The 66,259-nt window shown below is 41.5% G+C and overlaps 1 protein-coding gene across 1 annotated transcript; it reads left to right on the plus strand.

Moving 5' to 3' along the window:
- The first annotated feature begins 16,092 nt into the window (after positions 1 to 16,092).
- ANKRD50 (ankyrin repeat domain containing 50) lies at positions 16,093 to 55,812 on the plus strand. Its single transcript, XM_064711587.1, has 5 exons — positions 16,093 to 16,297; positions 17,058 to 18,338; positions 37,887 to 38,116; positions 46,193 to 49,740; positions 51,957 to 55,812. Exons 2-4 carry the CDS (start codon positions 17,860 to 17,862, stop codon positions 49,735 to 49,737), a joined length of 4,254 nt encoding a protein of 1,417 aa, XP_064567657.1. The 5' UTR covers positions 16,093 to 16,297; positions 17,058 to 17,859; the 3' UTR covers positions 49,738 to 49,740; positions 51,957 to 55,812.
- Positions 55,813 to 66,259: the final 10,447 nt, after the last annotated feature.

Genomic DNA, 66,259 nt, shown 5'->3' on the forward strand with positions numbered 1-66,259 from the left:
TAGTCATGTCCAAGACTTGCTTTTGTAGATAGACAAAAAAATCCATTCTCTAGGAGGCTTTTTGAATCCCAAAATGCTTTCCCTGAATTACTTTTCCAGTGGGCCTTCTAGTATGCCACAGGAAGTTATAAAATACTGAAAATACATAATTCTTAAAGCATATATCAGTGTGCAATATTAATTAATTTCTTAGGTGTTCATACATATTCTGAGATACTTGAAAAATGAAACTTTATCTTGTTGCAGGGACAGACAGGACAAATGCAAAGAAGGAAGGGAATTTTCCATTATTCTCTGGGGAGTTCTTTCATCCTGGAAAAGGGATTTGTACCATATAATAGCATTAAATCACCTGTCCCTGCAAGTTAACTTATAAAACCCTGGCTGTTAGAAATGAAGGTTGTAGACATTAAAATAAATTGAAAGAAAAGGTTTTTAAAATTATTCAGTTAAATGTAAAAAAAAAAAAAAATTGCTGTAAAATACTCTTTTGTCCCATGTGTCTTGAGGGCAAGAAAAAGTGAAGAAAGGCAGAAAAGTGTAATTGTTTCTATGAATTCCTACTCACTTAGGGTTTTTTTCCTTAGGGAGAAAGGAGCTTTTCCTTGGCAGAAATTAGTCCATCCTTTGCACCTTAAAAACTGCTGGGTATGGCCCCACATTAGTAAAGCCTTGCTTATGGCAGCTGACAGATTTAAAATGATTTAACAAGCTCATTTCACCATTGCATTTCACATAATGTCATTAGATGACACACTTATTAGCATTCAAGTTTGACAACTATTTGGGAAAAACCCCATCTTCCATGTCTAATGAAATCTAATAGTTATAAGAGAGGCTTAATTCACATGCTGCACCATAGCAAGGGGATTCAGTTCCTCTGGAGGAGAAAATTAATCAAAAGATTTAAGGATGGTCTTCAAATCTTGGAAAGGTCAAGATCTCAGGATATTTATCTTAGGACCTCCTGATAAGGCAGTAAGTCACATTAACACATTATTTCATAGTAGATCGGTTATCTTGCATTTTTATTTCCAAATGGAGAAAACGAAGCAATTCCTGAACTAATGCCCTTTTAAATATTTCTGTTGGTCTTCTATGGATGATGGTTTGATATTACAGAATTGTGTGCCTTCAGTTTTAGCTTCAATCACTTTATTTACAGTGAAACTGGGAAGCACATTTTGCTTTTTATCTATGTTGGGACTGGTGACTGTTTGCCACTCGTCTTGAAAAGAAATGTGTTTATTAAAGTGTTTAAATTCCACATTTGCTAAAGACAAGTATGTTTGTGCTTCTTCAGAGCAACCAAGCACATCCCAGCCACAGCTCAAAGCCAGAGGTGATGGCTTTGCATTCCAGCTCTGCTCCCTGCAGTGGAAAGAGGTTTGAAGGAGAATACTTCAACCAAGAGAATGGAAAATAAATAAATGTTCATGGCAGGGAGCAGGTGCAGGAATACCTGTGCCATCAGGTGAGCAGATATGCAGGTCTAGGATTATAACTGAGATGTGATGCTCTCTGTGGCTGTCTCCAGTCGCGGGGGGTTCCTCAGCCTGCCTTCCTCCCACTGCTGGTGCAGCCCAAAGCAACTGGGACAGATTAAATGTGCGAGGTTTTGATGACTGCAAGAGGGAAACTCATGCTGAGGTTTCGTTTTTCTCCCCTGCCTTCCATCCTGACCACGCATTTTGCTTCAAAGCTGCAGGATTCTGGTGAGTGATTTGTTTCCAGATGGTTGATTCAATGTCTTTTCCCTCAGTAAAAAGACTTTAGCATGTCCTAGAAGTAGCTGACAAGTTTCCCAAATGTTTTTTTCCACCATTAAATGGCTTGTAGAATGCTTTGTTGGAAAATGAGGAGTCTTCCAAACTTAGATCTGTGTCCAGTCCAATAATTCTTTCTTTCCAATAACTAAATATGCCCATCAACACTGAGCAGCCAACCAGAGACATGAGCCAACAGAGAAATTGTGAGCAAATACTGCCATACCACTATGCCATGTCAGATGGTACATGGAGAACCTTAAATATAAAAGATGCCTTCTTACCTACAGATAAAAAGGTAATTTTTTTTTCTTGGACACAGCTACTTGCATGGGATGGGACTCATGTCAGTTGGAAACAGAATGTTCATTTTACTACAAACAGATTAATTTAAGAATATGTCTAAGCACTTTGCATGCTCAGAGTACTTCATGTTCACAAATGACCATAAATTCGTGCAGAGCTGGCAAGATTCTAAATGTACACATTTTTGTAGCCCTTCCTGACTGAAATATGGGTGTGGAAAGATAAATTTTATCCCTCTGATTCCCTCTGATGTGTTCAGAAAGCAACTTTCATGCTGGAGGGACACAGAGAACTGTCTGAGAGAGCTCAATGCTGAAAGTGTTCACAGGTGCAGCTGCTCTTTCACAAGGCCCAGGAGGAGGTACAGAGATTGTGTTCCTGTCACAGTGGATTTGAAATCTTGCACATTTTTGGCCTAGTTCTGTAGGATTCACTGAAGTTCAGTGTCACACAGCCCCTCACAAATCCTAAATCTAAGAGCTGGATGGTTATCTCACAGGGTCCATCCAGGCTCCTGCTGTCATTGCCAGAACTGTTTTGTCATGCCTCAGTTTCATGTGGTTCCCCATCCAAATCCTGTTCCTGTCATGTTTGGTGTCCCCAAGTCACAGCCTGCTGGCTTCTCCTGATTGTGGTGCTGTCACATTGTGCCAGGACAAGGTTCCTGGGAAGCACTGACTGGAAATATAACTCCAAGCAACAGGAAGGTGCAAAGCCTTGACTGGCAAGTAAAAACCCTTCCCGGTGTTCCCTTTCTAAATGAGAGGCATTTCCAGATGTCATGGCCAAGAACCTGCTGTCTCAGAGCTTAAAAATAAATGCTTTTTGTCAGCTTGCTTGCAAAGCCCCGGTGCTGGCTGATCACCAGGTTCTGTGCTCAGATGTGATTCTTGCATAAGGGCAGTGAGCAGCATCCTCTGGCAGATTGGTGTTTCAGACCACTTCCCATTAAAGGATTAATATCCTTGACTGAAGTCCAGGAAGCATGTTCCTGCTCATGTTTATGGATATTGGCATGTTTACACCACATAAAGGGCTGGGCCAATGTTTTAGTTGTGGTTAAGTGTGCAAGATGACCCAGAGAATCAGTCCTTGCATGGGAAGGAAGCTGTTCTGAATTGCTCAAAGTCATGTCTTCAATTTTACCTGAATCAGATTATCAGTCTGTTTGCTTTCCAATACCTCACTCCAAGCCTGGGGCAGAAATAGACTCCAAGCCTTACACATCAAGATTTCTTTTACACTTTCCTTGGATGCCATGAAGTAATTTTACTTTTTTTTGTTGTTGCCTTTGGGTTCAGCATAAGGAGAAGTAGTCCCACTCGGCATCTGTCAAAGCATTTTCCTCTGAGAAATCTGCAGGGCTGTTGCCCGAAATTCTCTTCACACATTTGCAGGGCTCTGCACTTGTCCTTGCCTCCAAGAAATAATGATTGATTTAGAGAGCCAGCTCTGTGCTCTGTGTTTAATTAAAGCCTGCACTGCCCTCCTTTTTGCTATACTGTCTTCCACGTCCCAGAACCCTGTACAGAGTGTGTAGTTGGGGTTGTAATTGAATCCTTCCATTCTGAGACCCTGGTTTTTACTACTAACCACTGGGTTTTCGCCTTTAGAGCAAAGGTTTGCTATTCCTGGAGTCCCATAACTTACGTCCTAGAGTACAGACTTCACCCTTCCCTGTCAAGGCTTCCTAACTTTCCTCCCCTGCCAATTTTCTGACTCTGAGTGCCTTGGTACCCTGCTCTTGCCCAGACATGTGTGGCATGCTCGTGGTTTTATGGCCATGAGCCCTATCTTTCCAGATATTCCAGTGCCTGTGACTCCTCAGAATGCTTCTCTAGACCCTCAGCAGCAGCCACAGCAATTCTAGTCTCACATTTCTTGCAGAGGTGCTTGTTTTCAAAGCTGCACTGTGTGTCCTGCCTTGCTGCAGGGCATGCCCATAGCATTTTCCCCAGGTAAAGGAATTTATCAGCATCTATTTAACCAAGGTGTGTTGGTGTTCACTCAGTCCTGCTTCAGGAGCATTCCTCAATTTCACAGTGCTGATGTGGCTGTGTGAAGGGGTGCTCATTCTTATCCAAAGATTTGCTGGTGAGTAATCTTTTTTCCTTTACCAAGCAGTTTATAAAGTTTGCCTATTTGTGTTACAAATAGACTGTGACAAAATAAATTTGATATTAAGTGATGCTTTAAAGAGGTCTACAAATCAATGAAGACTTCCAGTGGGTTTTCCATATGAATATATTTATTATGTATAAATCTGAATAGTTGCACACACTGAATACCTAAAGGAAAGCAATTCAGCTTTAAGGATCAAATTTTTAATAGGTGTCCAAGTAACCCATTATATTCTTCCATGCATAACTTGGGTTCTCAGGTGCAGACAGGTATCTGTGGGGTAGATAAGCATGTGCTAAATGTCTGTATTTACACACCTTCTGTGGCACAAAGGTACATCTGAAATGCATCAGTGGAAGTTTGAGACTTAGGTGAAGGTTACCTCAGGCTAACGCTGCCGTTCTTCAAAGCCACCTCCATAAAGAGGTCTGAGGAAACCAATTTGAATATGAAACCTGTATTAAAAATAGCATTTATGGCATTTATATACTATCAGGCTCCCTCACTGAGCACAATATGTGTAGCTTAATCCATTTTTCATCCACTTTTATCTTTGTCCTCTGTAATCTGGCTCATTTCTTCAGTGTGGGGAAAAATACAGGGAGTCAATCTGCTTCACCTTCTCCTCTAAATATAGGATCTGTTTAATGCAGCAAAAGGAGTAAAGCCAACAATGGGTAAATATTGACACATTTAAAATGCATCAGAAATCCTTCCTCTCAAAGTATCCCATAATTTTGAAAAACTAACTCTAAAAAATTATACTATGTGGAAGACAATTTGGATTTTTCTCCCTTGACTTGCTAAATGAGACCTTTCCTAATTACAATGAGCACAGTTCAAATAATCTGAAAAACCAATTTGATTTAAAAAAAAATTGGTTTCATTTCACTAATTTAAATGAAATATTTGAAGTACCAAAAGCTTAAATAGGAGAATGCAGATTTAAATTAGCATAGATGCTATTAGTAATAGAATATAAATTTGCAAATCACTGACAATGAGGATCATGCTTCATTATTAACTCAGCAGGATTTAGTCCAAAGTTGAACAACATTATTTGATGTGTGTGCTCAACACATTGACAACTTCAAGGTGTGATTTGAACAAACTGAATTGGATGTCATAAAAATGTCATAACATTTTTTAAGGGGAATGTTGTTTATAATTCTATTTTTGAGGGTGGCAGAAGAATCTTTGGTGACTCTTTCAGTTTTTCTATATTAAGGATGACTGTTTCTAAACAGTAATGACTAAATCTTTTTTTTTTTCTTCCTGGGTGAAGTAATCCAAAAATACCTGGCAACTGTGAAAAATGATATGACTGAGATTCCACCTTTCCTGGGAGTTTGCTTCTGCAGTGACAGTAATTAATAATTATGAAGTCATTAGGATTAAATGGGAATGTCACATTGATGTTATTGTTAATGAATCAGGTTCTCCTGGAGGTGACAATGTGCCTCGCTTACAAACCAGCGTGACGACAGCCACTACATATTTCTGTGGCAACTGGTGTGGTCCAAATTTTTCTATGCTCCCAGGAACAGCAGCAACATGTGTTGGAGTCATCTGGCTCTATAATCAGAACATGAATGTAATTACAGACACGCACACACACTGCTCTGACTCCGTGCCCATGAGTCCTGCTCCTGCTGCTCTCTCCCTGCAGCACCTGGGGCCAGCTCCCACTTCCTGCTGTTCCCTGGGCAGGGAATGGGTTTATCCTGGGGTTTTGTCCCGTTCTGGAGCTGGAAACACTTCCTGTTCAGCCATAAGCTAAGGAAAAGCCTGGGTTTCTGAAACACTTGTGTTGCGTTTTCCTAACTCTGCTTGTGCTCGTCATCCCTGCTCCCTCCCAAAAGCTGTGCATAAAAGCAGGTATTGGATTCAGAGTATTTAGGAATCTGATTTCCTGAGCTGATTGTAATTCTAATAGAGTTAATAATGTTTCTCAGAAAGCCAAATTACCCAACTAATTATTATACATTTATAGTGAGATAACACTGTAGCTGTCAGCAGCCAGCGATGCTTTATTTATTAAAAACGAACACAGTTTCTGCACTCCTCTGCTTGCCTTTAAGTGGGGGCTGGTTTAGCATTGTTTTGTTTTAACTGCACAGCTTCTACTAATCTACTTCTCATTAACAGCACCAAGGCAAATCCTTTCTTTCTGCTTTGGCTGGCAGTTTCAGAGCTGCCTGTACATAGAGTGCAAACAAATTTTGCCTCATTAATACCACCCACCTCTTGTGCATCTGATGAATCCATGGCATTCAAGAAACACCTATTGCCATGGTGTAGCTACATTTCCAGGGAATTACTTTTCATGGCATGGGTGGGTCTCATGGAAGGTTTGGAAGAAGCTCCTTAATGAGCTGCTGGGGGATTTAGTGGTGGTAACACTCTGGTGGGAAGGCAAAACACTGGAGAAGGTAACCAGCCCACGTTTATGGGATGACAAGGAGAAAGTGCAAGAGTGGAATTAGTGAAAAAATATATTGGTGGGAGGATGGAGCCTTGCTGGGACCACTGCTGCTGTCCCCAGCACCCTTGTGTACTGCTCACATCTGACTTTGGTTTATGTCAATAGGATTATGAAGCTGTTGGTACACATGAATGCTATTACCTCCAGTAATAAGATGCTGAATTAGTAGTAAAATACTTAATCTTATTCCACTGAATTTAATGCTGTGAATACAGTGCAAGAGAAAACATAGGCAAGTCTAAACTTCCTCGAAACAGACGTTTGGATATTGACTTCCCTTAAAGGCACCTACTTGACTCCCAGGGATTTCTGAGATCCGGAACACTTGTCAAAGGAGGGAAATTGTTTTCCTATGTTGGCAATGGCATTAATGAAGGTCTTAATGTGCACAGTTAATACAGTGGCTTTGTATAGGGCCATAATTGATCATTGCTAATTAGAAAATCTTTGAGTGTATTTTCTATTTTTCTGACAAAACCTGACAGAACCTCTGATAAACGTGGCTTGAATCAGCTTGGTTTGATTTACTGTAAGAGTAATAGTGATTAGTGGTGAAAGGGCAAGAGAATAAATAGCTGCTAAAAACTGCAGAAAAACACAGTAGATATGATACTGGAGCCCCAGGCACCGAATGGATTCTTTCCCCTTGAGAAATACAGATTAATCTGAAAACAGTTGCAAAAATATTTTAAAATGAGGCTCTCGGCAACGAGATGGAAAAGCTGTTGATGTCATGGATACACTCTGATATCTAGTGCATGTCTATCTGCTGTACAGGCAGCTTCCTCAGTTATTTTCAGACTACTTTCAATCCTCTCCTTTACAGTAAGGTTGTCTTTGCCATGGTGACTAATGACTTTTTCCTACGTTTGTCAAGGTTGATTTCTGTGCTGCCCTTCTGCCTCACTTCACTGAGTCTCTAGTGAGACACTGAAGGTTCCTTCTCACACTGAGAATTATTCCCCAGCCCTTGGATAATGTGTGAGACACAGCTTCAAGCATTTCCACCACCGACTGTGTCACCTGAAGGGAAACTTAACCTGCACCAGCAAATACAAAAATCCCTTTAGTCCCAGCACTTCTCCAGCAATTCACACCTGACTCCCACCCTGATAATTTAATCTGTGGAGGCTTCAGAACTCTATTTATCATCTCTCCCTCTTCTCATTTACATGACAGCTAAAGTTATCTCCACCTCCTTCTGCCTGGGTCCCATTACCCCCTTAATCCATTTAAATCCTTCCATTATTTTTTTCTTCCCTCTGCCAAATCCTCAGCTTCAAGGTCCTATGTGCCACCCCTGAATGTTTCCAACTATATTCAGCACTAAAGCACTGGAGTGGTTTTTGCCAAGACTGAGTAGAGCCTTGCTGACAGTTAATCTTTGGCTTTTTTCCTGCTGCTTATGACTATGCAGCAAAATGGACTTTGTGCTTTTTTTCCAGTCTTCTTGCAGGTTCAGGATCTCACCTATGGGGAAGTGAATAATGATTTGACTCAATGATCTTAAAGGCCTTTGCCAACCTAAATAAATCTGTGAATGGGTCTAACTGGTAAATTTGTTTAGTTGAATACAGCATGTCAACAATAGACCAGTTTTGTTTGGTGTTTTCCCCAGAGGAACTGTATCATCAAATTCATGCTTTTTACTCTTTTAACCTCAACTTCGTTTGTATTTTTTAGACCTTTTGTTATGAGACTTGTTTCCAAGAGAAAGCTAAAATAAGAATATGTGCGTTGCTCTACATCTAAATATCCTTTTGGGCAGTGTACTCCATAAAACAATCCCACAAACTCTCTGCTGCCTCAGCCAGGCCTTCGCCTCCTCTCCCAGGTTCCATTTCAATTCTCTGTGTTGTAAGAACGTTAAAAGGATTTTATGAAGATGACACACACATGGAAACAGCCAGAACCCAAACCCTTTGATCTTGTGTCCTAAATTTTGACTTCAGCTTGGATTTCTACAGCGTGCTAATGCCACAGAGAAGAGGCAGAGAAGGCAATGCAAGCTGTGGTAGGAGATCAGCTAATGGAAGATGCTCAGGAAGGCACCACCACACTCAGGGCTGATGAAGAGCTCTCCCATCGTGTTGTTTTCCAGGTTCCCTGGCACTGACCGGGCCAAACCAAATGCTCCCGAAATCCAGACTCCTTCGGAAAAGTCTGCACCTGTCAGTTCAGGGCAGTTTTTTTGTCCATTACCAAAAAAAATAGGGAATTTGTGGAAGCTGTTCCTGTTACTGATGTTACTGCTACTATTCTGGCTTATGACATTTCATAGGAACTGCCAACAAATATCCAAACTTAGTGTCTGCCCTGAATGAATTTAATGTGCTTTCTGAATCTCTCCTGAGTTACCTTTACCTTCTGAAGTGTCAGTAAATCACATGGCTTATGTGTTTGGTAAGTGCAGAAATAACTGGTTTTCCCATTATGACACAGCAAATTCAATTTTACTTCAAAAATCCCTGATTTTTCTTTTTCATGTGGGAAAATAGCAAGTGGAAAAGTTGGTTGCTTTGATGCAAGTATGTGTCAAAAGTTTTGAGTTATTTTGTTGTGTTGCATGAGGAAACATAATTTGATTCTTTTCATTCCCTTTAAAAGGGATTTTTTTGGATTCCTAAAATCCATTAGAATAAACAGTCTGGATGATGAAAAACAGAGCGAGTTCCTTATTTAGGGGAAGGGAATGAAATTCTGCTTATCAAATGACACTAATGACCAAACTAAATTCACTTCCACACAAAATGCACATGCTGTTTTTCAATCAACATTAATTTGTCTTTCTCATTCTATTTTCAAAGTCTAATGGGACATTTCTAAGGATATATTTTAGCTGCCTCTTCTAGATTTGGAAGATCTGCAATTAATCTAAGCAAACTTATACAAAATATGCTCTAAAAATTCTTCATCTCACTGTGTCTCATCTGTGTTTAGAAATGTGTTAGAAGGGAACTAATCAAGTGGTTTCATAGATGCAGTGAAACAGATTAAAAATCTTTCATATTTACCCCTGTTGATTACAATTTGTCATGAATAATTTTATTTTGAGTGTCTACAAGAGTTTAGTAGCCTCAGCCTGAGAAAAAATATAGTTTACATTGCAATTTTTTTTTTTAGGATTATGCTGATAACTCGTATTTACTAACTTTGTGAGTACAGAAATGATTTTGAATAGTATGACTGTTCAACCAGACCTTGGTGGAGCAGTGGAAGATGCTGAAACAGTTCAGGGCAAAGGCCACAGGTGGATTTTGAGGAATTTTGCCAGCAAGGGCCACCAGGACAGCTCTGAGCTTGCTCCTTCTGCTCCTGGCTCCTCCAGTGCTCTCCCACTGGTTATTTATTACTCCTGGTTTAGCCTGAAGAGTGTATGCTGATTCAATAACATCAGTCAAACTTAGCTGGTTGGAGCAGGTTTATGCCTATCTTGTGGTACTGAAGTGGTACAAAATATTTTGGCAAATCTTACTTTAGCTTGCTGTTTAACCAGGCAGAAGAAAGGAGATAGGAAAGATTTACTGTTTTTATTGTACTGATGGAGAAACAGAAGCAGGTAAGGTGACATGAGTTGCTCAAGATCACAGAGCAGGTCAGGGCAAGTGTTCAGACACTGCCTGTAACACAAACTGATAAAAACACTGAGATTAAGTGAGGAATATACATATATATATATTTACTTATGTTATTTGTACACAAAATTTCCCAAAGTTCAGAGCTTATTCATGTGTCACATAAAGCAAATATCTTGTTAGATTTCACTGGGTTTATACAGACTCTTGTGCCAGCACAATGTCTTTTCTAGTTGTAGTTATTCTGCATATTCATATGTGAATCAGTTGCCTAAGAATGTAACAATTTCTTTCATGCCTGGTCTGAGAATGGTACTGAATATACTTCTGGACCAACTCACATCAAAAGTAATTTTCATGATTTAGTTTTCTCTTTTGACTTACTGCTATGTTTTTTTTTTTCCTTTCTACTCCACAGACGTTTTCTTGCCATCAATTAATAGCATCTAAATTCTTCCTTTCCCAAGGAACAGACAATTATATTTTCATCCAACAGGACAACTTATCAACAGCAGCACCTGTTTTCAAGAATATCAATTGCTCTGGTGCTAATTTTGGCTGGCCTTGTGCATTGTCAAGTGTTATGAAATGGAATGGTGATGTTATACCACAATTCATATTGCACAAATATTGGGTAACACGTTACTTCAAGGCAGGAGGAAGCTGAAGCAGATTCATGTTCCTGTACACACAGAAGTATTTAAAATTAGATTGACACAGGCTGGACAGACTGCAGCACTCCAGAGCACTACACCAACATGCATTTCTTGGATACTAAAAGCAGTTGTTTGGGATTTTTTTGTTTTTTTGTGTAGCTGGCTAAAAACTGGGATGCATTTTGCAGACACCCAGCTAAACCCTTGCCCAGTAAGTATCAGAGGTTGAGCATCAATTATTAATCTGAAGATTCCTATCTTCCTCTGTGAAGATGCATGTTTGTGTGTGTATAAATATTACACATACATATAAAAAAAGATGCTGCAGCAAATCTTTAAAGCCAATGCCTGAGTTTTGCTCAAGAGGCACAAGAAGTGCCTCCAAGCCTACTGACTAAATTTAGTGTGCAACTGGGAGGATGGTGCTCTCATGTCAGCACAGAGCAAGAAAAAAAGCTGCTCATGAAGGAATTCAGAGCATTTAAACTGATCCCCTATTTTGAACAGTCACCTGGCAGAGTGTTTCCCTTGACAGAGTAGCAGTGAGGAGCAGTGGTACCAACAGGATGATAGGAACACTCAGTAGTAGATATAGGCACAGTTATAACTACCTGTGATCCAAATTATGGACAGCAGGTCTTCTGAGTGTATCTTAATTCTGTTTTTAAGCTGCAAAATGAACATCCACCACTGCTGGGTATTCAATGCACACATGTATTTGTACAGAGGATGAGGATATGTGAATGCAAACCTCCTGCTTTCCCTTTTCTGTGGCAACAGGACAGACCGCAGCCCCTGTGTGTCAAGGGACAGAGAATTGCCTTTTCTAACCCAAAGCACAATAGCCATTCCTCAAACAAAATGCAACTAGATTATGTTGTGGTGGCAGTTCTGTAATGACCTAGAAATGAATGCTGTCAGCCTGGAAACTGGAACTATTTCCCTTTCAGGGAAAAATGTGAATTCAGCTCCCTCCTCTCCTGGCCAACTGCTCCAGCCACCACATGATCCTATCCCAGATCTTTTGTTTAATTTTGCTTCAACTTAGTCATTCTTGCATCCTTTGTTCACAGAGCTCCAGTTTCAATAGATGGGATAGATAGTACTCCTACCCAAATTACCTGGTAATGAGGAATGGTGAGGAAAGAGCTGAAAGGAACTATTATGCTTCCTGGCTATATTCTTATGTAAAAGAATACTATTACTTTCATCTATTGAAAATCGAAATTGTGAGTGCAAGTCCCTGATAAGTAGAGGAAAAAAAAAAAAGCCAAACAAACCCAACCTGCATTATGTTCCTCTTTAAAAAAGAGAGAAGGAGCAAGATGGTCAGCCTCACTCAGTTCCTGAGGAGCTGAGGAAGCACATCCTCTTGGAGTCCATTCCCAAGTACTGACTAAGTGACCAGCTGACTCTGGAGGATTGAATAATTGTGAATAAGAGCTAAGCAGCCCTTTCTGAGGCCTTTGACATCCATCCCATTTAGGAGCTGAGGGATTCTGGCCTGGGGCATTGGATGACCAGGGATGGATGAATGGATGGACAGATCAGAGACTGGCTGTGGCTGCCAGACTGGACACAGGCCACTCAGGAACATGACTTCCAGGTGATTTTGTGGAGGCATCTTATAGGATACTGACAGTCCCAAGTGCATCTCAGCCTAGACAGAATTTAGGACTAAGACCTGAAACATCAGTATCACAGGAATGCTTTTGCCTGAATACTTCATGTGATAAGATTTTCACTATTTGCTTGGGAAATTATAATTTTTTATATTTATGTTCCTACGTTAGCCTAAGTCTGCACTATCTTTATTTACCATCAACCTCCCTAATTTTACCTGTCAGAGAATGAAAGCACCTGAATTAAAAGATAATGATGCATGAAAATCAGTAACTCCAAAGTTACAAAAGCAGTTAAAAGGACTGCTCCGTGCTTAAGCAGATAATCACGCCTCAGGCCCACCCTTGCAAAACATTTCTGGATGTGAATCACTGCCTGCCCAAAGCTCTCCCACAGAGCAAACCAAGGATTGCGCTCACACGGATGGATGGATCAGATCTGGATGGCTCCAGATGTGATCCGTCATGTTCTCCTGTCCATCAGGACTGCCTGCCTCCACACCCAAGGAACATCTCGCTGAAACTGGTGAAAGAATTGAACAGCACGTAGCAGCCTTTCCTAATACTCTGCAAAAGATGTGGCAAATCATAAACGATTTTTGCTGAACCCAGCCCCTCAGGTTTTTCCATTGTTACTGCAGACTTCTTAATGTTACAACTTTTTGTTCAATCTTTTCACTCAAAGTTTCTTCTTTTGTTATCCTCAACCCGTTAAATACAAAACCATACCTAAAATCATGCACAACACAAACATCCCATCATTTAAAATCAGGTGCCTCCATGAGGCTCAGATCAACCAGGAAGGTTCCCATTGCTTCAGACCACTGAAACAAAAAGTATAGAGCGTTTTTGAGTTGTTTTTTGTGGGGTTTTTTTTTTCAGATAGGAAATTTTGCTCTGTTTCATCTCCTTTTAGGCCTTATCTGTCAGCCCTGTAGCCTGCAAGGTTGCAGCCAATTAGATCACGGCTTGTTTGCTATCTGTGTCAAACTAAGTTATACAAAACCACAAAAATAAGGTTTGGTTCTTATCCTGATACTGTCTCATTAACTACAACGTTGCACAATTGTATCAGAAATAATCTGACCCTCAGCTATAATAATTCACCAGAGTGATGTCATCTGAGCTGTCACCTTAGGTATAGGAGGTACTACACAAATAATCTTGATAACAAAATGCCTCCCTTGCTTTTGAAGGTTGACTTCAGGGTCTTAGTTTCTTGTGTACAGATGAAAGATTGTGGCTGCTCCTCTTCATGACAACCTTGGGGTTTTTAACCCTTTGAACTTATGTTAAAGATTTTTTTTTCTTTTTTCTAAAAACAAGGATTTACCACTGAAAGTGTATATGCTGTTGCTTCCTAGCAGTAATTTGAGGGGAGGGTCAGTGCAAGGCCATTCACCTTTAGCTTGTACATAGAAAGTTTTTGAAAGGTCACGCTTTGGACTTTGCAAGATTTTGTCTAATTATACTTTGAACCTGCCACTTTTTTATTTTCTAACTTCTGTTCCTCCCTCCCTTCCCCTCTCCTTCTTCCATTTGTTATTCCAGCAAGTATTTCATACTCCTGATATCAACTGTAGGAGTGATATCCTGAAGGGAAACTTAGCTAAGATACAGTGGCCACCAGTCAGTTTTAGGGGGTCAATTATTTCATGTCCTCTGTGCCACGCTAAAATCAAATTATTGTCATCTGGTTTGGGATTTATGCATTAGCACAGAAAGGTTAACTATTTTCACAGTTATTATCTATAACTCCATCAAGCTAAATATCTGATTTTAGCAAACCACGCTGTTATTCCACCTGCTTCACAATATTCACGTCGGATGCTGTGAAATCTGACAGCATGTTTTTATCTAAATTGGGTTCTCACTTGTGTCTTGGTCATCAGAAAGGCAGAAGTTGCACTTTCCCCTGCATCTCTACATTGTCCAATTTCTTTTTTTCCCTCCTTGGGTCACCAATCTAAAACTTGTGCCAAGATCTCCTCCTTAACATGTTGAATCTGCAATTATTTCTTGTGGGTTTTTACCTTTTTTTTCTCTCTGTCAACTTCTGTTTTTTCTCTATCCTGCTCAGCAGACTAGAGCTGCAATCCCATCACTCCAACCATTATCTGTCTCTATCCCTTTATTGTTAAAAGAAAAAAAATGAAAAAAGAAAATATTTTACAGTTCAAAGTCTCTTGAACTTGTATTAGCATTAGTTTTGGAAGTCTTGAGTTTCCACAACATTTCGAAATGGAAGGGTGGTGCAGCTAAGAAGAAAAAAAATAACAAGCCTAGAGAAGATTATTTGCCTAAAGTGTAGGGTTAAAAAAAACCAACCAAGTCAGAAAACTTTAAAAACCCCAAAACAAAACAACCACACAGCATTTCTTACTACTAATCTTATTTCTGTTTCTCCCCCACTCCCCATTGCTCTGCGAATTTTTAATTCACTGCTTCCAAAGGTTCTTCAAACTTGTTCTACTGGTTTTCAGAAGCAGACAGACTTGTTTTTCTAAGCTCTTCAGTACACCAACTGAATTTATTTGATTTTTCATTTTGCTCCTGCAAAGAACCCCGGGATGCTCCTTGAAGGGCCCTAAATCAATCACTCCGTTGTATCCTATGGATATATTCAGTGTATACTCCACAATGCCATAATTACCTGGTGTAAAAAACCACACAGAGCAGTGTTCAAATGAAGGCACTATTTAACAACCGTATAGACCTTGATCCTTGATGGAAAAGTGCCTTATCATAACTAATGCAGCCAGCTGCAAGGGGAGCAAATTTTAATGAAAATCCTTCCCTTGCTCTATCACAGACAAAATAAAGGAGGAGAGCTATTGCTTTGCTGTCATGGGTGGAAGGGGCTTAACAAGGGCCTCGTAAAGGCGTCCTGGAGCGAGATCCACCCTGTTTTCTTCCATATCAAAGTTGTCCTGGAGGAAGTCCTACCCTGGTTTCTTCCATATTTAGGTCCCAAGGGTTGGTTGGGATTCCCCAGCTGTACAGCTCAAGGGTCAGTTTAACGGGGCAGGATGCGGGATGCCCCTTTGGAGCTGTCAGAGCCTTGGAAACAAGATTTTTGCATGTGTGTAAACCCCGAAGCACAGTTGGGAAGGTAGAAAAGGTTCAGAACTGCTGCTACGATCTGGGGAGGCTGTCAGGGTAATTAATGGGAGTTGCGCCTGAAACGGGGCACTAACAGGAGAGGCAGTGAGAAGATCAAGCTCTGAGGTCCGTGCTTGGTTCGGAGATTAGACTGAGCCAAGGGCCCGTGCCAGCCCCGCGGTGAGGGCGGCTCGCCCCCAGCCAGGACCTTATCCGCCCGAGTCCCGCGGGCTGAGGCAGCGGGGCCGGGCCGGGCCGGATCCCCGGGCCCGCGGCGGGAGGGGAGGCGCGGCCGCCCCCTGCAGGGCCGCGCCGGGAGGCGCCGCGGGAGCGGGCGGGACGGGGGCGGCCCCGGGGCCGGGACAAAGCCCGGGGCGGCGGCAGGGGCACCGCCCGTCTCCCTCCGCCCCAGATGTCCCCCCCGCCGGAGGGGAAGGGGGGCGGGCCGAGGCGGGGCCGGGGCGGGCGGAGCGGGGAGCGAGGGAGGCGCCGAGCGGGGAGAGCACCGGGCGGGCTGAGGCAGCGGCGGAGCGGGGTGGCCGCGGCCCTGGCACGGCGGCGCCCGGGGGCGGGAGCCCAGGGGCCGGGCGGAGGAAGAGGAGGGGCGCGGGCAGCGGCGAGAGGAGCCGTCTGGAGTAGCCGCCGCGCCGAGGCGGCCACGGAGGTGAGCGAGCGGCGGGAGGAGGCCCCTGCCCGGGCGGGGCTGACACCGGCCCCGGGGCTGGGGGTCCCCGCCGGGTGCTCGTGCGGAGCCGGGTGTGTGCGCGGCGGAGGGCGGCGGGCACGGGGCGCGGAGCCGGGGCAGGGCTGGGCGCTCCCAGCTGCTCTGGGTTACCCGGAGGGAGGGGGTCGCGCTGCCGGGCGGCTCCGCGCCGTGCCTGGCCGGGCAGGGCAGGGCAGCGCCGAGCCCGGGCCGGCTCGGACGGTGGCTCGGTGCGCGGTGCCGGCGGGGGTGCCACGGCGTGACCCGGGGTTGCCGGGCGCCGCTGCTGCCGCCGCGAACAAAGAAGCGTGCGGGGAGCAGCGCTGCCCTGCTGCTGCTGCACAAAGTCCCGAAAACGCCCGCAGCCGGCAGCAGGAACGCGGGGTGAGGAGAGGATTCGCTGGTGGAGCCTCGCTAGGAGGAATGTTTCTAGCATGGGAGGATATATTCGGTTCTCCTCGGGAGAAAATGCAAGACTTGCTGTGGTTTTGAGGCCACTGTCATATCTGCTCATTGTTTGTTGTTGGGGATTTTTTTTGCATATGGCTGATCACGCCTCTTAACGACAAATTTTCTTTAAAACGGCTCTCTTGATTAATTCAACAGTATTAGGAAGAATAAGGAATTCGAGCCCTTGACTTTGGTCTTTGTTGTCTGCGTTTGCAGCTGACTGAATTATGACTTGCATGTAGGGTTAAAAGTGCTGTCTCCTTTATTTCAGAGCTTTAGGGGAAGATGTTGTCTCTTCTGACATCTTGCGATTGAGATACCTGAGAACAGGTTCAGTAAGAATCAAGTTCCTGAAGAAGACACTACGAATGTATTGAAATAAGAAGCTGTAAACATTTTCCCCCCCCCCCCCCGTCGCCTGTGCTGCATAAGAAACCGTAATGTGAAGCACTTCTCGGACACTCTCCCAGATGTATGAAGTCTGCAAAGCTCGCCGGCCAGACTGGCTGCTTTAGTCAGTGGTACTTGCCACGTTTGTGGTGTGTATATAGTATTCTGAAGAGAAATCGCTTTTTTTTATGAAATTCCCAGAAGGAACATTTTATTATGGACAGCTTTTTCTGTGTGTATATCCAGAGAGATTAATGCCTAGAGCTGAAAGGCGTTCAGTATACACTGCAAAGTTGGCTTTCCCTCAGCTTTTCCAGATGCATTGTCTCCCCTGTACGCTGGGAACACGCACAGCTGCCTGAGCCACAGATGCAGCCATGGGGCTGCGTGAACTTGTGAGCCACGCCAGGAGTCTCGCCCAGGGCTGGTCCCAGCCGCCGCTGCACGATGTCAGCTGAGCTGTGATGGTGCCGTGCTGGTCCCAGCACAGGGCACAGATGGAGTGACACCCGTCCTGCAGAGGAGAGGCTGCTGAGTTTTACCCTGAGCAAGGGTGCCCGGTTGCTGTCACCTCTGCCAAGTTCTGCGCACAAGAGCGTCCCATGCCGGGATGTCTCCCCGCTCCTGAGATGCTGAAGATGTGCTGCAGCTTATGACACGTCCAGGAGAAGAAGCTTTATAAAATGGCTCAAACCAGCTTGCTGCAGGGAAAGCAGTTTTACTGTAGGGAGTGGGTTTTCCACAAGCTTCAGCACTGCCTCCAGGAGAAAGCGAGCTGCGGCAGCAGCGCTGCCAACAAGCCATCTCTTGTAGCCAATCCTGGGAATAACAGCGGTGTTGTCTCCGGGAAAGGAGCTGCCTGGGGTGTGCTGCTGGTAGGAGGGCCCGGCAGTGGCAAGACAGCCCTGTGCACTGAGTTGCTGTGGCCAAGCTCACCTGCCAACCTGCAGCGGGGCTTGCATCGCCAGGCGCTGGCCTTCCATTTCTGCAGGGCCCAGGACTCGGACACGCTCTGTGTTGGAGGCTTCATCCGAGGGTTGGTCACACAGATATGCCGCAGCGGACTGATCCAGGGCTTCGAGGACAAACTGAGAGATCCTGCTATTCAGAGTCTCTTGCAGCCCGGGGAATGCGAGAGGAACCCTGCTGAAGCGTTTAAAAGGTAAAAACAAATTTAAAAACAAAAACCCCCGACAAAGCAGCCCTGTTGAAAACAAACCCAAAATAAAACAAACAAGAAAAGTCTGCTGTTTAGGTCTTCCTTCCAGTGAGCCTAAGATGCAGAGAGTTTAAAACATGTTTGTTTCATGGCTTGTTATCTCTGTCAGATCATGCAGACTTACCATGGAAAAATCTAACTTTGTCGTTATAGCTGACATAAATAAATATTTACTTTTAAAACAAAGTTTATTATTAATAGTGAATTTATTTACATTTGTGTGTTAGTACCCTCAGATGTAACTGAATGTTTTGGACAGACTTGAAAGTAAGTGACTTCAGAGTGGAAAATACCTATTCCATGGTCTCTGTGTGCCATAAAGGTAGGGCAGTTGTCCTTCACAGACCTGGAACAGACCTTACAGGACCCTTAGAAAAGCTTCCAATAACATGCTCTGTCTGAGAGGAAACTGGGCTAATGGATCGCTGGGTCTGATCCAGCACATCGGTTTTATGTTTGTCTAAAAATATGTGGTAGGAAAATGTCAATTAACTCCTTATGTTTCTTCTCACAATATGCACAGATTGTGTCAAATCTTTATTGCTGCTTCTTCTGTAAGTACTTCAAAGTGTTGATGGGATGAGGAATTGATCAAGAAATTGATCAGCCTGCCCCTTAAGAGGTTTGTCAGCTGTCTAAGCTGAATGGGAAAGAAACAGACTTGTTTTACTACTGTTCCCTAACAAACCGTAGTCTCCTGAGTATGTCACTGATAATTCTGTTTCTGTGGGTATAAGGGTATATGAAAGGATTAATTACATGTATATAAGTGTACATCCATAGATACACTTGGAACAATATACAGTCTTGAGCACAGCCTGTGTCTATTGGTCTTTATTCCTTTGGGTCACAGTGAAGGAAAATTCATGAAGGGTAAGGCTTGTCTTCATCAACAGAGCTTCAGTTGAATGTGTTGCCAGCATAAAACTTGTCTGCAACATTGGTTAAACTGAATTTTTTTTTGGTACTGTGTAGTGGTGTAACTTTTTGTGGTACTAGAGGGTTTATTGCCTGTTTCCAGTATGAAATTCCTCTCCTCTCTTTTTTTCTTTCCTGCCTGCTAGGATTGTGGAGGCAAGCACTGGGGTTGAACTGTGGTGCTTGCTTTCATTGTCATGGTGGTGTAAAAGTGCCTTCTAGTTCTGGGGGCTGGTATGTCCTTGCCTGCTGAATAAACAGGATGCATGTCCACATTGTTCTCAGCGTAGTGTCTTAAAGCAGACACTCTAAACCGAGACTAGTTCTGGATTTTTTGTTTGCTGCTTAGCGAATATGTAACTTCTAACAGCTATTAGGGTCCTAATTTCAGAGGTATTAAGCCCTCTTAAATTCTAATGAATAAAAACTGGGTGCAATTAAGTGTCTATAAATGGAATAGCAGACTGCCTGAAGCTAGATGGCCAGTCTTTTAAAATCATGAAAGTGGATTAATCTGGTGTGTAAGAGCCTGTTTATGTTTAAAAGTCCATTACAGGGAAATCTGACTAATTTAGTACAGCCAAGTTCTCAGTAAGAGCTGGAATCCTTCCTCTTCTGAAAGTGATTGCTTACTGCACTGAACGGGAGCTAGGTGAATGTCTTTAGACAAAAATGCAACCTAGAAATATAAAATACAAGAGATATTTGTTTAGACTGATTTTTATAAACATAGGGTTTATAAATGATGGGCTGGTTTGAGGAGGTCAATATACATGGTTCTTGGATTTGTACTAGAAAAATAAAATAAGCACAAGATCCAGCAATGGTCATTTCCTTCTCACATTGTGCAGCACTGATTGTGCACTCCTGTTATTACACTAGAGATACTTATGGGGTAGCACATCAGCTTCAGTCAAGGAGGTTTTTCTTTTCACCCTTCATGTATTCCCTTGCTCCCACTTATCCTGATCTCCTGCTCTCAGAAGCAGCTGTGGTGGCTGCTCTTGGTGCTGCTGTGTGAGATCTAAGGGAGACGAGGTGTTGGAGACAAGGGAATATACGTTTTCAGCACTGTGGCAGGGGACCAGGAGGTGGCTGCTGACAGCGGCACCCCGGGCCTGTTCTGCTGGGTGAAACGATCTCTGCCCACAAACAAGGGGCGCTTGGCCACCCCCTTCCCACCATCACACTCCTCTGTCATTTGTTTGAGTGACCTTTTGCTGCTTTATGAACCGTGCAGGGAATGTTGTAACAGAACTATAATTTAGGATGTTCCGTGGTTTCTAAGCCTTGCCACTGAGCACGTCGATGCTGGGCTCTGTTCAGAGTTTGTTAAGTGGAGGTGGTTGTGGTGTGAAATGAGTTCTAGGAAGACTTTCCTGTCAGATGATTGCATCTCTCATTGTGTAAAGGCACTGAAGAAACACAAAGTGCTTCATCGATTCTTGCCTTATTTCAGTTTATTCAGTAGAAGAGGAGAAAGATTTTTTCTTTAAAGGCACTGTCAAATTTTTGCTCTGCTTTTCACAGCTGCTCCAGACCCAGCCATGTATTCATGGCCTAAAATGGAAAGACTTCTCTTCATAAGTGCTAAACAAGATGATACCACTCTATTTTTGTGTTGATTGTTCTGGAAATACTGAGAAAGAAAAGCTTCTTAATGTCTGGTAACATGCTAGTTTATAAACAGTGTAAAGTTTGTTAGCTAAAATGGTGACATGTTTTCCTGAAGGATGTTTCTTAAATAGATTTTCAGCAGTCCTGATGGTCTTAGTGATACATGTGCAAGCGATGACCCTCAGAGTTAAGATGTTTCTCACACTGTTTAAATGTCTCCTCTTAAAAACTTCTTATGCATTTATAAGCTTTAAATGCCCTAAAAATTCTTTCAGGGGCAGATCTTTCAAAGAACCAGAAGGGCTGAATTATACAAATGTATTTAGCATTTTGAGTTTGTTGCTGCACTGACAGCTGAGAGAAAGAACAGCTACTTACAGCCCTTCTCTTATCAGGCACTCAGTGCTGGAGCAGAAAGCAGCTTAAAATGTGAGGGAGAGTGCTGAACCCTCACACTCAGATTTTCAGTGAAAGTAAAGCAGAAGGGAAGGAAAAGATGTTACAGACACCAGAAGTTAAGAAATTATGTGATAAACAAAGAATTTAATTCAAAAGGACCATTAAGCTCTTCTTCCCTGTTGATACAGAAAAGTTACATTCTGAATAATTTTGTAATGCTGTCTCTAGGGTTGTTTTGGTTTTGCTGCAGCAGGTTTGTGCTCCCAGTGATTTGGTAGGAATACAGGCAGTTACCACTTATCCAAGGCCATGAGGGCATAGAGCAACTCTGATATAAACTGTGGCAATGCTGAGATTTGTGCAAACCAGGCTGTAGAAAGGCATTTCCCTAATGTTCCCGGCTGATGTTTTCCAGGCAGAGGAGAGGACATTAAACACCCTCAGACGGTAGGGAAAGGCACATCATTCCCATGGGCTGTGCTGCAGTTGGGATTATTGGTGGGAGGCAGAGCTTGCTTCCCTCACAGCACAGACAGTGTCTGTCACTAGGAGTGTGGGCATGGTTTACCCTGCAGAGCTGATTCTTGTTTGCAGCCATTGCTCTTGAGTTTGAAAGATACCCATGACCAGAGAATTTAGAGGTGTAAGGTATTAAATAACATCATGTTTTTAAATTCCTGCCAAACTCACCTTCAGGGTGTGTTGGTCTGGTACAAACTTAAACCAAACTTTGATTTTTGTTTGAGTGTGTTGCTACAATTAATAAATCACCAAATAATGGTAAATTTCCACATCTTCCCCCTGCAGGATGATGCAGGTGGAGCTGCTTTGCTCTCATTCCCAGGTGAAGTTTCTTTCCATCTTCTAGGTGTCTTTTCAGGGAATTTCAAATCTTGTCAGACTTTTCACATCCTTATTCCTCACATACTGAATTTGCGTCAGTGGTGTCCAAGTGATTTTTTGCTTGTGAGGTATTGTAACATTTAATTACTAAAGTATTTCTCATGCAACTATTTTAATGTAAGAGGCTCTAAGTGATTTTTACCAGGAAAAAGAATGAATCTGTGAATTCAGATTTCCACTGTACTGCATTGCTAAAGTTGCACTGCCATGCAAGTAGATGTCCCTGATCAGTAGAGACCCAAAAAACCCAGACATTTAAAAGAAGCAAAGCCACAAAACCAAATCAGAAAGAACTGCTGAACAAGTCTATTACTCTTTAAGAGCTTCACAGAAGTTCTCTGAAGCTGATGTTACATCCTCTTTACCAAAAGTGAATATAGGGAAGCTGTATCTCAGAGCTTAAGTATATATATATATTTTTTTTTTTCAGAAAGGACACCAGATTCTATGCATGCTGGTGCTAAAATCAGTGCAGTGGTTCCTTTTGCAGATTCCCAGAGTATCAGAGCTTTTCTTCTGTTTCTAACTCCTCATCTCTTTGTGAGCATCACATTTGCCTTGTGATTTAACATGACCAATAATGTGAAGTGATTAATAGTTTTATAGTTCTCTAGAATATGCAAATACCTGTAGACTTGAGTGTAAGAAAGAGGTGTGAGAGGTCATGTAAGGTTCTCTGCTGGCTGCAAGTTTGAAGCAGGGGTTTATGTTGATTAAATTTGAAAGCCTTGTGTGAGTTGTGTGAGTCACGCCCTTGGACAGCGTTGAAGTGCAGCAGGGCCTGTGCCAAGTGTTGTTATCTATGTAAAGTTCCTTCTGCCTGCTTGGAGAACTCCAAAGGGTTGAGCCTCTGGTGTTTTGTCTTTGGCAATGTAATGGAAACCTCATAAAGGGCAGAATTCAGAGGAAAAACCTCTGAGTGTCAGCCAGAGCTAACAAGTATTTCCTTCCCCCAGCCCTTCACCTGTATCGCCTTTCCATGCTACTAAGTTATTTATATTTTTCTTCCCTCTTCCCTCAAAAGTCGTGTATCATCATAAAGTTGCAAATTGTAGGTGATAGAGTTCTTACTCCTATCTAAATGATATGGGGGTAACAAGTTTTATTCCAAGTTCTGGATTCTTTGTCTGACAATGTACTAAACCAGTGATTTGTTCAGCAAACCTTCTGTGACTTCTGTCCAGGGACTTTCAATCTGCAGTACTGAAGTGCATTTTTCCTGCTTAGATGAGGGAAAAGATTTAGACATTGAGTTGTAAACGATGACAGATGAAGTGTGAAGAAGCTGTTCATTTTTAGAACTCTTTGTGCCATCTTTGAAGTCAGTAATATAATTAAAATTATAATGGGTTGTGTAGGCTTTATTGAGCAATTAACTAGTGAGCTTTTTGTTGGTTTGGAGTAGCCTATTCTTAATTGCAAAAATCTGAGTGCATTTTGGAGTAAATTTGAGATGAATTAGGAGTATCCTGACTTTGTAGGGCATAACCCTACAAACTTGGAAGTTTCCCTTGCTAGTGAATTGACCACAGTGTGTGCTTCTACTGCAGTTTGCAGCACCCCAGTTCCAAGACTGCTGTGAAAAGGTCAGAGAGTTAAAGATACCTGAGCTTGGGCTACTGGAAACCCAAAAGCTGCTGGGATTTCTGTCAATTTACTCTAGAGGACATTAGTAATTCAGTATTAATCCTTCGTAGGTGATACATGACTCAGTTTTTGTCACCCAGGTCTCAGACTGCCTGGGAGTGATCTACTTCTTTTTTTCTAATCTAATTCCTTGTGGAAGGGGCTGCTGCAGAGCCTTTCCCTGTGCTTCCAGAGCTTTACTACAACCTTGGGAGCTGTAGCTCTCCAGTGCTTGCAAGAGTAAATAGATTTTGTTAGACTCTCTTAATTTTGTAGAGCTACAAATGGTAGAAACCAAGGCAAGCACTGACTGTATCCTGTGTCATGCCAAGAAGAATCTGAATGCATAATACATTAATTGCAAGATTCTTTAAGAAGTTAAACCTCCAGTGTGTTTGTTACACATTTACCACATGTAAAGTTCAAATGTGCAATTGACAATTGAGAAGGTTGGAAGGGGAGCTCAGGAAAATCAAGTCCACCATCTCCTTCACCAGAGAGAAAAAGCTGAAGATGCTGCCTTCATCTGCTCTTATGCTTCACAGTTCTTCTAGAAAAAAAAATCCATATGTTACTCTGAGTTGGTTTCTTCTTGCTGTAATCCAAGATTTTTACTACTTAGTATGTTCTCCAGAAACATGGAGAATAAATTTTCTTTCCTTTTTTGGACAGCCTTTTACATCTTTAAATACATCTTTTTTTCTCTTTCATCTCAGCCTGAAATTCAATAATTCATTTTGTTAGTGTGTCCTCAGAGGTCACACCTAAGAATGTGGCATTAAAAATCCCTTACCTAAATAAAAGGGTTTGGTTTCTAAGGGGAATTTTTCTTACCAATGTTTGAGATGTGTAAATAGGCAACATTCTACTTCTGTACTTTCCCAGCTTTTTGTCCGTTCCTGCATCTTTCACTTATGCTTGACTAGAATCCTGAAGCTAGTTGGACCCTAACCCAGCAGATCTTGATCTAATAGAAGATTGAATTCTCCTTTTAGTAGGAGTTTTCAGTTAAAAACTATCTCATTACAGTTATAATCATGTTGTTTTGTTTATCTGTGGTTTATTTAATACTCAACAATGATGGAGGCAAGATACCAACTGAGGATCGTACCAATTTATGGGTGAGATGAGAAACTATTTCTGTAAGAGCATGCCACAGGAGGGTTAAAAAGAATCTGCCAACTCAGCCTGTCTTTCCAGTGGAGTTGCAGAAGGTAAATTTGCATCTTGACTGTGCTGGAACATCTAAGTATTTTTGTGTAACTGGGTCTTTAGGCTTTAACTGGAGCTGTGTTTCATAGGAAACTCGGTGTTCTGGTGTTCTCCAGCCCATTAGAACCGCTGAGCATTGCCTGAAGCTTAAGTACTTTGTGGCATGTTTCTCTTTAGGCTTTTCCCTTAAATCTGTGGAGTTAACGGGTCACATAGCAGCAGTCAGTGTTTCTGCCAGAGCAAGCTGTATGTTCCTCTTTCATTGTATGGAAGCACAGCCTACAGACTGAACATAATACCGTTTAAGGTTTTAACCTTTTCAGATTAAATTACCATAAGAAAGTTTCCCCGAGGCATTTTAATAATGACAACTTACATAGACCTTTTTGTCTTCTACTTCTATAGGCATTAACATTTTGGCTTTAATCAATGTGGCTCAGACTTAAACCTTACAGGTTTTCCTATAAGCTGTTTAGTTAGATGGACCTTCATAGCAATTCTTACTTGTTAATTATTTCCCTTCCCTTCAGTTTTCTGTGCACATGTTCATAGCTTGTGCAAGGGTTTAGGTTTCTTTTCCTGTCTTCTTTTTCAATGAAAAAAATGAAAAGGATTTGGTGGATTGTGAAGTAGAAAGGATGTAGTGTGTCTTAAACACTGGGAGAAGGTAGTATTGAAATATTGCCTCCTGAAAGCCATGACTCGAAGAGGTTTCAGTTTCTTGTGTGTGATGATGTGTAACAATACACTGGGAATGGTGAGAAATATTCTGTCTTTGTCCAAGAGCAGGAGTGTCTCCAATAGTTAATGTCTTTACATTTTGTGATTGAAGAATGACTGCTGAAAAAGAAATAACCAGGCCAAAACGGCAGGAAAATAATTACATTGACCCAAGGGTTGAGTTGTACAGAGGTGTTCAAAGTATTGCAGAGGAGGTGCCAGAAAGAAGGAGGTGGGTAAGGTTCCTGGTCTGCTTGTTAGCATCAAAATGTGAGAAAATAGTGTGAAAATAGAACTGAAAATGAAATCATGAAAAGAAGGCAATTGGGGAAATGTACATAATGGAGAAATAAAAGGGGCAAAACAATTGCTATCAAATTCCCCTCTCTGTGACATTTGCAGCTAACTTCACACAGAGTGAGGACCATGCAGGCAGGTAGGAGACATCAGACTTTTGGGCTCAATTGTGGTTGCTGCTGTTTAAATTGATGGGAGAGGAAGGTTGGAATAAAGGATCATATGTGATGAGTGGACTTTGAGTCCACAGACCAGCAGCAGTGCCTTTTCCTTGTTTTTTTTCCTTTGTCATGTCCTAATAAGAGCTGGTAGTGCTTATGTGGAGAAGGGAAGGTGGGCACCTTGCATAAGATGCAAGTTGTGTGCTACAGATCTGTGATATCTTGGAACATGAGAGAAGGAAGGGGCCCTGGCAGCACCTTATTTTAGGTCCTAGAAGAAACAGAGCACTGTTCAGAAGTTAAGGAAAGGAAAATACCAACAGTGTAAAGATGACAGTAACAGGCAGGTAGGAATGAACCTCAGGAGGAAAATCTGTTCAGAGTGGGATTACAGCATGATCTCCATTTTAGAGCAATTAATTAACAAGTCTTGGTTTAACTACATCAGCTCTCCTGCAGCAATAGTGAGCATGATACACTAAGCTGTCTGTCCTTGCTCTGCACTTTCCTGGAGTAGAGTTCAGCAGGACATTGGAAAAAAAGCTCAGTTTGTAGGTAAAGTGAGGCTGATCCATAAGAGAAATTGTGTCCTGTAGGGTCTTGGATTACCCTAAATGATCAAAGTCTAACAGATGGAAACTTCAGCAGTCAGCAGCACAACACCAAATCATTCTGTGTTTCTATGCTTTTTTGTTAATAACTCCTTTAATTTTAAATGGTGCTTTTCATCCACAGTATACAATTTGTGTATGAATAAATGGAGGGAGGAAGTGGAAGTTGGGGTTTCTATCATTTGTTATATTGTAGCTAAGGCTAATAAATGTGAGGCCACAAAATCAGTTCCAAAGCTAAATACAACAGTGCAGTAAGATTATAGGGTCAGGGTTACACAGTGCTAACCTAAGAGTGTTTCTTGAGAGTAAATTATGGTAACGATACAGAAAGCATCAATTGGAGCTTTACAAGCAAAACAGAAAAACTGTATCTGCTTGGGGCTGGGGATGGAAAAACCCAAACTGCAAGGTAGCTGATAAGGCCCCAGAGTGATGCCTGAGGAACATATGCTGTGAATTGTGCTTTGGGGAGTATGGGGGAATAATTCTGAATGGGACACACGAAAGCTGCTCCATCGGTTGCCTCTTCACCTAAGTGCAATAAATATTAGGATAGTCTGTTTTACTAAGATGGAAAATGAGATGGGTAAAGATATGTGGTAACAAACAGGAAAGCTGTCTTAAGTGTGCTTGACTAGGAAGGTAAATTCTCACCAGCTTTTCATCTGGTATTTGTGCAGAGGATTTTCACAAAATGAGGTTGGGCAGTATAATCCTGCAATCAGTTCAGCAGTGCAAGTGTGAGGGGCTTTGTGATGGTGTGCAGGACATGAGGCAGGCAGGTGTGGAGCAGCTTGGTGAGGGAATGATGAAGATTTTAAAATGTCAGGTGTTGATTAGCCTGGTTCTTCCAGGCTGGCAGTTCAAGAGCCCCCTGTCCTGAAGGAGCAGCTTAGTGTTCAAACAGCCACTGCAGCTCCTCTTCTTCCTGCTTCCCAACCAGTAATGTTGGGGTTTTTTTCCCTTTGGAATGCCTAGGACAAATCTAATTAATTTGGGGATTGTCAGACTGAACTGCAGTAATGATGGTGGCTCTTTTATTGTGTGTATTAATCTACTGTATTCTCTTTTATGGGCATGGAATAATAGAACATAGTAAAGAAGCATATAGCCTGACAACAGGCACACAATTGAATTTATTCAGTGCAGTTTTCTACCTGCCTCATCTGGGAGTTTTTCTGTTTCTTTTTGTGCTTAGCATTTCTGTTGTGCCAGCAAATACAATCATATACCTGGAAAGAAATATCTGTTCCTTCAGTTGTGTTTATGCACTGCATAAATAGAAACAGAAAAAAGAAAGGGATTTTTGTCTATCTCCAAAATGTAGAATAATACCTACAAGTTCAAATGCCTGTAAAGGTACAAGAATTTCAGCTCTGTTGTGTAGTGATGTGTTCAGATATAGAAGCTTATAGAAGTTACGTATTTGTTTAACAAAGAAATATTCGTTTTGCTACAACTAGGGAATCAGGTAGTTAATAAGGAAAGCTGAAAAGACTGAATGTATGTGTGTATATATATATATTTCACTCACTGTACCTTTAATTTCATAAATGATTTAAAACTAACCTTGTAATTTTGATACATTCTGTTGCATATATAAACTTGGTCATTTTATTATTGTGGTGTCCCACTCTTACATGTTGCATTTCAACAACAGGCTTTTGAATATTTGCAAAGCAAGTTGTTATCTTAACTTTACATTTATGCAAAATGATGTGAAGTATAGGCAATTCTCTCGTTTCTACTAATGATAGTTTTCAGTGAGTCTGATTGGATGCTTTCATCTCATGCATTTGATCTAAAGTGTACATTCTTTGGCACCTCCTACTTTTTTTAAAAAAAGAGATGGATTTGCAGGAAAAAATAACATTGAGAACTTAATTGATGCTTTAAAAAAAAAAAAAAGATTGATTTTTAACCCTAAGTAAAGAGCTTTAAAGCAAAACCTGGTGGATGACAAATTCCAGGAACAAATCTAAATAACAGCAACTTAGACAACAACTCAAACTGGGGAGGGAGGAGGGGGGAAATAGGCTTAGTCATGTAGGTCATGGGACAGGCACGAAGATAAGTCAGGGAGTAATCAAATGCCTTAGGTGTCTTCATACTAATGGAAAAAAGGTACGGGGTGAACAAGCAGAACTGGAAATTTTAGTGTACAGTCAAGATTGAGTTCAGTGCTCTAAAAGATCTGTCAGGATAACTTGTATAACAGGTATGTGTTTGAAAAAAGTAGCTTGTTTTGTACATAATATGCTTGCTTGTACTTCTAGACCAAAGCAAAGAAATTAAAGCACCTGGGAAATCTGAATAAAATAAATATATATATCACATGTAGTGGTAGCCCTACATGTGGGATTTCTATTTGAAGGTTTGTTGGTCAGCCTGTTCCTCCATGGACTGTAAATCAAATTACCTATCAGACCACCTTGTGTGTCTGAGAGTTTACCTGCTTTGTCCAAATTGGGTTTGTGGTAATCAGAGAGATTCCCTCGCCTCAAAACTTTTGTAAAATTCCAAGTGCTTTACCCTACCAAAACAGCAAGCTCAAGTAAGCTAAGCTGCTTGAAGATAACAACTGGTGTCACCCATGGCATAGAATTTGGATGATAATGTCTGTCTCTGGTAAAGATTTGAATAACAAATAGGAGATAAACATCAGCTGGGAAGGCGTGATACAAGCAGGAGTTTGCCAGTGACCATGCCTCTGATGTCAAAGGACAGAGAATAGTTAGTGGGGAGACATAAATTAGCTTCAGTCAGATTGGAAAAAATCAGCTGGGGAAGTGAAATCTTTTGGACATAGTGACTGTGAAGTGATCTTGAATGCATGTGTTGGGTTAATGGTTGGACTCAAAGGTCTTTTCATAGAGTCCTAAATGATTCTATGACTCTTTGCTTAGAAGGAGAGGAGAAAGAAAAAGAAATTTAAAAGGGTGGAGAGGAGATGTTCACCATCTCAGAGGATTTGTGAGTAAGATCTGATGAAAACAAGTATAATGAAAGAAAGGAACCGGCTGGGAAGAGCACTGAGGTCTCAAAGCACTGTATTAAATGTCTGGTTCAGTGAAACTGAGCTCCTCCTCACTCACATGTTAAACTCCAGCAGGAAGAAAATAGAGCAGCCACTAAATGTGAAAGTGAAAGAGTAATGTAAAAATGAGAGCAAGACTGCAAATTCAAGGTGCATTGATCATGTTTCCTGTGAGGTATGTTTTACAAGAAGTAACTCCATTTATGTTAGCAGAAAAAAGACAATATCCACCAAGTGTTAGCTGCTATTCCTTGAGGAGAAAAAAGTGATAACAGTAGGAAAGATAAAATTTCAATGCTCCTGTGTATTGCCCTTTCTTTAAAAACAGTAATTTTGCAGTCAGCTAACATAATTAAAAGGTAAGGTCAAAGAAAAACAGCCCAGGCCAAAAACCTCAAACAGATATCCAATGTAGAATTGGTGAGATGTTCTCAAACTGTTGCTGATTGTCTGCAGAGGAGAGGTTATCTTTATCAGGATTGCTGAAAATTCAGAGTTGAAAGAAAAATTTGTGTATTTAGTGCCTTGATTTAAGAAGGATATAAAAGGCGTGGGGAATTAGAAGTGTGTCAGTTGAGATGAGAAATGCCAGAAGAAATTATCAGACAAACTATTTGCAGACAGCTGGGAGATAACAAAGAGGTATAAAACAAGTAACATGGTATGACATGGTTTGGTTTTGATAAATTTAATCTAATTTAAATTTAATCTAATACTCTGTCTTTTGGCAGAGTCACAGGACTGGTGGATAAGAGATAACCATAAATGCCATCTTGTCTGCAGGAAGGCTTGACTTGCATGGGCCTGGTGCAAACAGCCCATGTGCAAGGTACAACTGTATTTGACTACATGGAATAAGAGATTAGTAACTGTACTTAATTATGAGTACTCCATTTCAAACTGACACAGCACATCAAGTTGGTTTCATACCAGCTTTTTCTTGTGGCTTTTTTTTTTTCTCTTCAATCTGTTCCTTAATTCTGTCAGGTGGCTGCAGAGAAATGGTTATAAATTTTGGGTGCTGCTGGCTTCCTTGTAGTCACCCTGGTGTTATCTGTGGGGCAGAAGTTACAGGGCAGGTAGTACAAGGTTTGAATTGCAGGAAAGCAGGTAAAGGTTGGACACAGGAAGGGAAGGAGAAAACTTCCCAGTTTCAAGAATATTGAGGTCCTGGAATGGATTGCTTAGGGAGATAGTACTGATTTGTGGAAATCTTCAGGAGTGCCTGGGCTTGTATCTCAGGGATGGCAGATGTAGTGCTGATCCTGCTGAAGGCGTGGCAGTGGACTAGGTGACCTCTCTATCACTATAAAACAGAACCGTGAAAGTTTGTTTTGAATACATTGTCTTTTTTTTAATTACATGTTTGGGGAAAATCTTTTCATTGTCTTGTGTGCTGTTCCTCTCTTTGCCTTTGGGGACACAGAATTTGTATGTCAGACTCAGCGTATTTTAGAATATATTTTATGCCTTAGGACATGTGGCAAATATATTTCATTTAAACTGCAGTCAGCCTGCTCCTGGTAGCAGTTGTGAGTGGTTTTCAGCCACAGTTGTCTGTGCTTTATAATAGTCGAGTTGTTTGCAAACTGTTCTGGGCAGTCCACTATTACACCAAAATATTTGCTCTTAATGCTTCTATTTTCTGAGGGCTCAAGTAAATCCACAAGTAGAGCTTCTGGCTGTGCCTTTTAGCCAGAAATCACCTCTGTATCAGTGTGGGACTGTAGGAGGGCTCTAATGAATACCCAGGGTCCAGCATGGGCTGTTTCTGTGGGACCAGTGGCGCTGGTTCCACCATCAGCTCTGCTTTGTCTGGCCTGATGCCCTAGAGCTGCCTTTTGTGCTCTCCTGCTGGGGCTGCAAGCCTGCCTTACAATTGCAGATAAAATCCAGGTTGCTACAAGACATTGCAAAATCAGGTATTGAGTTGCACAAGACTTGCCTGCTGTTTCTAATTCACCACTTCTGAAAAGGCCAGACCCTCGATTTACATCTGTGTGCTTCACCTAGGGCTTTCCCAATAGGTGATTCTCAGGGTGGGTGTTGTTTGGTTTTTCTGCTTTCTGCCCCTTCCTTCATAGGATTAACCATGGTTGGCTGAAATTGTTAGAGCCAGTTTGTCTTCCTGTGCAGTCTGCAAATAAATAATTGACTAGAAACAATAATGTGTATTACACTGTAGCCCAGGAGTGTGCCTTAATTCCAGTATTACACTTAGTCAGAAAGTGATAATCAGCTGCAGTGCACTTTATCTTGTACTTGAGAAAGTACAGAACAAGTACCTCGATAACCAGATCAGATCTGTCAGTGTATACACAGCTGTGCCCACATCCAACTGGGTCACTTCACTTTTGCCTTACAGGTTCTATTTTTCAGCTTTTTAATGTGTGGAATTGTTCTGTGCTTCACAGCCCTTGTATTTCATAAATATTCCCAGTTAGTTAAGGGTCCCATGGTTTTTTGGATGTTATACCAGTATGAGCAGCTGGGCAGTTAGTAAGAAGGAAAGGCCTGTATTCCACATGTATATAGTGCCAAGAATGACGGGTGGTGATATACAGAAAGCAGCTATTGATTTGATCATTAATTTCCCTTTTAATCATTAGCCAGAATGCATTGTAAGGCAGGTAAATAACCTGTTTACTGTAAGTCATCCATAAGATGTAAATGCCTTGTCACAGGACAGAGTAACTCACTCTTCTACAAACAGTGCTACAAGTAATTTGTAAGGATGCTCTGGGTTTTCTTTCTATATGAATACAGCTGCTAAAAGTACTTGGAATGAGGGTAATATTTCATTAGCCGAACAGCAGGAATTGTCAATTTTATTAGCAGTTAAATTCACCTTTTCTTTTTTTATTGCGACCTGTGGCCCAAATGCAGTTTGGAAAACAAAAGAGAAAAATGCAGCTATTGGTGTAAGTCTGTCTTTGCTGAAGCTGCTAACAGTCTTTAACAGCTTTATCTTCACTGGCTCCATGCTTTTAAATGCAAATTGAGAACTGGGGGTGGTGGGGACAGACAGCTTTAATGGATTATGCTCCCTGCTAACCAACCCCTGGATTATTACAATATACAAATGAACATGTGTCTGTAAGCATAGGAGAAGTGAGCTCTGGTGTTTGCTGTCACTTGTGACAATTTTTCAAGTAGGGATGATTACAAAATACTTGGAGTTTGGCATTTTGTTTTCTAGGCATTTAGAAGCTCTTAGGTTTACTCCCTGAACAGTGGAAGTAGTGAAACCCCTATTGTACAGATTTGTGCCCTTGGGTACCTCTGTCCTTAGGTGTCCTGCACTGGCCTGAACTCCCCTCTGGAGTGTCTGCACAACATAATTCCTTCCCCTTTCCCTGGCACGCAGCTCTGAACTGCCCTGCAGAGCCTTCTCCTTGCCTGCGTGTTCCCCTGGGCACAGCAGAGCTTCTGCTGCATCTCATTTACAGGCAGCAGCATCACCTTTCCCCTCAGTGCTTGGGATTTTTGCTAGGTCTCAGTGTGTGATTTTCAGGCAAAAATCCCACTGCTGCTTATGTTGCTGGCAAAAATTACTGCAACATTGTGTAAATATAGTTGGCTTATTTACAGTCTCACTGTGCACTTTATTTTCAGTTTTTGCCAATGCAACATAAATGGAAGTAAGTGTCTTAAAAATCACATTGTGAAGGGCTGTGATATATAATTTTGTAAACCACTTACAAGAAGGAAGATGCTTGATAGCTTTTCTGGAGATTGAGATGAGTGCTTGGAGAATTATTTTGTTATATACCAAGTATTCTTAAACTCTTTATATATAAATACATAATCACAAAGACATCGATCCAATATCTACACAGGCGTATTCCTGATCAATATGCAGGGTTCAGGAATATGACAAATAGCTGGTGAACTTCTTCAAGGAATCTGGTGTAGAAACATGGGGAAAAGCAGGAGTGTGGAGTAACAATGTTGTCTGCTTCTTTACGAATTCTCTTTGGAAAGAACAGAGTGTGTAAATTCCTGATGCAGACCTCTGGGATGGTGCCTCTCAGGAATACAAGTTGGAAATATTGAGATATAATCCCTTGGGAGGTGTCCCAAGAAGCAGTTTGTTAGAGCACTGTTACACTGTTTAGAAAAGGAAAGGTAAGAGCTCAGTAGTAGTTGTACAGCAGATTTCCAAGTATGTCATTTCTGTCATAAAATTTGAAGTGTGTCATGCTTTGCTAAGAGTAGCAGCACTTGGAGTCTGACAAATCAGAGGTAGTGGTTGTGTTTTTCTTTGGCTTTTCTTGTTGGTTTTTTTTTTTTGGTCCTGTGGCTGCTGGCCCGCTTAGGAGATGATTTTTATACCCTTGTTTTCTGTGTTTGTCAGCAGAGAATGCTGGCAGCTGGGTAGAGAAACAGGAGCCCTTCTAGGATGCTGCACTCCCAATTGAAGTGGGACATAGCTTTTTTATACACCAGAGGCAGTCCAATATGAGGAACACATTATGATTTCTTTTGCCCTTAGAGCCACTCATTAATTGCTACTTGGCAATGTGTTTGCTTTATTCTTTTTTTTCTCTTGTTAAATAAGTATGTGCACTCCTCTGTGACTCTTTTCAGCTTTTGTGGACAGCACTGCTGTCTTTCTGCTCTATTGTGTCTTTGTGTTTTTGTGGATCCAATCAAAATCTCAAGGCCAGCCATAAGCAGAACTTCAGCATAACCTGTATAAATTCCTTTCATGTGTGGAAAATCATGTTTACATGGGTTGAGTCAGCTCAGTAGCAATCCTGAAGAATTCTCTGGGATGGCTCATTGTTCTGAGGAATTCTTGTTTGCTGCAGAGCATGTAAAACATCTTTGCATAAGTCATTAGATTGCCATTAAAATGAACTCCATCTTTTAAAATACCTAATCGTGCTGTTTTCTCTGGAGATTTTGTATTTTTACAAATATCCAGGTTAACTTGGAGCTTTTTTAATGATCACCACTTTATAAATCTATTAAATATAAAAGTTGTAAAGATAAAGCTGTTACCCTTTCAGAAGGTAAAGAAAATCAACTTCCAATCTTTTGAGAGGCACTCTGCAATTAAGCAATCTGTTACAGCAATCTGCAGATGAATCACCCTTGAGGGAAGTGCTTTAAAGACCTTGTTAATTCCGCGTTGATTTATGTTATTTTCCTGTGTAATCAAGAAATGGTAGGGGAGTGGAATTGCTGAGTCCTGTTACGGAGGCAAACACAGACTCATAGGATGGTGTAGAAGAGACTTTGGAGATCGTGGACCCACTACTGCCCAGTCCATCACTGGCATTTGAGCACAGCACTTCCCAAAAAGTTTCGCTGCTGTGTTCCTTGGCATCCGCTCTGAACTCATGATGTAAAGTGTCTCAGAAGAACAGAATTTTATCAAACAGTTTCAAAGAGCACTTAAAGAGAAAGCCTGATCAATATCTTGTTAATGCCACACTTTTATTAATATTGCTCTAAGCTGGGAGAAGTCATTGTGCCTCATTTCTTATGTGCATATATTTTTCCTAGTGGAATTTAAATTATGTTAAGATTCAGAAGTACAAGTTTTGTGAAGTGGAAAGAAGCAGAGCACAGGGAGACAAGGGGCTGTGGAATAGCATTTTGTGGAGCAGCTTCAATATGCTAGGACTTGTCTGCCTGGGAAAAAATAGCTCAGAGAGGCTGTGGTACAAATGGCATTGATAGTGGGAATATGACATTACTGCTCACTGCCTCTTCCAGTCAGAAGTTGAAGAATGTCAAATGGAACAAGGACTTGTTGGTTTTTAAGCTACAGAAGGAAGGGTTATTTCATGCAGTGTGCAGCTAAGCTGCAGACAGCCTTGCTGTTGTGAGTGCCAGAGCCTTAAACCAGCTCCTACAAGACTTGGACAGACCTGTGGAAGGAAGTGTGGTCAGTTACGGGATGTTAAATGCAAAGGCTGACTCTCAGAAAGTCCCTGGAAGCAGTGGTGGCTGAGAATAATGGTGAAACTTGGTCTTCTGGTGCTTGCCCAGTGCTTCCATTATTCCTTAGACATCTGCTTCCAGCCCTGTTTGGAGGCAGAGGGATTTGGGAATCTTTCCCGGACAAGACTGCTTGCTTTTCTTGGTGGTGTTCCCCACAGGTGAAAACCGACACAAGGATGTTCCTGGATGCTCCTAAAGTATTTCATAGGCATTTTGTTAGGGTCACATGGATTTTAAGTGAGATTTTTAATTTAAGAAACCATTACCATTTCTTCATATCTCATAGTAACATTCATTCTCAAAAAGTAATTTCATACAGAGAACTATGTGAGAAGAAAATTAGTTTTGATAGGGAAAGAAATGTTGCAGGAAAAATGCCTTGACACAAATAGCTGAGGGGGCAAGGCAGCATTTTGGTGGGGGAAGGGGTGGAAAATGTGGTCATTTCCAGCTGCCTCCTTTCATTGTGGGATTGGCATCACTTGGGAAAGTCATTTTAACCTCATGGCTACTTTAATTTCCTGTTCTGTAAATTGGTAGCTGCTTAACTTCCCAGCCTGGTGGGCAGTGATTTCAGTTGGAAGTCAGGCATCCTCTGAAGGAGTCCCTAGCTGGGGAACTACCAAAGAATTCCAGAAGTCTTGTGCATTTGAAAAAAAAGGAGGGAAGGCCATGTTTTCAAATCCATGTAATACCAAATATTTTTAGATCACAAGTATTCTGTATTTCCTTTTCATACCTCTGAGGAAATTTCCCCTCTAGTCTGTTCTGCTAGATTCTGTTGTTACTGTCAGACATGAAAAGCATACCACTGTTTCCATTTTGCTTTTTTTCTCTGTCAGAAAACCAGAAAATAACAAACTTCCCCCTAACAAGGCTTATGAATAATTTCTGAAGTGGGTTAAATTCTTGCATTAACAGGCAGGATTTTCCTGTATTCCCATTTGAATGCTTGGTAGGTGATAATGTGTTGGCCAAAGTCTTCTGAAGGTAAATTTGTTCAGTAAAATAAATGAAAAAAGGGTATTATGGTCTTGAGTAGAACAAAAAATACTTATGATGGGTATGCCTTCTGGACATGTGCAAATTTACAAGAGAGTAAACTGTCAGATATGTATTTTTCTCACCTCGTTTCATTTTCCAAATCCTTGTACTATAAAGTCAAAGTTTACTTGCCAAGTGTATTTAAAGATAATTTAGTCAGTGAAATTTACAGGCCTAAATCACTCTGAAGTTTCCCAAAAAATAGTAGTGTAGTGTGGAAATGCTGAATAGATGCATGATGGTTATGTAGTACTATTTAAAGATACACGTCAATGCAGTGAGATACATTTTTAAGAACCACCTGCTAAAGAGAGCAACAGTAGATGCAAATTTGAAATTGTTAGCCACACAATCAGATGTGTTGTTAGAGCTGCATCCCAAGGATGCAGATAATCCTTTCCCAGTAACAGGAGCTTGACAACTTCAATATAAATAAAAGCTAAAACATCAAAGTCACTACCAAATTCCTCAGTCTGCTACTAATTTGCATTTTATTTGTGAAGGTATGGCAGAAATTCTGTTCTTTGTAATAGTGTTATTCATTCTGACTTGAACTTTCTTTGAGCTTTGATATTTCATGTGTCTTTCAGATTTTTGTTTCATGACCAGCTATTTTTCACTATTAGTTTCTGATAAACAGTAGCAACAGCTTTGGCAGAGACAACAGTAGTGAAGTTCTTAAGCTTTAGACCAAGTAGCTTCTTAGTGTAGCAATATTTTCCAAGTCTTCTAATTGAACACTATTACATAATTTTAAAGTACTGTTATAAATTAGAAGTTCATGAAAAATAATGCTGCCTAAGCAAGAACTACATCACTACCTGTTCAAAGTATTTATTTTAGTCTACCTCAGTATTTTGGATGGTAGCTATTTTTAAAAAGTAACTTTTCATTTTAAGTTGATCATAGCTTTGCCCTGGATGCCTGTGACAGTCAATGTATTGTTAAATGCATTTAAAACACTGATTTTGTGCTGTGTTCCTTGCAGGTGCATTCTGCTGCCTCTCTTGGGAGTGAAGCCCCCTCAGCAGAGCCTCTTCATGCTGGTGGACTCGGTGGACGAGGGCTGTAACGTTTCTGAGGGTGAACAGACCTCCACAAGTTTGTCTGGGACCATAGCAGAGATTTTAGCCAGCCACTTCGAGTTCTTCCCTCCCTGGCTGCTCCTCCTGTGTTCTGCCCGCAAGCAGAGTAAAGCTGTTACAAAAATGTTTACAGGTGAGCACAGAGCACAGGGATTGTTTGGGACCTGTACCTAGGATGTTGTATTTACCTGCCCTGGGGATGGTGGGAAGCACTGCTGCATGCTTAGTTCTAAAAAAATGACAATAGCAAAAGTAGTAATTGTAAAAAACATACATCCCTGTGTGGTATTTTCGGGGTCCTCCATGGCAGGAAGGAAATTATGAATCTGATTCCATGTTCTTAGAAGGCTAATTTATTATTTTATGGTATTATATTATTTAAAGAATGCTCTACTAAAACTATACTAAAGAATAGAGAAAGGATGCTTACAGATGGCCTAACAAGATGCTAATGAAAAACTTGTGACTCTGCAGAGTCCCCACACAGCCTGACCATGACTGGTCATTTTTTTTTTAAGTCACAGTAATTCACAGGTTGGATAAGCAATCTCCAGCCACATTCCAAAGCAGCAAAACACAGGAGAAGCAAATGAGATAATATTCTTTTCCTTTTTCTCTGAGGCTTCTCAGCTTCCCAGGAGAGAAATCCTGACGAAGGGATTTTTCAGAAAATATGATGGTGACATCCCTGTTTCCGAAGGACTATGGAAAGCTTAAATCCAAACATGTTAGAGTTTAATTTTATCTTTGCAAAGCACCCATGTTCTCTTCAGTGTCTTAAATTTTCCTCTTGCTTTGCTCATTTTAGGAAGCTTCAAACAGCAGCATAGGTGATGTGTAACTGCAGATTTCAGCTGCATACACCCATTCCATACAACCTCAGAAGGTCTTTTCATCTGCCATTAAAAATCTCTCCCCATGTTTGCAGAAAGTGGGTAATAATGTCTGAAGGTGAAATTGGAGAGAGGAACAATGTAGATGTGAATCCTTGGACTGTGCTTTTGGCAAAGGTTGCACAGTAAAAAAAAAAAAATTTACAGCTTCTTCATCCAGGCTTTACTGTGTCATGAGAACATTTCTTCACTGAAATGACATTGTTACTGGAAGTTCTCTGAAATTTAATAAAAGGCAATATCTGGACTGGATTCCAGGCCTATGTATAAAGCCTGTGTGTATAAGGACACAATTAGGACAAAAATGTGATTACAGAACTTAGACCCATAGGCTTGCTGGTTGCCACAGTGGCAGAAGGTCAATGGGATAATTGCACTTCGGAATGAAGTACTGTACTGATCAGAGGCAGACATGAAGACTGGTATTTGGGAGTATGTGACAACTAAAAGAAACTTTGGGGTTTCTTTTCACAGGGTTCCTTCAGGCATTCCTATGGGACTGGTTTTGTCAGAGTTTGGCTGATTAGATGTGTTGTTATTGCCAAAAAACCAACAAGACTTTTCTCACAAAAGTCCTATTTCCTTTCCATTGAATCATACAGTGTTTCAGACTAGCCCTAAAAAATTGCTCTTGTCTTTTAAGTATATTTCCAGATGGAATTCCTGACAGGAAAAATCAGCAGAACTAATGGATATGCCTTTAAAATAAATTTAATTCCAGTGAGTTAATTTTTCATTTCCACAGAGTATGACTTGATGAATAGCATAAAGGAAATTGGTGTGTGATACTATAATCCCATCTTCACTGTGGAAAAGGTACACCAAAGAAAGAATTGGATATAAATTGAGAAGAAATTTTAGGGTCTGTTTGGAGGCAGTTGTGGTTTAGCCTGTATGAAAGGAAAATGTGACATTACAGCCAATGTGCTGGCTGCCCATTTAATTCACTGTTGGAGGATTTTTCTGTTACCAGCCAGTATTCAGGTTTGCAGAAGGTGTAGTAAGGATATATGAGGAGCATGGCTGAAGCTTCTATTAACTTCAGAAACTGTGCAACTTGATGTTGTAAAACTGCAAATAACATGGATTTATTTTTGGATTCTGGCCTGCAAAGGATTGATTGACATTCACTCTTTTACTGGGGCAAACTCTTCTCCTTTGTGGTATTTGAACCTTTACATTTAGCTGAGCCAGTTTTTAAAGCTATTTACATTTAGTTGGTGGGCAGGCAGAAGTGGAGATCAACAATAAGTATTTGGACCAAATAAAAATCAGTTGCACTGTAACTTGGTGAGAGAGATTGGGATCCTTTCAGAATTTATTAAGAAAATGTGTCCCATCTGTAGTTTTTTCTGTTAAAAAAGTTTTGGAGTATGGTATGAAATGTACATTGACCAGTATTAATTTGTTTGCAGTGAGTTTGTATCTGTTTTCGCTTAGAATTTTCATTCAGTGAACGATTCTTCTGAGTCTGTCTGACAAATAGGTTTAGCTCTCATGTCAGCAAAGTGTTCTGAATAACTGGAAGCAGGCTTGCTGCAGTGGCCTTCTCCTGATGATGCTCTTTTTTGGGTGTGCAGTACAGATGGGAGTTGTGCAAGCAGCTCCTGAGCCAAAAATAGTGATGACATGGAAGAGAGAGTCCAGTCTTTCTCACCCACTGTCATCCCGAGGCTGCCAGTGGTGAATAATCGTCCCTAGTGCTCTTAAGAATGAGAAAAAGAGGAGGGGTGTTTGTTCTGGTCCTCTTTGTTCTTTCACTTCTGGTGGCAACTAATGTATGAAAACTGAATAGCCGTGCCTGCTTGTGCTGCAGCTTGTGCTCTGGGCCCTTCTGTGTTCCCAGATTCTGTAGTAGCACAGTGTGCTACGGATTTTTCCCCCTTGCTCAGATTCTCAGCTTTCATTAATTTAAAAAAAAAAAAAAGGAAAAAAAAAAGTTTTGCCTCTTGTGGCTACAGAGACAACCTCAAAAATAAGAACCAAATGTGAGATGATGCCTGGCTGAGTCTGCGGTCACCCTCCGCAGTGAGCAAATGCCAAATGAGTTTAAAAAGGAGTGGGACAGATAACTGCCTTCTCTCCATGTGCTCTGTCACCAACTGCCACATGCTGCCTGCTTGCTTTCCCTAAAGGCTTTTCCCCTAAATTTAACAATTTTGTCTTGCACCCATAGTTATCCACGTTGTCTCCCACATCGTCGTTTGTTATCATTTGGCTCCAAGTGTGGGCACTCAAGCAGCTACATCAACACAGCCCTTCCAACATGAAAGTGGCACAGAGGGTAAAATGTGCCAAAAAAATTACTTTTTTTTTTCCTTTTTAGCTAATGAGCTAATTCTAATGCTTCTTCTAAAATGAGACTAAATCTTGAAAGCATAGGAGTCATGCTTTTCAAAACCTGTTTTGAAAATCCCTCATAGCAGTTGGAGAATTTGAGGCATTTTAAAATCAGGCAATTTGACATAGATGAGTTGGAGTGAACAGCAGATAATTTCTCATTAACAGTATAAAGGTAAATAGGAAAAAGTGCGTATGTACAAATGGTTTTAAAAGGCTTCTTTTTTTAATAGGCATTTACCTAATTTCTTCTGTTTTTGCTAGACACATAAATCAAGTATCTGTGCATGTGGCAGCACAACCTGTGCAGGGTCACATCTCAGGGACTCACAGTTCTCATGAAGTTAATGGCAAATACCAGAAAGATACTGGAAAATTCAATTAAAAAACTAAAAGTGGAGGTGAAAGGGTTCAGTTTAGCCTCAGAGGCAACTTTTAAGGTGCATTCACCCACTTGTCCATAGGCAGGAACTGACAATGTCATCCATTTTTCACTCATTCTTTATTTGTCATTCGGTTCAAGACAGACAGGAACTTTTAGGAGTTGGTATATATCTGAATTTGTTCTTGGTTGGAAATCTCAGGAACATTTTTTTCTCATGTTTCTGCTGTTTAAATGTCTGAATAGATGTGGAGTGTTGTTTTCCTTACAGCCCTTCCAAAAAAATCAAAAAATAAGCAAAAATGTGAAAATTTTAGAGAAATATAGTAAAAAAATCGCAGTGCAACTTCTCTCAAAAACCTCACTGTTTGGTGATTAGAGCTACTAAGGTAATTCTATTGCTGAATACCCAAAGCAAATCAGTTGCCAGATTTGAAGCTGAGCCTTTCTACTATTCCAGAAAATAAATTGCATGAGACTACTTCAGGAGAGATTGCTTCCAAAATAAAAAATCTAAGTTGTCCTCTAATTTTTCATTGTAGGTTGGAATTTATTTGGATGATTTCATGTTTCTTTGAAGTCTTTATGGGAGTTGGGTTCTTACTGTAAAAGATAAACTATATATTTATGTGGTTGTAAAATTTACTTTTATAACATTGAAGCTTTGAAAAAGTTTATTTCTTGTTTAGGTTTGGGGTTTGGAAAGAAAAATTCTTTAGAATGCTTGGGAAAATATAGGGAGCTTTTAATTACTGTGTCCTTTCTTTTCATTACCACTTTGAAAGCATTGTACTAGGGAATTTCATATTTCCTTGTAAAAAGTTGTGTGTGAACTTGGAGTTTAATTGCCTTGTAATTAAAGAGGGAAGACTAAATTGTTTTAAATGGACTATTACCTGTAGATCCAGTTAAATAAACTTCTGTGCAGTGACACGGACCAGTGAGAGCAGCAGATTTCAGCCTCAGTGTCTCGTAGCACCTGCAGAAGAGGCAGAGGCATTTGTAATGCACAATATGCTGCAAATGCACTAAGAGCTAAGTGTGCTGCCTGAGTCTCCAGGTGCCCTTTGCTCTGCTGGATAAGTTATTCTTTGTGAGCAGGTGTGCATAAATGGCCTCAGAAGTACCTAATTCAGTGCATGTTTAGATCAGCCGCATAAATTATTAATGCCAAATTACTGCCATGTTGGTAATAATTTGAATTTCTCTAAAGCTTACAATTCAGTTAAATACATTAAAATGCGTTTTAAACTTCTGTTATGTGCTTATGTAAATCCATTTAGAGATATGAAAGTGGAAGGATATTTTTAAGTATTGAAACTTGCTAGTTAATAGCTTTTTTACTATTAAAATATGAAAAGGTTGACATGCTATAAAAGTATTTATAACCAAGATACTTTTTTTCCCCCTTTTGAATGGCCCTAGGTCTTGCCAAGGAATACATTTGGAACAGATTTGTTTACAGAACTGCCAGAAATGCAATAAATTAGAACAATCCATATTGGAGCTCCCATTGGGTTGAAAGTGATGTGTTGTAAGAAAAATTTTAACAATGCAAGAAGCAGGGTCGTGGGACTGCAAGTTCTGTCTACTGTAACTTCTGTTTTGCTGAGCTTAAGCAGTTCATGGGAATGCATCTGAAACAAAATGAGCTTTCTCTTAATATTTTGGTACTTCTTACCCATGAAAGTGAGTTATTGTATGGAGCAGGGTTGAAAAGCAAGTTTGCAGGACCTTTGTTTGGAAATGTAAAATTGCTTCATTTAGGCAGATATTTGGGGGAAAAAAACATAGCTTTGTTTTCCTTCTTCAAGCTAGCAACAAAAAATTCAGACTTAAAAAAATTCAGTTCTATCTATAAGGCTTCTTTTGAATTATTTGCTTATTATGGTATGGCCTGATACAGTGGTTAATATTAACATCGTGTTTCATGTTACAGTGGCAATTTGTTAATCCCAGCCCTTAAAGGGTGTTTCATCCCTGGGATGTGTGAAGGTCTGTATGAGTGTAGTGTGCTTCTTGCTCTCCAAGCTTAATTTCAGATAGAATATATGGGATCTCATTAGCAAAGAAGGTATGGAAATACTGCAGAAAAGGGGGGGAAAAGCAGTTTTTGGCTTCCATTAACATATAGCAAATCAAATAATTTAAAACTGCTCTGAAGCCTTCTGAAATGTATTTTCCTGTCTGAAGTGTTTAGATATTTGGTGTACCTCAGGTAAGAACAGATCAGGGTAGTATTTTTAGCTCTAGTATGGAATAAAGTAATCAGATCATCTTGGAATGTTTTGTGTTGGAAGAGACCTTAAAGATCATCTCACTCCAGCCCTGTGCCATGGGCAGGGACACCTTCCACTCTCCCAGGTTATTCAAAGCCCCATCCAACCTGGCCTTGAGCACTGCCAGGAATGGAGCATCCACAGCTTCTCTCGGTACTGATATATCATTTAAAGGGAAAAAAATAATGCCAAGCACACAAACTTTCCTTTTTTACTTTTTTATTTGGAGGGCTTAGGGTTTTTTTTTGTTCACTCTTCCACTCATTTTGGGAAGCAAAGTGAAAATTGTTTTTCAAAGAATGCTTGCAAGACAGGCAAGTCTTTTGTTTTTGCAGCAGGGGTGCAGAGACTGAGACAGAGGCGCCTAAACAGTTATCACTGCGAGTTTTCCTGGGAAGGCTGGGAGTCAGGAGAGGTGAAGTGTAATCATTAGTCAGGCAACACTGAACATCAGCTGAAATCTCAGGATTGCTATTGTGCCAGTCCATCAGGGGTTTTCTCATTGCAGGGAAATGAAATCTGCTACTCAAAAAAGAAACCATGTGAAAATAAAAACAGCTTACGTTTGCAGGTGTATATTGGGAGGCAGGATGTGGGCATGGGATTAATGTGAGAGGTTGGGGATTTTGTGAGCAGGGTCACTTCGGTCTAAAGACACAGAGAATGATTTTGCAGAGCTCCCTGCCCGTTCCTGTTGAGGCAAGAGACGGAGACAGATCTGTGTGAGGCGAAGCAGGGCAGTTCAGGGGAAGGTGAGAGAGCAGGGTGGCTGTGTCTGCTCCAGATGGAGCAAACCAGAGCTGTTCCCTCTGCACACGTGAGCCAGGCAAAGGGACACTTGTCCCCAGTTACAGCTCCTTGGATGCATGTGACTGTGGGTCCATGAACCAAGCAATGGCTTTGGTGTTATTTTTTCACTTCTGTGTCTTCTGAAGGATCCTGACCTAGAAACAGCCTTTCACTTCAAGTGGGAGCTTGGGATCTGCAGAATCACAGGGCACTGTCCGCTCTTACTCAGCAAAGTTTTTTATTTGGGTTGTGTGCAAGAATTAAGGGCTTCACAAAGTTACATACAGAATATTTTATTAAAATACATAGTAAAGCAATGAATTATGCCATTCTACGGGTCAGGTAAGGACATTACATGAATTTGTGGCACATTATAGTGGATAAAGCTATTTCTATGTTTCCTTTTAGAGACAAAAAAAGAGAAGAAGCCTCTGGAATGGACAAAATAATCTTGCTTATTTCTGGCCTTTTGATTAAAAAATCTTCAAGTAGTCAATCTTGCTTGTGTAATCTTATCCTCTGAACTGACTGTGCAAAAGTGTCCTCTCCAGTGATTTCGTTTCATGGAGAACCATGATTTTGTTTTAGGTATTCTGTTGGTTCAGTCCTGTTTGTCGTGCTTCCATAATTACTAAGGGAAGCAGAAATATTTTAGTAACACTTCCATAGTTGGCCTCTCTGTTCTGTTTGTACAGTGCTGATGAAGACTAAACAATTAACAGAGTGACCTTCAGGGGACATTCAGAGTGTCTGCTGAAGCCACCAGGCAGCAAAAACCACAGGTCTGTTACCAGCCTGAATTTGCTGTCAGAACAACCTCGCAGACTGAGCACTGTGATCCACAGAGTGTTTAAATACAATAAAAACATAGATCTAGAAGCAGCATCCTACAGAGGCTCGCTTAAAATGATTTTTTTCTGTGGAGATGGGGCTAGAATTGAATTGAACACATCGATCTATGGTTGCTTTTCCTTCAGTGTAATTTAGAGATCAGTAACTCAGCTTTGGTTGGAAGAGCAGTTGGTTGTGTCTGACTAGCTGCTCTGGCTGTAAGGAAGGGATGACAAGCTGTCCCTGCAAAGGTGAGGTAATAAACATAATAATTGCCTTAACTTAAATAGCTTAAAATTACTTAGAATTCCATTGTTAACCACACTGGAGAAGGGATTACTTCTTTAATAATATAATAATACTTAATAATCTTATTTCAGTTGCAGTTTTGATGGTTTTGCTTAGGTGTTTAATATTGTCCAAGGCAGACACACAATGCCTAATTCAGAGTGATTTTCAATATTATTTTTGTTAATAGCACCTGTTTTTTCTTACAATAGATGATAACAGTGCATCTAATCATCAAAGTTTTCTGCTATTATAATTAATTTATATTCACTGTGTTTACAGGGGAAAATATTTTATTGTGGGTGTTCCCCACCCAAAAATGTCTTGGCTTTTATTTACTCTTCTTTCAACATTGAGTTAAGCAGAGCTGGATCATAAGTAATTACAACTTTCTCTCCTCTCAACAGGTTTTCGAAAAATAAGTCTGGATGACCTCCGAAAGGCTTACATTGTGAAAGATGTGCAGCAATATATTCTGCATCGTTTGGACCAGGAAGAAGCCCTGAGACAACACCTCACAAAGGAAACAGCAGAAATGCTGAATCAGCTTCACATCAAAAGCAGCGGTTGCTTTTTGTACCTGGAGCGTGTCCTAGACGGAGTTGTGGAGAATTTTATCATGTTGCGGGAGATCCGTGATATTCCAGGAACATTAAATGGCCTCTACCTTTGGCTCTGTCAGAGACTTTTTGTGAGAAAACAGTTTGCAAAGGTCCAGCCCATCCTTAATGTAATTCTTGCAGCCTGCAGGCCCTTGACCACCATGGAATTGTATCAAGCGGTGTGGACCAAAAACATGACGATGACGATGGAGGACTTTCAACGCAAATTGGATGTCCTGTCCAAAGTCCTTATCGATGGCCTTGGAAATACAAAAATCTTGTTTCATTACAGTTTTGCAGAGTGGTTGCTGGATGTGAAGCACTGCACACAGAAATACTTGTGTAACGCTGCAGAGGGACACAGAATGCTGGCCATGAGTTACACCTGCCGGGCAAAGAATTTATCGCCGCTAGAAGCGCAAGAGTTTGCATTGCATCTCATTAATTCTAATTTACAGTTGGAGACTTCGGAGCTGGCTTTGTGGATGATCTGGAATGGCACGCCTGTCAAAGATTCCCTGTCCACCTTAATTCCTAAAGAGCAAGAGGTGCTACAGCTGCTGGTAAAGGCCGGTGCTCACGTCAACAGCGAAGACGACCGCACGTCTTGCATCGTCCGGCAGGCCCTGGAGAGGGAGGACTCCATCCGCACCTTGCTGGACAACGGCGCGTCCGTGAACCAGTGCGATTCCAACGGGAGAACGCTGCTGGCCAATGCGGCCTACAGCGGCAACCTCGACGTGGTCAACCTGCTGGTGTCCAGGGGCGCCGACCTGGAGATCGAAGACGCCCACGGGCAGACGGCGCTGACCTTGGCTTCCCGGCAGGGCCACACCAAGGTGGTCAACTGCCTCATCGGCTGCGGGGCCAACGTCAACCACACGGACCACGACGGCTGGACGGCGCTGCGCTCGGCCGCCTGGGGAGGGCACACCGAGGTGGTGTCCGCACTGCTCTACGCTGGCGTCAAGGTGGACTGCGCCGACGCCGACAGCCGCACGGCGCTGAGGGCGGCGGCGTGGGGAGGGCACGAGGACATCGTGCTGAACCTGCTCCAGCACGGGGCCGAAGTGAACAAAGCCGACAACGAGGGCAGGACGGCTCTGATCGCCGCGGCGTACATGGGGCACAAGGAGATCGTGGAGCACCTGCTGGACCACGGCGCAGAGGTGAACCACGAGGACGTGGATGGCAGGACGGCGCTGTCCGTGGCCGCGCTCTGTGTGCCGGCCAGCAAGGGCCACGCCTCGGTGGTCAGCCTCCTCATCGACCGCGGCGCTGAGGTCGACCACTGCGACAAGGATGGCATGACTCCGCTGCTGGTGGCCGCCTATGAGGGACACGTGGATGTGGTTGATCTGCTCCTGGAAGGAGGAGCTGACGTTGATCACACGGACAACAACGGCCGGACGCCGCTTCTGGCAGCAGCCTCCATGGGCCACGCCTCGGTGGTGAATACTCTCTTGTTTTGGGGTGCAGCTGTTGACAGCATCGACAGTGAAGGTAGAACAGTCCTGAGCATAGCATCTGCGCAGGGCAATGTTGAGGTAGTGCGGACTCTGCTGGACAGGGGGCTAGATGAAAATCACAGAGACGATGCAGGCTGGACACCTTTGCACATGGCAGCTTTTGAAGGTCACAGGTTGATCTGTGAAGCTCTTATAGAACAAGGTGCTAGAACAAATGAAATTGATAATGATGGACGGATACCTTTTATATTAGCTGCGCAAGAAGGTCACTATGATTGTGTGCAGATGTTACTGGAAAACAAATCCAACATTGATCAGAGAGGCTATGATGGGAGAAATGCTCTCCGGGTTGCTGCCTTAGAAGGTCATAGAGATATAGTCGAGCTACTGCTCAGCCATGGAGCAGATGTGAACTACAAAGATGCTGATGGCCGGCCGACACTTTATATCCTAGCGTTAGAAAACCAGCTTACAATGGCTGAGTATTTTTTAGAAAATGGTGCAAACGTCGAAGCCAGCGATGCTGAAGGAAGAACAGCACTCCATGTTTCCTGCTGGCAGGGCCATTTGGAGATGGTGCAGGTGCTGATAACGTACCACGCTGACGTGAACGCTGCAGACAACGAGAAGAGATCTGCTTTGCAGTCTGCTGCATGGCAAGGCCACGTGAAGGTCGTGCAGCTTCTCATCGAGCATGGGGCTCTGGTCGACCACACTTGTAATCAAGGTGCTACTGGACTCTGCATTGCAGCCCAAGAGGGGCACATTGACGTTGTCCAGATATTACTGGAGCATGGTGCTGATCCCAATCACGCTGACCAATTTGGGCGCACTGCTATGCGGGTTGCAGCCAAAAATGGACACTCCCAGATTATCAAATTACTGGAAAAATATGGTGCATCGACTCTGAATGGTTGTACGCCGTCTCCAGTCCACACAATGGAGCAGAAGCCCTTACAATCAGTCTCCTCTAAAATGCAGTCCTTAACCATGAAGTCCAATAGTTCAGGGAGTACTGGAGGGGACATGCAGCCTGGGATGCGGGGATTATCCAATGGGCCTGCACACGCCTTCAGTTCTCCTTCGGAGTCTCCCGATTCTACGGTTGACCGTCAGAAATCATCTTTATCAAATAATTCCCTGAAAAGCTCCAAGAATTCCTCTCTCCGCACCACGTCCTCGACGGCCACCGCTCAGACGGTGCCCATCGATAGTTTCCACAGCCTGTCGTTCACGGAGCAAATCCAGCAGCATTCCCTGCCACGCAGCAGAAGCAGGCAGTCCATTGTCTCCCCTTCTTCCACAACTCATTCCCTAAGTCAAAATCACAATTCACCCAGCAGCGAGTTTGAATGGAGCCAAGTGAAACCTAGCTTGAAATCAACTAAAGCGAACAAAGGGGGCAAAACAGACAACTCCAGCAAGTCGGGGTCAGCTGGAAAAAAAATAAAGCAGAGTAGTTCCTCCCAACCCAAAGTGCTAGAGTATGAAATGACTCAGTTTGATAAACGAGTACCTATTGCCAAATCTGGCACAAGCATGCCACTGAAATCGATGCCTCCAGAGCCACAGTGCAAGATTTTGGTCCCTCCAGCTCAGCAAGAAGTTGGTCGATCTCAGCAGCAGTTCCTGATTCACCAACAGAGTGGGGAGCAGAAGAAGAGAAATGGCATTATGACAAATCCAAATTACCACCTTCAGAGCAATCAGGTTTTTCTTGGCAGGGTTTCTGTCCCACGAACAGTGCAGGACAGAGGGCATCAGGATGTGTTGGAAGGCTATCCCCCCGCAGAGACAGAACTCAGCCTTAAGCAAGCCTTAAAACTTCAGATTGAAGGTAGCGACCCAAGCTTCAACTACAAGAAGGAAACACCATTGTAAAAGGTAACTTACCCAGTCACAAAGGAACAAAACGCCTGCATTTCATTTAAAATGTGCTAAAATTGCATTTTATTATCATTTACCATCATAATTGCTTACGGGATGGATGTTAAAATCTTAACCTGTCAAGTATTTCCTTCGCTGTCATTTAAAAGCGCCAGCCATAGAGGAATTGGATTGCTGTCATGTTGTCTGTTGAATTCACTCACTCAAATTGTGCCCCACTGTCTTTGAAAAGTGAGTTTCAGGTGGCAATGATTTGGAATTGGATTTTCATATGTAAGGACAGATGAGAATTTCAGTTCTTTATATTTTCAGATACAGTCTTTATTTCATTATTTACAAAAATGCTCCTCAGAAAGTTTCTGAAGGTTCTTATAAGTTATAGGCAACCATTTCTCAGAATGCAGATTTCAAGAGTGAGCATAAGTATAAAATACTATTCTAAAGCTTTGATTTTATGTTACTGTAAAGGTAATCCTCCTATAAAAGAGGTGGCTTTTCTTAGTGTAAGATTATAATCTATGTTATAGTACCAATTTTCTGACCATTCTGTTGTTCTTAATCAGTGGAGGTCATTTAGATATCTCACCTTCTCTCCAATACTGAATTTTAAGCTGAAAAATAATTATAAGTCTCTTTTTCAGACATGAATTGTCAGTGAGTCAGCTAAAATAGGAAGAGGGAGAAAAATAGAACAGTTGAGGTGTATGTTTTTTAGGATATTCGGGATGTGTTAGTATGTTTCCTTTTGGAATTTCGGAGAAGCAGAATAAGAGGTGTGCCCACCTCTTATTGCTTGCTCACTTATTTTTGAAAGCATTTTTTTCTTGTGTGAATGCAGCATTTTGGACAGCTCAGGCTGCTCTTCCTTAGAACAAGGATGTTCTTGCCAGTTCTGACTCAGTTCTGCTGCAGGTCATCAGAGACAGAGTGTTTCTAGCACAGCTGCAGGTGGTGCAGAACCCATACATGGAAGGTCTTCAGCTGTCAAAAACACACAAATAGACATTTTCCCAAAATGTCCTGGAAATTAATTTTAGTGGAATATATCTGTAGACACAGCCGAGGTGAATTGCAGAGCTATAGAATATTGTGCAGGACCCTGTTGGGCTGGCATTTTGGTTCAGTTAAAATGTTTGAAACAATACAGTGTTTCAGAAACATCTACAATAGAGCCTGCACATTTGTAAAATGCAAATTTTACCAAAGGGTCAGATGAGCTGTGGGGCAGGACAGCAGGAACAGGCATAGAGAGGAATCATCAGGTGGGAGAGAAAAGTCCTTAAATCTTCATAAAAGTTACAAGGATTTCAGATTCCCACAGTAGCACATCATGCCCAAACAGGATTAGAATTTATTTGTAACTTTTTCCTGCTTCTGTAAATCTTTAAAACGTGTAATTAAGGATTGTATTTCCTAACTCTTACGTGCCTCCACCTGATGCTCACTGCTTGCTTTAATGTTATACTTTATTGTAAATCCATTGCATGGTTCTGATGTGGAATGTGTTCATCTGACCTGACCTGTCATCAAAAAACTGGTTTGGGTGAATCTTTCCATCTTCCTTTATTTTAAAATATAATCAGCATATAAAGAAATCTGAACATTCCACATATAATACTAAAATTTGGCTTTGCTTTGTCTGGAACAAATGGTGTGTTACTGAAAATTCAGGGTTTCTCTCAGTGAAGTTCTTGGTTGTGCAAATGGCTAAAAAATGAGGTGTGGATAACCAAATGGTTTCTTTTGCTTTTCTCTTGACACTTTCCAGAGCGTCACCATAAAGATGGGAGTTTAGAACAAATCTGTGTGGATTATGAAGTGCTTGGCACAGGCTGTAATTTACCTCCTCTTTTGCCAAATCTCAAGCAGAAAAATGGGTAATTTCCCTGACTGGTGGATAAATGAATCACCTGTGGGGAATCACATCAGAAATACTCCATGGGAGCACCACAGGAATGGCTTTCCTTTCCTGACTGCTGCTTCCCAGCCTTTCCAGGAAGATCTCCTGTTGTGGGGACTTTGTAGGAGCTTGGGTTGGCAGAGGGCACAGGGAATCAATCACAGGGCCGGCGTTGGGCAGGAAGCACTTTTCCTTATCAAGTTGTTGTTTTGTGCTTTTGACTTTAATTAGGGATGACACAGCTCCATTTCTGACAGTGCTGATTGTGTTACAGACTATTTCAAAGCTCAGTGTTTTTATTTTGTACTTGCAGGCCAGTTCCATGATGCTGTGAACAGAAGTGCTTCTGCTCCCAATGATTTATCAGCTGGCTGGGATGAAAGCAAACAGTGCTTGTTTAGTCCACCTAGAAATTCAAGAATGTGATTCCTACAGTTCAGTTACCTTAATTACTGTAACGTGCCTACATTTTCAGGCTGCCTTCTCAGTATAACCCTCTGTGCTTCGAAATTTTATTTTGTGTACTTTGTATTTAATACACAGAATGAGCACTTTTTTTAATTGCAGAAAGATATATGCTGTATTTCCCTGAGCACAGCTGAAAATGGTAAGAACCAGTAATTCTGATTTCCTGTTCCAGATCGCTTGGTAGAGGTGCATGTGCCACAGTGAACTGTGTTATGGAAAAGGCAGTGCTTTTTTTTGTATTTATTTTTCTGTGGCTAAAGAAAACAAGCAACGAGTTTGTCATATTTGCATTGTTATGTATTGTCAGTTCCCCGTGTACTTCAAAAGGTTCCCTCCAGAATTACAAGTCTTGTAACAGTATTTTATAAATACTGTACTTGTGTGTTCTGTCTGTGTAATTGCTGTTCAGTGGTGGCAATGAAGTCGGACTGCAACCACCTGCAGTGTCTTTGGGATTTTTAAGAGGCAAAAATCTACTCTGGTACTACAGCACCAAATCTGGATGGCAGACTGGGGCCACTGAAAGCAATAGGCAAATTTTGGACACTTGGTCTTCAATAGGCTCTGTTATTGCTACCGTGATGAGGTCACTAATATGGGTATGTCTGAGGTGCTAAAAGGTCTGATCCTGCTTTCTTGGATATCTCTATACATTAGAAACAGCTCTTTCTCTTTTCCAAGGCAAAGGACTATTTTTGGGAATGTCAGTAAAGCAAACCATGGGAAATACAGACCCTTTGTGAGCGAGGCTGAGGGAATAGCCAGCAGGAGTGCAGTGGAAAAGCACAGCGACAGCATTGCCTGGGGAGTGCAGAGGAGGCTGAGCTAGCCCTGTCCTGAGACAATGACTCCTTAAAGCACAAACTTGTATGAATGTGGGTACTGCTTCACTGGGATTAGGCAGAGCCAGCGTGTCTCTGTAGCTGGAGCACGGTGAGTCAGCAGTCAGGAGAGCCCAGCCGTGGAGAGTGGAAAGCTGGCTTCCTGCTCCTACAGCAGAACTGTTTTACTGGTGTGAAAGAGAGCAAAGTCAAGGTCATTGTTGTGAAAGTGAGCAGTGTGGGTTTTCCCTTCGAATGTGCACATCTTACTTGCACAGTTCTGCGAGTGATAAAACAAAACAAGTGGGTTCTTTTCTCCTACAAATGCAAGCTATATTCTACTATATTCACCATTACACAGCCTTGCTCTTTAGGAAATAAGCCTATTTTTGTATGCAAGTGTTTCTTCTAAAGGCTTGGGTTTCATCTTTTTCATACTCTAATTCTGATCATTCCAGAAATAAGATGATGGAGAGCTGAGGTTATTTTTCGTAGATGAATAATTAGATCCTTAAACTTTGATAAATGGCCCCTGGATGTAGATGTAGTGCATATTCTGAAGCACTGAAGGGCTCCATGTCTGGTTATTATGATCAACTGTCTTCAGAATACTTTTTTGCTTTTAAATCTTGCACCTCCATTCTTATTTGCTTTTTCCTAAATGTCAAAAAAGAATCTTTTATAGTCAGGCATTCATCGTATAGTAAAATTAGATGTTAGAAGCTGACACACAGCAATATGGATTATTCTGAATGTTTCATGTATTGAATTTCTTGTCCCCGTGGGACAATTATAAAATAAACATAACAGGAGTCTGGCAGAATGGCCTTAAGAGGGTTAGTGGTTTAGAAAAGAGAAAGTACCAAAATGTTCTCAGCAAACTTGTTCCAAACCTCAAGAGTAGTACTTTTGCAATACTGTGCAAGAATATGACTTTCCTTAGTGATTAGATGTATGTTTTGTTCTGTGGAAAGGGATCCCTGAATGCCAACATTTTTTCTACTGACCTTGACTGTCATTGGGATTATATTTATTTAATTTTATTGTGTTGTTATTAGTTGCACCTTGTGGACAGAGGACGTAAAAATATGGCCAATTTCACAAGGGGCCACAGCTTACAGATAGTCTGGCGGGTTTTGTGTGAATAGTATTTACATTTGAAGCAGTCACTGGGGAAACCCCTCTCTCCAAATGAGCAGAAAGTGACCTGTCAAAAACGTTTTCAGAATGACAATACTGCCACGTTGGAACATCCCTTTGGAACGGGGCAGGAATTGCTTTAAATCATCTATTTTCTCAGATGGTCTGTGTAATTCCACGTTGCTGTTGCAGTGTGATTTTTAGCATCGCCATTTGTGAGGGGTTTGTGTGCCAAGCAAAGTTGCTGTTCCCCCATTGTTCCCTGTGCCCTGCCCTTTCCCATCTGTAAATGGAGTGACTCAGCACAGCTGCTTCTGCCAGGGCAGCACTTCTCACCACCCAAAAAACCCGAATAAAACAGGAATCCTGTTTCTCTTCATCCCATTTCGCTGGTCCTTCCAAGAATTTTGGATCTCCACAAGACATCCAAAATTCTCGGGGGGAGAGCTGGGGAAAAAGACTGTTTTGTGGACATGGATATCAATACTGTGTGCATGTGGAAAAACTCATCTGGAGAGAAATGCATTAAGAGATACCGAGGCACAACTGATGCATTTTTGTCTTCTCTGTGATCAGTATTGAAAACATTACCATTTTTTAAAAACTAAAAAGGTGTTTTCCCTCCTCAGTTACTCTGCTATGCAAATGTCTGTTATGCTTAATATTCCCCATCTGAACTCCTCAGTTAACTTGGTTTGCAGATAGACTGTTTTTTCCTGGAGTGGGTTGTAAATAGCCTTTAATGTACATTGAATGAATTTCACATTGTAAAATTTTTATTTTATTCCTTGTATTATATTAAGCGAAAATCCCTGTGTATATTAAAGTGCATAATAAATATATTTGCTTTTCAGCAGACATCTAACTGTTTTAATTTTTCTACCTCATTTCCTGGGACATTTCAGGAAAAGGTTATTAAACTTGATTAACTTTCATGTAGTACTAAATGAAGCGTGATGTGTGTTTCCAGTAAGCAGCCCAGGCTAGCCAACCTCAGAGCCTGGCACTAATTCCTGTGGCTTTGAGCATATGCAGGAGAAGATTTGCTGCATGTCCTTCTCTTCAGAGTGACCATTATATACTGTAAATACCACAAGGACCAATAAATTAACTATTTCAGTTGCTGGAAGTTCTTAACAAGTTCAAATGGGTTTTGTTAATTATTGCCTTGATGAGTGTTTCTCTGTAGTATTTTCAGCTGAAGCAAAAGCTCTCTTACTGATGGTGGCTACTCATTTGTCTTGAATGTGTTATTAGAAAAGGTAGGGAAGTTTTCTTGGTCCTTGCAGTAATAATACCCTTTGGCCCTGTGATCTTGTCTCACTTCTTCAGATGGTAGAGCCACCATGATTTCTCTGCAGAGAGTGCAGGAGGAGTTTGTGCCTTCTGCAAGTGATGCTTCAGGTTCTCCCCCAGGTGTTCTGGTTCACGCAGATCCCAGCAGCTGGTACACACAGCTCCACTGATTCCTGAGATTAGGTGAATGGCAAAATTGTCATTATCTGCTGACTTGTTTATGTGGATTTCTGTTGTTTCTCACAGCAATTATAGACCCTCTTTTGTTAAGTTTTCAGTCTGAAATAACAAAGTATGAGATGCTTTAATTCAGTGGCTATTTTTTATTGCAGCAAAGAATTTTCACTTAATTGATCTTTGAATATGTTTTATTATGTCCCAGAAACAGACATTTTCTTCAGATAAGCACTGTAATAATATTTAAATAAAATTACTCAACACCTGTTTTAAATCTCTTATTCTATGGAATATACACAATCCCATTCAATAATGCTTCACCTCCTCTGTGAGATCCCTGCTACAATTTGACTTGTTTATTACATGTATTTTCCACAAGAAGGCTGAGATTGTTTGGCGGAGCAAACTAAAGCCCTTCAGTTGGAGGCCCTTGGGGAGACAGCAATGAGAGTTTGGCCTTGATCTAAATCCTAATCATGTGCTACAAAGAGTCACAGAAACAGGGTATGGGACTCCATATCCTATTGGCAAAAGACTCCAAATATATGTGTAGATAATATAAACAGATAGACCTTTAGAACTAAAATGTAATTTGCTGGTTGCAGGGAGAGAGTAAGGCATTGGGGTCTGGTTGTTGTTTTGGTTTTTTATTTTCTTCAGTGTTATATTTTTAATGGAACAACTTTTAAGCCTGCATCTCTTAGGGAAAAAGTTGTTTTGAAATATTAAGGTAAGTAATAAAATTCTCTCCTCTTAGAGTTAACGGTGTGAGCAGAGCTATTGTGTGTGGGTTGTGTCTTGGTGAACATCAGACAATCTCAGAGAGAGACTTTAAAACTCAAAACTTTATCCATAAAGGACAGAGTGGACCTTTATTTTGATTTATTCTGTCATTTTCCATTATGTTGGCTATCTAGTTCACATTGTGTTTTCCCCAAGAATAAAGCCCTCCAGCTTTAATAATAGTGTGATAGTTCTGTTGTTCTCACAAAAGGTGTTACTATTCACCAGGAAATCCCAAAGTACTTCACAGAAAACGCAGGAGGAATCCTGAGATGAGGATGCATTTGCTCTGTCAGTCACTGAACAGGCTCAAAGCAACGTCAGGAAAAGCCCCTGGGCCTCTCCCAGCACTAGGCAATTCTGCTGCCTTGAATAACCTGTTGTCTGGCATTAACTCCTCTCCTGCTTTTTTTCTCTTTTTTTTTCCTTTTTTTTTTCCTGTTGCTTTTTTTAGCTGCTTTTTGTGCATTTGCAGTGCAGCTGGCTGGAGGCTGTCCATGCAGCCGGGTGCTGCCAGCTCCAGCTCCTGGCTGGCTGCTGGAGCTGTGGCAGAGGAGTCAGCTCCGCTCTGGAGCCTGCCCTGCCTGCAGAGTGTTGGGATGGGGACCGGGGCCCACCTCGCTGCATCTGGCCCAGGGGGACAGCCTGCCAGGCTCTCTCTGGAGCTGTGCTCATTTTCCCCTGCTCCAATCAGAGCTTTCAGAAAAAAAAAAAATAAATAGAAAAAATGCCAGCCTTATCCAGGAACCTTGTTGACAGGTGAGAGCGCTGTGAGAGGCAGTACGGAGCATGCATCCAAGCCTTTGTGTCCTGGTGCCAGTTTTCTGCTAATGTAACACTCTGAATTGAAGGGGAGATAAGGCAGGCTGAATGTTTCTGTCTGTGCTAACATTTCACATCTCCCCTGTGCCCTGGTTAGCTGTCAGCCTGCTGATGAGTTAATGGGGATGCCTGCTTCTGAAGGCTGTCATTTGATGGTATTCATGGTGTGGAGAGACAAGATCCTTCCACAGGCACGGTGCTCAAAGCAGGGCAGGTTTTCAGAAGCTGAGCAGTTGCATACTCTCTTCCATCTGGACTTCTCCCTACAGCAGCAGGAGCAAAAAGCACCTGGACCACTGATGTACAAGGTTTAGTTACATGAGAAGAAAGCAGGGAGGAAAGGTTCACGTCATCTCTGAAGCCTTCAAAATGCAGCTCACTCTTTGCCACGTCTAAAAACTTCACTGCTAAAGCAAATCTTGAGATGATTAGAGGGTGCATAATGAAGAGTCCTCATTTGGCTGCCAGAGCTGTTCACTGCAGACCCAGAGTGAGGCAGAGGCACATTTGCTCTGACTCTGTTGCAATGTTGGCCCTGGTAACACTGAGGTTAATTCACTCTGCTTGTGCTGAGGTTTCCCACAAGAGCACTGGATGGAGTTGGTTTTGAAATGCTTTTGCTAATTACTTATTTAACATGTGAAATTAATGAACAGAATTATTCAGGGACATTCTTATTTACATGGGGTCAAGACTTCAGCAGTTCCAATCCACTTCCATAGCAGTATTTGAAGAGTGTGGTTCCCTTCACCTGAGGAAAGGTAGCAAAATCTGTGCCTAAATTGATACTAAAGTGCTTTTTGGCTCACACTGCTGGCTCATTTACATGCAGCCTATTTTCTAAAAAGGGTAAGTCTTTCCTCTGCCAGGATGGGATGGATTTAAGAACAGCCATTTCAGGACGCACCAGAAATTCATCCAGCCCTGCAATCTGTCATTAGCAATGACCAATATCAGATGTGAATAGAAAAGTACAACAACAGGGTAAATTTTCAATGATTTATTTCCTCTGAATGTTCTCTAGCTGTTTGTGGTTCTGGAATTTCCCAACCCAGAGACAATGTTTTTATCATTAGCATTTTCTGTGTCAATCAGTGCTAACTAAACCAGGAATAAGTGGCTGAGATTGAAAAAGTGCACTGTAATTTATAAATAATATTTGTTCTTCAAGGGTAAGACTACTGAACACAAGTTTTAAGCTGGGAGTAGATTGATACCTGGTCTCTGTATGTCCAAAGGAATTTGGTCTGCAATAAATGTGGAGCAGTTCACATGAGCATTATACAGCGCAGAAAGTGAAGATACTATTTGAAGCATAAGGATTTCCTTGCATCTGCTGAAAACCTGTTTTGCAACAAACTAGAAGGAGCATTTCTGTGCCCCAGATCCGTGTAGGGAAGTTGGTTGATCTTTTTGCATGGAGACAAGACGATCCCAAGAACATCAGAGTTGTTCTTCCCTTATTAACAACATGAACCGACTTGAATACTGATTCACCACCTCTCCAACTCTTAGCCAAAGCCATCAGATGCTGGTAATGGGGAATGTTATTTTCTGACTCTAACATTTATAGTTTTCTGAAAGTGACAGTGGATTGGAGGGTAACAGTGACACCTCTGCAATGACACTGGACAAACCAACAGTCTATCAAATTTCTTCTATAAAAGCATGCAAAACAATGAGTTATTTACAGCAAGTGTGTGAGAAAGTTTGCTACAAGAATGTAAACATCAAAAAACTTAAAAAATCAAAGCAACACAGGGGTGTGTAATTTTTGGCACAGTGTGGTCCCTGCATCCAGAGCTGGAGCTTTCCTATGGGGAACTGCAGCCACCGCCCGGAATGCCAGCAGGCTTGGCTCTCCTGGGAACCAGCTGAGGGCCATTCAAAGCGCTCGAATCCCTCTCCAAACATGAAATGCAGCCAGGTTATGACACACAGTTCATCCTCTGTTAGCTGAGATTAATCAGGGAGTCTCCAGGTACACTCCCTGTGCCATCAGCGCTGCGGGATGTGCGTGGGAATGCCGAGCGCACGCATCCACACGGAGAACAGCGGGATTACCGGCCCCAGGGCGGCGCTGGCTTCTCCTGACCTGTGCTGGCTCCTACAGGGCACATCCATGCCGGCAGGAGGAGGCGGATGGAGCCGGCACCAAGGGGAGAGACCCAGGGCTGCCACCAGCACAGTGCCCATCTCCACCTTCTGGGCACGATTCCCCCTCCAGCACCAGGTTCAGAACAACATCTCTGCTCGTTTTCCGTACCCTCTTTAATCCCCAAATAACCGTGCAAACTGAAGTTTACTCCATAGTGCAAATTTATTTAGTTTAAGGTAATCCAAACCGAGCATGATGGAATAAATACTGCTTCACTCACTGTTACTGTTTCATCTGGCAGTGGGTGAACGGCTGACTAAAAGAGGAAAGCCACTTCACACAAAAAGAATTTCCGTATTGCTTTTAAAAATTAGTTAAATAAAATGAAAGAAAGCAACCCTGAGTCCCTTTCCTCCCAGCAGACTGCAGCATCTCAGAAAGAACAATGCAATATCATGTGTGAAAATGCAGGCGTAACTTCCAAATGCTTTCCCTATCTCTGTTTTTATTGCTTCAATAGCAGCTTATGAAACATTAGTGAAAAAAGACTCAAAGCATGAGTCTGAAAAGAGGCAGAAAACAATAAAGAAAATCCCACGGGAACAACTGTCACTGTCCTTCAGCATTCCATTGTTCAGTGTACAGGACCAAAATGTCAGTCATTTATCACTTATTGATCACTTTAATACTAGGCATTAGTGTAGGAGTTCTGTGGCTGAAATTCCACTGAAAGAACAGTGTTTTATTGCCCAGTTCAAAACCCATGAAAAAAACTTCCAGAAACATTTATGATTGCATTTAATCTGTGACAAATCACAGCAGAATACGGTTTGGCCAGTCCTTGGCTTTAACCAGATGCAGAGGGATCCAGGCTTCTCCATTGTACAAGAAAATGACTCACATGTTCCCCTTTCATCCTAGGGGACAGATCAAAAACTGATTGCAGGCTTTCTTGCCACTATCCTTTATTTGCTCTTGGACCAGTCCTGTGCTCAAGCTGAGTTTAAGGAAAATAAAAGATGTTTATGTCTAAGAGATTAAATATGCTTTGACTGTAGCCGTGAGTTAGTCCCAGCTGTGGCACTGTGCTAAACTTGTGCTGTATCTCAATCCTGAGGCATGGTGACAGGGAAAAACCTTGAGCATTTGCCCCATCCCATTTCTATGCTGTTTTTCCTCCGCTGGCCTTGCAGACATTCATAACCACAAGACACTGGAGATTGTGCTGGCAAATTGCAATACAGATTTAAAACATATCTATATATACACTGTCTTTTCAAAATCCTTGCATCCAGTGGAAATTTGGCCCCGTGAAATGATGTTTATAGTACAGTATTTTGATGACTATAAATGCTGTTGAGACTCGGAGCCCAATACAGCTGCAGTCATTACAGACCCAGAGAAATTGTTTCCAGGCTCGTGCCAACAAATTGTGATTAATTTCTTTGTTGTGGTGCAAGCTGGTTTCTGAACACATTCCCCATTAGCTCTGTGAGCAGCCTGTGCAGTCACTGGCACGCTCCACAGGGCTCATCCATCCTCCCTTCCCCATCACTGCCTGCAAAATGCAGTGAGCAAGGCTCTGCCTGCCTTCCTTCCCTCTATCCTTACCTCCAAACTAGAAACTGCTTTTTTAACTCCTCTGAGGAGGTATTTGAGACCAGCAAAGATGAGGGTACTGCTGTTTTTTATAGCAATTACATATATAATTATATAAATTTTTATTATGCATTGCTGTATATATGAAAATAGCAGTAATTCATCTAAATCGAAGCTCTTCTGTGGAAAGAAGACTCAGAGTCAGCTCCAATTTTAATTTTCTGCAAAGTTTGAAATCACCGAAACGTTTTCTTTTGTGATTTTGTTACTTCAATTTTTTTAAGTAAAACTTACCAGTTTTTGGGTTTTTTTACAAGTAAAATGCAGGCATAAAAATGGGGGGCTTGGGATGAGCAGGCAGCATTTTTCAGCTGATTTGGTGCAGGTTCTTCCCCTTTAGATCTCTGGGTCAGGGTGGCTTTCGGGTGTTGAGCCTGAAGTCTTTAAACACAAAAAGTTTAATCTTCACCCAGCTTTAATTCTCCAGTCTTTTCACCACATGAGCTTGTAAATCTGCCATGTGCCAGGTTTTCCAAAGTGTAGGGTTTTACCTGCTTTTAACTTGTTTATTCACCAAAACCACCCCGAAGTATGAGCAAGCATATTCCAGTCTCTCCTGCTCTGTTTCCTGGCTTTCCTCTGGCTGCCATCCATCAGGGACTTGGGAAGAGACACAAACACAGCTCTGTGGGGACCAGTGGTGAGGCTTAAAAGTAGGGTGAGATGGCACCAGGGAGCATGGGGGAGGCAGCTCATTTCCCCCTCTGGCATATTTTTCCCTTGATTTAATCATTCCAAGCACCCTATGGATCTAAAACCTGAGCACGGGCGTCTTATCTGCTGAGGTGTAACATTTCAGAGCTTCTGCTCAGAATAAACAAAATGAGGCATGTGTGCTTTCACAGAATGTATTAGTTTGTATTTTTGGAGCATTTCTGGTCCAGCTGAGGGGAGTCAGGTTCATAGTCATAAAAAACACGTAGGCCTGGAACCTGGTGTGTCCAACAGGCAGGATCATAAATCCTGATGCCTTGTCCAGGAAAAAAGCTACAAGGGGAGGTCATGCATATAAAAGGGAGAGTTTTTTAGGATGAGGATGGTGAAACAGGTTGCCCAGAGAGGTGGTGGAGGCCTCGTCCCTGGAAACATTCAAGGCTTTGTTAGATGGGGCTCTGAGCAACCTGAGCTAATTGAGGATGCTCCTCTCATTGCAGGGGGATGATCCTTTCCAACCCACACCATGCTGTGATTCTTTCATCTCAAATTGCCCAGAAAACCCATCAGGTTTATAATCCTCAGGTATAACCATATTTCCTTTACATCTAGAGTAGCTTTATTGAAGTCAGCTTTAGATTGGTGTATTTGGAGCCATCAGTGGTGAGGAAAAGAAAGGTAATCTCTATTTGTAGGAAAATGTTATGGTGAACTGTGCTGAGCTGATTAACAAGAACAGAAATAATGCCTTTGTTCCTCCATAAGAGTGGATAATTATGTTTATTTTACTCACAGCAAACTGTCTGGAGCTGACTAGAGGAGATGAAGTAGCTGCTGTGTGATCTCCCTCTCCACGGGTCAGGACTTACATTCCTCTGTCTTCAAACCTCCATCAGTAGCAGCTTCTGAGCAGTTAATGAACCTGGTAGAAGATCACACAAATTTGGCATCTAAGGCAGCTTTAATCAGCCTGAAAGTCATGTTGTACAGAGCTTCTGGTGCTGTTATTTACTGCACTGCAGTCATTCCTCTCTTCCTTAGAGGCACAGCTCTGCCTAAAGTCATATCACCTACTGCTGTGATCAGATTTCACAAGTTAAGCAGAGTCATACCAGATCTGTAGGTGATGTAAAAAATCCCTTAAAAATACATCTGGTGCTGCAGGCAAAGGCATCTGATGGATGCTGGATGCCTGTGCTGCTTCTTGGGGGTCTCTCAAGAAGAATTAATAGATATTTTTTGCAGACGGCATGACTGCAATATGAAGGAAGAAGGGTGCAGGAAATGCTCCTTCTCTTTTTTGTCATTTTAATCCCTTTCTCCTTTTTTTCCTCCTGTTGTCCCCATGCCTTGTGAATGAAAATCTTCTCCTGAGATGCTCTGTAACCTCATCTAGGGGATGGGGGTTTGTGGTGATGCCTCCCCAGAACTGATCAGGTGTCTCTCTACCTCCTTGGTGGTGCTTCTTCATTCCTCACCACCGGCTTTTTGACAGACAGAAATGTTATTACAAACCAAACCTAGTTCCTAATGTTGTTGTTGTTGTTATTATTATTATTATTATTATTATTATTATTATTATTATTATTAATCTTAATTAGGGGAACAGAAGTGTCTTTCTCCCTAGCAAAAGGAAACTAGCAGAGCTTCCTTGAGTACTCAGGACCTGCAGAAAATGATAGTTCACATCCTCCTGTATCCTTCTTTTATTAAAGCAAGTGTTAAAGCTAATTATATAGACCCCAGGGCAATTGCTGGCTCCATTCAGACACAATGAGTGTTAATGAGAATGATGCCTTTTTTTTTTAATTCACCATAAAAAAAGGCCTGTTGCCTCCAGCTCTCTGCTGCATAAACCCTGGGATGTATTTTTATATCTTTCCATTTGGTTTAGCATTGTCTTGCAGAGAGTGTTTGACAATAACCTTTAATTTGAGGAGATGCTGCTGTACGCTGTAATTAAGGCAGCCAGTTGGGTGTTGGGGTTTTAAATTTTTTTTTATTATTTAAAAAAAAGGTAATAAACCATCAGCAGAATCTTTTTAAAGAGCAGGAGACCTCCTCCTTGTTGAGGTGTTTAGAAAGGATGTCTCCTAGAGCTTTTTTCCTTGAGAAAATAACCTTCTTTTTAAATACATTAAATATATCAAGGTATTCTATAGATTGCCTTCTTAAAGGTGACTTCTTAAGGTTTTGCTGATATAACAAAAACAAAACTGGGAAGTGTTTTGATTGTAGCTGAGCTCAAATTTCATTTTGAAGGGGAAAAAAGCCTTTTAATTATTTCTGAAATAATTGCTTGTGATAATACAATCTCCTTTGTAATGTTTAGACAGAAATAGTTTCTATATAAATAGAGACATTTAATGTAAGAGTAACCTAATCTTTGTTTTGAGCACTGTGATACTTCAAGCCCTATTATAGGATCAAAAGGTTTTCATATCAGCAGATAGCTGTTAAAAAAACAATTTTAATGATAATTGAAGGCCTAATTAGTTAGTTTGTAATGCCTAACTAATATCTTTACTACTTCAAGACTTTCTAAGAGAGACAATTGCTCTGCCAATTTAAGCTAAAGGAACTCATAAAATATGAATTTGAAAGGGCTGCTAGAAAACAAAAAGTAAAGGTTCTCTTATTTAAAAAAAAAAAGAAACCTTTTTAAGCTGAGCTAAATTAGAATGTAATTTCAGCTTTGGAGGTTCTGAGAGTGGCAGTAACTGCATCAAACCACAGAGGAGGGCAGGAATTGTGGCTCTTGTTTCACAGAGAGGAAAGTTAAAGAGGGGAGGAGGAGGTGCCGTGGAGGGCATGCCATCCAGATGCCAAGGAACGGCCAAGTTCTCACCCTGCCAGTGTGGAAAAGAGGATATCAATGTGATATTTCCATTTCTTTTGCAACCATGGGCTTGTTCCATCCGTGAGGATTATCAGTGGTTCTGACAAGAGCAGGAGATTTCAGAGCAAACAAATAAAAGGGATGATGTTTGTTGTCACTAGGATGATTTCTGGGTGGAGAACAAGGGAAGATGTGAGATTTATGGCGTGGAAACCAAAATTTAGGCAAGGTTTTCAGCTTTGTTTTATCAATGCTGCTCAACATTACACTCTCTACTCTGCATCACCTGCTTTCTCCAAAGCAAGCTCATCCTCTTCATGGAGACATGAACTTGTGGAAAACCACAAACCTTTTCTGCAAATGTTTTTATTTGTAGGGTTCTAAAACAGAACCGTGGAATGTTTTGGGTTGGAAGAGACCTTAAACATCCTCCAGTTCCACAGCCCCATCCTGCCATGGGCAGGGAATGTGAGCTGCATAAGTACCAGATGAAAAAATAAGTCATCTTCCAATATGCTTCAAGAGGGCTTTCTGGGCTGCTAGGAAAATGGTTTAAAGCCTTAAAGCTTCAGCTATATACAAGTTGAGCATCTCTGATGGGGCTTCTGATCCTGGCTACAGTGTCCTGTGTCAGGGATTATGAACTCCCATGTGTATGGTGCTGAATTTCTTGTGCCTTGGTTTAGCAGAGGGAAAAAAGCTCTGACATTGCACCAGCTACTTTTGATAGAGTCACAACAGTTCATGCTAGCCAGCTCAGAGCCATTGTGCAGGAGAAATGGAAGATGGGATGGTTTAGATGGGAGAGCAGAGTGCTGAAGAGAGCTAGGCACAGCAATTATGATATATGTATTTTTAATTAAATTTCATAGATTTTAAATGTCGTTCCAAGCAGGGAGAATTCCCAAGGCTACCAATCATTTTGCACCACTTATAATATCCGTAAAGTGCTGCTGCCTTTCATCAAGCCTCTATAAAAAAAAAAAAAAAGAAAAAAAAAATCCTTGAGCAAAATGGGGAAGATTTATAGCTCTGGAAAAGTTTGCAAGAATGACTGTTGATATCCAAACTTTTGGCACTGTTTGCTGTTCATTTAATCTTTCTGCTTTAATCTCAGCAAATGAAATCTACTTAAAACCTCTGATTTTTGTTACTCTCCACACTAATTCTAGGGCCAAAAAAAAAATCTGTGATGAATATGCCTGAAGGATAATGGAAATTGCTGTGCTTGGTGTTTGCATTAGTGTGGGGTGTGCTTTGTACTATATATGCAAAAGTGCTACTGCTTTATCATCATATGTGATCTTCTGCTATAATACTTCCCTAGTGTTTCTGTTTGTATTTAATTTCTCCTTGATATCTGTAGAATACAACTTTCCAGTGGCAATATCCTGGCAAAGAAAAGCCCAGGGATATATTGCTACTGAGCGAAACCTCTGAAAAGAAAGGGAAAACAGATAAAGTCCCCCCACAAGAAACAGCTCCTCTAGAAGATTCTGCCATTGGAGATATATAATTACCTAATCACTCCCATCCTGGTATGAAGCATATAATTAGCTGACATCCTCCCTCCTCTTGAAAGGGAACAAATGCTGCATATATTCAATTAGAAAATGATTAAATAAAGTATTGCTGGAGCTCAGTGCAAGGAGGAACCTGAAGGACCCTGATATTTCCTCTCAGTATCTCATCACCTAAGACAATCACATCCATTGTATCTTCTAAGTTGCTCAAAGCAAGGACTCCAGCAATCCAGGGAGGCAAAACATGAATCAGGAAAAATTGTTGTGTAAATAAACTGGCAGACAGTGCCAATGAGAATACATTTTAAATAATAAAGGTTATAATGGCTCCTGTTC

Source organism: Zonotrichia leucophrys, chromosome 4 (genome assembly GCF_028769735.1).
Source record: "Zonotrichia leucophrys gambelii isolate GWCS_2022_RI chromosome 4, RI_Zleu_2.0, whole genome shotgun sequence".
NCBI lineage: Eukaryota > Metazoa > Chordata > Aves > Passeriformes > Passerellidae > Zonotrichia > Zonotrichia leucophrys.

Excerpts from the sequence above, each read along its gene's own strand:
- ANKRD50 (XM_064711587.1), top strand. The coding sequence starts at position 17,860 with ATGGCTCAAACCAGCTTGCTGCAGGGAAAGCAGTTTTACTGTAGGGAG. Across the intron at positions 18,339-37,886 it reads CCTGCTGAAGCGTTTAAAAG|GTGCATTCTGCTGCCTCTCT; the intron begins GTAAAAACAAAT and ends TGTTCCTTGCAG. Across the intron at positions 38,117-46,192 it reads TGTTACAAAAATGTTTACAG|GTTTTCGAAAAATAAGTCTG; the intron begins GTGAGCACAGAG and ends TCCTCTCAACAG.